At 38.0% G+C, this 72,089-nt stretch overlaps 2 protein-coding genes across 4 annotated transcripts in view; both read left to right on the top strand.

The window, feature by feature from the left end:
* The first annotated feature begins 13,954 nt into the window (after positions 1-13,954).
* Positions 13,955-51,896, top strand: ASB15 (ankyrin repeat and SOCS box containing 15). 3 transcript variants are annotated; one of them, XM_032753515.1, is made up of 12 exons: positions 13,955-14,048; positions 16,167-16,348; positions 20,744-20,804; positions 26,886-26,994; positions 28,609-28,661; positions 28,752-28,883; positions 29,969-30,127; positions 36,962-37,207; positions 39,560-39,731; positions 41,316-41,886; positions 42,412-42,565; positions 49,246-51,896. In XM_032753515.1, exons 4-12 carry the CDS (start codon positions 26,888-26,890, stop codon positions 49,416-49,418), a joined length of 1,767 nt encoding a protein of 588 aa, XP_032609406.1. In that variant the 5' UTR covers positions 13,955-14,048; positions 16,167-16,348; positions 20,744-20,804; positions 26,886-26,887; the 3' UTR covers positions 49,419-51,896. The 3 variants fall into 3 exon arrangements, with proteins under 3 accessions (XP_032609406.1, XP_032609407.1, XP_058282284.1); XM_058426301.1 differs by lacking the exons at positions 13,955-14,048; positions 16,167-16,348; positions 20,744-20,804 and adding exons at positions 21,441-21,494; positions 24,137-24,324 and having other exon boundaries at positions 49,246-49,418; XM_032753516.2 differs by lacking the exons at positions 13,955-14,048; positions 16,167-16,348; positions 20,744-20,804 and adding an exon at positions 21,420-21,494 and having other exon boundaries at positions 49,246-50,396.
* A 16,404-nt stretch (positions 51,897-68,300) lies between these two features.
* The window catches only part of LMOD2 (leiomodin 2), an 8,395-nt gene continuing 4,606 nt past the window's right edge, over positions 68,301-72,089 (top strand). The window contains exon 1 of the mRNA XM_032753517.2: positions 68,301-68,671. Coding sequence (XP_032609408.1) covers positions 68,399-68,671 — 273 coding nt within the window. The 5' untranslated portion in view covers positions 68,301-68,398. The remainder of the gene's footprint in view (positions 68,672-72,089) is intronic.

A 72,089-nucleotide genomic window follows, 5' to 3' on the forward strand; every position in this document is an offset into this window, starting at 1 on the left:
ACATTAGGTATTTCTCCTAACGCTATCCCTCCTCCAGCCCCCCACCTCTCAACAGTCCCTGGTGTGTGATGGTCCCTTCTCTGTGTCCCTGTGTTCTCATTGTTCAGTTGTCACTTATGAGTGAGAACATGCAGTGTTTGGTTTTATGTCCTTGTGATATTTTGCTGAGAATGGTGGTTTCCAGCTTAATCCATGTCCATGCAAAGGACATGAACTCATCCTTTTTTATGGCTGCATAGTATTGCATGGTGTATATGTGCCACATTTTCTTTATCCAGTCTAATATTGATGGACATTTGGGTTGATTCCAAGTCTTTGCTATTGTGAAGAGGGCCACAATAAACATATGTGTGCATGTGTCTTTATAGTAGCATGATTTATAATCATTTGGGTATATACCCAGTAATGGGATTGCTAAGTGAAATGGTATTTCTAGTTCTAGATCCTTGAGGAATCGCCACACTGTCTTCCACAATGGTTGAACTAATTCACACTCCCACCAACAGTGTAAAAGCATTCTTATTTCTCCACATCCTCTCCAGCATCTGTTGTTTCCTGACTTTTTAATGATTGTCATTCTTACTGGCATGAGATGGTATCTCATTGTGGTTTTAATTTGCATTTCTCTGATGACCAGTGATGACGAGCATTTTTTCATATGTCTGTTGGCTGCATAAATGTTTTCTTTTGAGAAGTGTCTGTTCATATCCTTTGCCCACTTTTTGATGGGGTTGTTTGTTTTTTTTCTTGTAAATTTGTTTAAGTTCTGTGTAGATTCTGGATATTCACCCTTTGTCAGATGGATAGGGTGCAAAAATTTTCTCCCATTCGTAGGTTGCCTGTTCACTCTGATGATAGTTTATTTTGCTGTGCAGAAGCTCTTTAGTTTAATTAGACCCCAATTGTCTATTTTGGCTTTTGTTGCCATTGCTCTTCGTGTTTTAGTCATGAAGTCTTTGCTCACGCCTATGTGCTGAATGGTATTGCCTACGTTTTCTTCTAGGGTTTTTATGGTTTTAGGTCTTACGTTTAAGTCTTTAATCCATCTTGAGTTAATTTTTTTGTAAGGTGTAAGGAAGGGATCCAGTTTTAGCTTTCTACATATGGCTAGCCAGTTTTCCCAGCACCATTTATTAAATAGGGAATCCTTTCCCTATTGCTTGTTTTTGTCAGGTTTGTCAAAGATCAGATGGTTATAGATGTGTGGTTTTATTTCTTAGGCATCTGTTCTGTTCCATTGGTCTATATTTCTGTCTTGGTACCAGTACCATGCTCTTTTGGTTACTGTAGCCTTGTAGTATAGTTTGAAGTCAGGTAGCATGATGCCTCCAGCTTTGTTCCTTTTGCTTAGGATTGTCTTGGCAATTTGGGCTCTTTTCTGGTTCCATATGAACTTTAAAGTAGTTTTTTTCCAATTCTGTGAACAAAGTCAGTGGTAGCTTGATGGGGAGGGCATTGAATCTATAAATTACCTTGGGCAGTATGGCCATTTTCACGATACTGATTCTTCCTATCCATGAGCATGGAATGTTCTTCCATTTGTTTGTGTCCTCTTTTATTTTACCGAGCAGTGGTTTGTAGTTCTCCTTGAAGAGGTCCTTCACATCCCCTGTAAGTTGGATTCCTAGGTATTTTATTCTCTTTGTAGTAACTTTGAATGGGAATTCACTCATGATTTGGCTCTCTGTCTGTTCTTGGTGTATAGGAATGCTTGTGATTTTTGCACATTGATTTTGTATCCTGAGACTTTGCTGAAATTGCTTATCAGCTTAAGGAGATTTTGGGCTGAGACGATGGGATTTTCTAAATATACACTCATGTCATCTGCAAATAGAGACAATTTGACTTCCTCTTTTCCTGATTGAATACCCTATATTTCTTTCTCTTGCCTGATTGCCTTGGCCAGAACTTCCAATACTATGTTGAAAAGGAGTGATGAGAGAGGTCATCATTGTCTTGTGCCAGTTTGCAAAGGGAATGCTTCCAGTTTTTGCCCATTTAGTAAGATATTGGCTGTGGGTTTTTCATAAATAGCTCTTATTATTTTGAGACACATTCCATCAGTATCTAGTTTATTGAGAGTTTTAACATGAAAGGCTGTTGAAGTTTGTCGAAGGCCTTTTCTGCATGTATTGAGATAATCATGTGGTTTTTGTTGTTGGTTCTGTTTATGTGATGGATTATATTTATTGATTTGTGTATAATGAACCAGACTTGCATCCCAGGGATGAAGCCAACTTGATCATGGTGGATATGCTTTTTGATGTGCTGCTGGATTCGGTTTGCCAGTATTTTATGGAGGATTTTCGCATCGATGTTCATCAGGGATATTGGCCTAAAATTATCTTTTTATATGGTGTCTCTGCTAGGCTTTGGTATCAGGATGATGCTGACCTCATAAAATGAGTTAGGGAAGATTACCTCTTTTACTATTGATTGGAATAGTTTCAGAAGGAATGGTACCAGCTTTTCTTTGTACCTCTGGTAGAATCTGGCTGTGAATCCATCTGTTCCCAGACTTTTTTTTGTTGGTAAGCTATTAATTAATGCCTCAATTTCAGGACCTGTTATTGGTCTATTCAGAGATTCAACTTTTTCCTGGTTTAGTCTTGGGAGGGTGTATGTGTCCAGGAATTTATCCATTTCTTCTAGATATTCTAGTTTATTTGTGTAGAGGTGTTTATAGTATTCTGATAGTAGTTTGTATTTCTGTGGGATCGGTGGTGATATCCCCTTTATCATTTTTTATTGCATCTATTTGATTCTTCTCTCTTTTCTTCTTTATTAGTCTTGCTAGCTGTCTATCTTTTTTGTTGATCTTTTCAAAAAACCACCTCTTGGATTCATTGATTTTTTTGTGTCTCTGTCTCATTCAGTTCTGCCCTGATCTTAGTTATTTCTTGTCTTCTGCTAGCTTTTGAATTTGTTTCTCTTGCTTCTCTAGTTCTTTTAATTGTGATGTTAGGGTGATGATTTTAGATCTTTCCTGCTTTCTCTTGTGGGCATTTAGTGCTATAAATTTCCCTCTACACACTGTTTTAAATGTATCCCAGAGATTCTGGTATGTTGTGTCTTTGTTCTCAGTGATTTCAAAGAACATCTTTATTTCTGCCTTCATTTTGTTATTTACCCAGTAGTCACTCAGGAGCAGGTTGTCCAGTTTCCATGTAGTTGTGCAGTTTGGAGTGAGTTTCTTAATTCTTAGTTCTAATTTGATTGCACTGTGGACTGAGAGATAGTTTGTTGTGATTTATGTTCTTTTACATTTGCTGAGGAGTGTTTTACTTCCAATTATATGGTCAATTTTAGAATAAGTGCGACGTGGTGCTGAGAAGAATGTATATTCTGTTGATTTGGGGTGGAGAGTTCTGTAGATGTCTATTAGGTCTGCTTGGTCCAGAGCTGAATTCAAGTCCTGGATATCCTTGCTAATTTTCTGTCTCATTGATATGTCCAATATTGACAGTGGGGTGTTAAAGTCTCCCATTATTATTGTGTGGGAGTCTAAGTCTCTTTGTAGGTCTCTAAGGACTTATTTTATGAATCTCAGTGCTCCTGTATTGGGTGCTTATATATTTAGGATAGTTAGTTCTTCTTCTTGAATTGATCCCTTTACCATGATGTAATGGCTTTCTTTGTCTCTTTTGATCTTTGTTGGTTTAAAGTTTGTTTTATCAGAGACGGATTGCAACCCCTGCTTTTTTTACTTTCCATTTGTTTGGTAGATCTTCCTCCATCCCTTTATTTTGAGCCTATGTATGTCTTTGCTTGTGAGATGGGTTTCCTGAAAATAGCACACTGATGGGTCTTGACTCTTTATCCAATTTGCCAGTCTGTGTCTTTTAATTGGGGCATTTAGCCTGTTTACATTTAAGGTTAATATTGTTATGTGTGAGTTTGATCCTGCCATTATGATGTTAGCTGGTTATTTTGCCCATTAATTGATGCAGTTTCTTCACAGCCTCGATGGTCTTCACAATTTGGCATGTTTTTGCAGTGGTTGGTACCTGTTGTTCCTTTCCACGTTTAGTGCTTCCTTCAGGAGCTCTGGTAAGGCAGGCCTGGTGGTGACAAAATCTCTCAGCATTTGCTTGTCTGTGAAGGATTTTATTTCTCCTTCACTTACGAAGCTTAGTTTGGCCGGATATGAAATTCTGGGTTGAAAATTCTTTTCTTTAAGAATGTTGAATACTGGCCCCCACTCTCTTCTGGCTTGTAGGGTTTCTGCCAAGAGATCCACTGTTAGTCTGATGGGCTTCTCTTTGTGGGTAACCCGACCTTTCTCTCTGGCTGCCCTTAAGATTTTTTCCTTCATTTCAACCTTGGTGAATCTGAACAGTTATGTGTCTTGGGGTTGCTCTTCTCGAGGAATATCTTTGTGGTGTTCTCTATATTTCCTGAATTTGAATGTTGGCCTGCCTTGCTAGGTTGGGGAAGTTCTCCTGGATAATATCCTGATGAGTGTTTTCTAACTTGGTTCAATTCTCCCCATCACTTTCAGGTACACCAATCAAATGTAGATTTGGTCTTTTCACATAGTCCCATATTTCTTGGAGGCTTTGTTCATTTCTTTTCACTCTTTTTTCTCTAATCTTATCTTCTCGCTTTATTTCACTAATTTGATCATCAATCACAATATCCCTTCTTCTGCTTGATCGAATCGGCTACTGAAGCTTGTGTATGCTTCACACAGTTCTCGTACTGTGGTTTTCAGCTCCATCAGGTCATTTAAGCTTTTCTCTACACTGCTTATTCTAGTTTGCCATTCCTCTAACGTTTTTTCAAGGTTTTTAGCTTCTTTGCAATGGGTTAGAATATGCTTCTTTAGCTCGGAGAAGTGTTATTACCGACTTCTGAGGCCTACTTCTGTCAGCTCGTCAAACTCATTCTCCGTCCAGTTTTGTTCCCTTGCTGGCAAGGAGTTGTGTTCCTTTGGAGGAGAAGAGGCATTCTGCTTTTTGGAATTTTCAACCTTTCTGCTCTGGTTTCTCCCCATCTTTGTGGTTTTATTTACCTTTGGTCTTTGATGTTGGTGACCTATCTATGGGGTTTCAGTGTGGATGTCCTTTTTGTTGATGTTGATTCTATTCCTTTCTGTTTGTTAGTTTTCCTTCTAACAGACAGGCCCCTCAGCTGCAGGTCTGTTGGAGTTTGCTGGAGGTCCACTCCAGACCCTGTTTGCCTGGGTATCACCAGCGGAAGCTGCAGAACAGCAAATATTGCTGCCTGATCCATCCTCTGGAAGCTTCGTCCTAGTGGGTCACCTGCCTGTATGAGGTGTCTATCGGCCCCTACTGGGAGGAGTCTCCCAGTCAGGCTACACGTGGGTCAGGGACCCATTTGAGGAGGCAGTCTGTCCATTATTGGATCTCAAATGCCATGCTGGGAGAACCACTGCTGTCTTCAGAGCTGTCAGGCAGGGACGTTTAAGTCTGCAGAAGCTGTCTGCTGCCCTTTGTTCAGATAGGCCCTGCCCCCAGAGGTGGAATCAAGAGAGGCAGTAGGCCTTGCTGAGCTGTGGTGTGCTCTGCCCAGTTCAAGCTTCCCTGCAGCTTTGTTTACACTGTGAGCATAGAACTGCCTACTCAAGCCTCAGCAATGGCGGATGCTCCTCCACCCGCCAAGCTCCAGCATCCCAGGTCAATCTCAGACTGCTGCACTAGCAGCGAGCAAGGCTCCGTGGGCGTGGACTTGCCGAGCCAGGCATGGGAGGCCTAAATGACACTTATCCTAAATGACACTTGCCCTAAATGACAGTTATCACTGTTTAAAAATAAGCCAGATTATTAGTCCCTAACTTAAAACCATTCAATTCATGTGCTTGTAATAAAACTCAAGCTTTTATCCATGGCCCACCTCCCATCCCTACCCTCCCTTGATGAGCTTCACTTTCATTTCTTCTCTGGTTGATCCCTTCAACATGGCACATCCTTTTTGCCTCATGACAAAAAGTAAAGATTAAACTTACATTCCATCTTCCTAAAAGTTTGTCCTCTATACCTTTCTGTGTCTGGTTATTCTTTGTGAAAGGTCTCAGCACAGATGTGTTCCCTCTCAGACTATCCTTTCTGAGAAGGAAATCTCCCCACTTCAATGACCAACTATCGTCATGCTTATTTTCTTCACAGAGTTTACCACAATTCATTTTCTTACTTATGTAACATTCACTTCACCTACTTAAATACAAACTTTTCAGTGACAGGAACTTGATATAGCTCGTTGGCATACCTAGTGCACAGCATAATACCTGGCATTGTAGATGGTCAATATTTGTTAAATACTGTACTGGTGAGAATCCCACATTCATCTACTTCTCTGGGTCCTACCATTCTTGACTTTGTAAATTCTCTTTAGCTAGTGAGCCAATTCACTATTATTTCCCACCCAAAGCCCTCTTGAAAGTATTTGTCTACACTGTGGGTGAATGGGCCATATCTTCAAGACTGCAAAATTGCCCAGACATTCCAAGCTGCATAAAAACAGCTTAACCAAACCTCAAAACTCAACCTGATTTAATACTTTTTATATTAATGTATACATAAAGGAAATGTAAAATTTTGCTTTACTTGAATGGTAATTACATTTTAAATCTTGAAATCAAGTCATAACTAAGCCAAATATTTAGTAAATATTTTGGGAATATTCAGAATATTTTTTCTCAATACTTATACTGTTCTACTAAAGATAAATCTAAAACTAGCATAAATCATCACATTTTTTCTAGTTTCCCAAAGGAATTATTAAACTTACCTTTTATATTGAAAAAAAATTTGGGGAAAGGCACATCATGAGATCTTTAGAAATTGTTTTAACATACACAAAGTGGTGGCTCCAATTTGAAATATAAAATATAAAGACCTGCATACACAAGAGGCAAGAGTGATATCTTTTAATGGTAGAAAGGATGGATTGACATTGAAATATTTAGGCCAGGTGCAGTGGCTCATACCTGTGATCCCAACACTTTGAGATGTGGGCAGATCGCTTGAACTCAGGAGTTTGAAACCAGCCTGGACAACATGGTCAAACCCCATCTCTACAAAAGAAATATAAAAAAAAATTAGCCAGTTGTGGTGGTGCATGCCTGTGGTCCCAGCTGCTCAGGAGGCTGATGCGAGATGATTACTTGAGCCTGGGAGGTGGAGGTTGCTGTGAACCAAGATCGTACCAGTGCACTCCAGCCTAAGTGACAGAGGGAGACCCTGTCTCAAAATAATAATAATAACAATAATAAGGAAAAAATAAAGAAAGAGTAAAAGAAAAATTTGAATTTATTATGGTAAGTTTTCTTCGTTAAATTCATATAATTTCTTCTATAGTATGTACTGTTAAAATGCTCTTTTTACAATCAAATATTAATTAAATGTCATTATGCATTAGCAACTTCCATTAGAAATTGAAACAAAACACATATGCACATGAAAAGATCACTTCTTTTCAGAGAGAATAGAGTACAATACTGAATTTTCAATAATTCAAAATTTACTTTGGTTGCCAATATAGAGCTTTATTGTAAGTCCTGATTATAATTAGGCTTGGTTTATATTAAATAAGGTACTAAGCATAGTGACAATCTCTTTGCCTTAGCACTATTGAGATATGTAAGAAGTCAGAATTATAAGAGACTGGAAGAAAAAGGAGGGTTCTTAAACGATAATCCCCCTTACAGACGGTTTTGCTTGTTACCCTAGTCAAAAAATATTAAATGAAAAATCCTAGCAATAAACAATTCATAAGTTTAAATTGCATGCCCTTCTGAGTAGTGTGATGAAATTTGGGTCACCCTGCTCTGTTCTACTTGGAACATAAATCACCCCTTTGTTAAGCATATTCACTCTGCATATGTCACCAGCCTATCTGAACATTTAGTGGTTTTCCTGATTGTCAGATCAATCATGATGGTATCACAGTGTTTGTGTTCAAGGAACCCTTATTTTATTTAATGATGGTTGCAAGAATATTGATGCTGGTATGTTGTTATAATTGTTCTTCATTATTAGTATCGTTGTTAATTGCTTACTGTGCTTTATTTATAAATTAAATGTTGTCATAAGTATCTATGTATAGGAAAAAAACCAGCATACATAGAGTTCTGTATTATTTGTGTTTCCAGGCACTCAGCACTGTGGGTCTTAGAGCATATCCTCCACTGGCCAGGCGTGGTGGCTCACGCCTGTAATCCCAGCACTTCGGGAGGCCAAGGCAGGCAGATCACTTGAGGTCAGGAGTTCGAGACAAGCTTGGACAACATGGTGAAACCCCGTATCTACTAAAAATACAAAAATTAGCGAGACCTGGTGGCACACACCTGTAATCCTAGCTACGCGAGAGGCTGAGGCAGGAGAATTGCTTGTATGCAGGAGGCAGAGGTTGCAGTGACCTGAGATCGCACGACTGCACTCCAGCCTGGGCAACAGAGCAAGACCTCATCTGAAAAAAAAAAAGTCCTTCACAGATATGGGGAAACTACTCTAGGTTGATGATCCATTAATGTAAAACCATTTTCTCTTTTCAAAGTTCGTGTGTGTGTGTGTGTGTGTGTGTGTGTGTGTGTGTCTTTGTTCTCTGACCTTCTCCTCCACAGCCTTCTTAGGTCTCATCTCTCTACTTGTTTGTCTCTATACAGTGGTAAGCTTTTGGGACTAGAACCACATGTCCCACCCATCTTGACACACCAAGAAGTGCCTAGCATCACATTATGCATATACTAAAATGTGTGTCTGTATATATAGAATAGACAACCAAATACGATGGTTTCCCTCATGTCCATTTTATGTCCCTGGAAGTATAATATACTTTTATATCTAGACTATAAGTCCTGTATCTGTATAGAAATTATTAGTTTTTCAAAGAACTTTCATAATTATGCTCTTATTTTTATAACAATGATATGAAATAACAAGAGCAGTGTTATTACACCGTAGGAAACTGAAGTATAAACCTTTAGATATCTCTAGATGATTTGTCTTAATTCACAAAAACTGACAGATCTTAGACTAAAATACATATTCTCTCCTTTTAATCCAAGTTTGTTTCTCTTAGATACACTTGAAATGCCTTTCACAATAGTGAAAATTAAGTACTTTGTTCACAAAAGGAAAAAAGAAAAAAAAAGATCAACCAGGTTTTAAAAAATTTATTATGACTCAACCTTAATTGACTTAAACTTTGGTTAAACAGAAATAACTGCGAACTCATTTGAACAAGTCATCAGTGTTCAACAAAATATTCAACACATATTTGATGAGTGCCAAAAACTTTACTAGACAAAGTGATAAATATAACTGAAACCCCATACAGGATCTTCCCCACTGTTTGTTTGTCATTAATTTAGTATAACTACCTATAGTGCTACCTTACTAAAAAATACTATTTCCGTCACTTGCCTTTGCTTGGCTGCATGGCAACTAAATGACCAGAGTAATGTCAACAATGTGGATTCTTCCAGGGGCCTGTGACATCAGTGCTGTTGGAGTAGTTCAGTGCTAATAGATTTGACTCATGATTTCAGTTGTTTGATTTTCAGTTTGGAAAAACAGCGTACAGCATAGCAAAAATAAACAATTACCAAGGTTCTGGGAAGCATACTAGAAATAAAGGATTTATTTTATGTTTTTATTTTTTTTCTACTGTTTTATGCCTAACCAAAATAAAATGTGCATTTCTTAAATCACTGACCCCAAGGCTAAAATAATGGTCAAGTACAAAAAAGGAAGAAGGAGAAAAAGGAGAAAGCCTGAAATATACCAAAGTAAAAATGAAGCCAAGTGAGATATACATGGGTATTGCTTACTAAACAACAAAATAATAGGATAACTTAAAAACAACAACAAAAAAGAATACAAAAAAACCACACAAAACAAACAAAAAATAATAGGATAACTTAAAGTAGGACCCTCCAAGGTGTTTGAACAACACCATTTTTTGTAGAAGGCAAAGATAAAGCTCCAGTTCTGATAAAGCCTCATAAAGAATGGGCTAGATCAGAAAGGACGTAATAAGTGACTTTATAGAGGGTAGATGGGATTGTATGACTAATCATAGCAAGAGCTGTTTTTTAAAATCCAGGCCTGTAAGCGCCACACTCTTTTTCAGGAAGACAGAGTACCTGTGGGCAAAGTGGGGCTGTAGCAGTGGCAGGTGCCTAAAATATGAAGGCCAAGCTGCCACACTGCTCCCTGGAAATTCACAAACAATGCTACCTAAATTTCTTCTTCCCAAAATAGAAATAGGTGGGTCCAAGGACAGTTCTTCTAACACTGTGCTTCAACTATTTTAACCTAAGACTCTTCATATCAGTTGCTATAATTATCATCTTGAAACAGCACATGCATTTCTTGCTATATATAGATAGAAGGAATGCATATTTGGATGTCAGTGTCATTTTGTGTACCTTCCTTGGAACAACAGTAGTATTCAACTAGTCCTTCACTGTTAAATCTGACCCCTCCCTGAAACTCATTCTCACCAAACAAAACTAGAGGCACTGTTTGAAAAGCTAGGACTCATTTTGTTTCCCCTTTGAGAAAACCCACAGGAAAAGCCAGCTTCCATAGAGGCAAATGTGGAGGCGATTACTAGCGTTATGAATAGATCATTCTTTCAAATATATGAGTTACTCAAAGTATGTCTTATTGTGTGTGCATAGATGACTAACTACTTGAGGAATAGGCCTCATTAAAATGGTGGTGCCATGGTCATTGTATCATCATCATCATCATCATCACTCCCATACTACAGATAAATAATCTCAAAAATGTAAATAATGCATCTACAGAAACAGTAAGTGGTAAAGCAAGACGTGTTCACAGGACTATGTCTTCAATAACAGGCTCTCATTTATTTTACCACGTGATCTTATTTTGGCTTTTCTATCATTATATGCATTATTTTAAATGTTGTATGGTATAGGTAGATCTATAACAACTATTATATAAATGGATAAAACAGGCATACCGTCATTGGTTTAAGAGCAGAAAAGTCACTGCAATGTGTCAAGCCACACTTTAAAGTGTTAAGTGCACATTTTCCCATACATTTGCATTATACTCTAAAGCTTTATATGAATTTCTAATATTGTAAGTAAAAAAAAGTTGTATAAAATTAAAGTGTTTCACAATGCTGATTGGTTTTCACAAGAGTTCTTCATTGAAAAATTCCAAATTAGATTAATAATGATAACATGTAGACAATGTATATAATGATCTAACCTTTACCCTTGACTATTGCAATACACAGTTAATAGTGGTTTAAAAGCTACCAATGACTTTCTTCACAGAATTGGAAAAAACTACTTTAAAGTTCATATGGAACCTAAAAAGAGACAGCATCGCCAAGTCAATCCTAAGCCAAAAGAACAAAGCTGGAGGCATCACGCTACCTGACTTCAAACTATACTACAAGGCTACAGTAACCAAAACAGCATGGTACTGGTACCACAACAGAGACATAGATCAATGGAACAGAACAGAGCCCTCAGAAATAATGCCGCATATCTACAATATCTGATCTTTGACAAACCTGACAAAAACAAGCAATGGGGAAAGGATTCCCTATTTAATAAATGGTGCTGGGAAAACTGGCTAGCCATATGTAGAAAGCTGAAACTGGATCCCTTCCTTACACCTTATACAAAAATTAATTCAAGATGGATTAAAGACTTATATGTTAGACCTAAAACCATAAAAACCCTAGAAGAAAACCTAGGTAATACCATTCAGGACATAGGCGTGGGCAAGGACTTCATGTCTAAAACACCAAAAGCAATGGCAACAAAAGCCAAAATTGACAAATGGGATCTAATTAAACTAAAGAGCTTCAGCACAGCAAAAGAAACTACCATCAGAGTGAACAGGCAACCTACAGAATGGGAGAAAATTTTTGCAACCTACTCATCTGACAAAGGGCTAATATCCAGAATCTACAATGAACTCAAACAAATTTACAAGAAAAAAACAAACAACCCCATCAAAAAGTGGGCAAAGGACATGAACAGATACTTCTCAAAAGAAGACATTTATGCAGCCAAAAAACACATGAAAAAATACTCATCATCACTGGCCATCAGAGAAATGCAAATCAAAACCACAATGAGATACCATCTCACACCAGTTAGAATGGCCATCATTAAAAAGTCAGGAAACAACAGGTGCTGGAGAGGATGTGGAGAAATAGGAACACTTTTACACTGTTGGTGGGACTGTAAACTAGTTCAACCATTGTGGAAGTCAGTGTGGCGATTCCTCAGGGATCTAGAGCTAGAAATACCATTTGACCCAGCCATCCCATTACTGGGTATATACCCAAAGGACTATAAACCATGCTGCTATAAAGACACATGCACACGTATGTTTATTGCGGCACTATTCACAATAGCAAAGAGTTGGAACCAACCCAAATGTCCAACAACGATAGACTGGATTAAGAAAATGTGGCACATATACACCATAGAATACTATGCAGCCATAAAAAATGATGAGTTCGTGTCCTTTGTAGGGACATGGATGAAACTGGAAAACATCATTCTCAGTAAACTATCGCAAGGACAAAACACCAAACACCGCATGTTCTCACTCATAGGTGGGAACTGAACAATGAGAACTCATGGACACAGGAAGGGGAACATCACACTCCGGGGACTGTTGTGGGGTGGGGGGAGGGGGGAGGGACAGCATTAGGAGATATTCCTGATGCTAAATGATAAGTTAATGGGTGCAGCAAAACAACATGGTACATGGATACATATGTAACAAACCTGCACATTGTGCACATGTACCCTAAAACCTAAAGTATAATAAAAAAAAAAAACCATAAAATACTTCCCAGTTTGCTTTGAAGATGACTGAAATGCACCTTCTTTTATCACAGTTAAAGAGGAGTTAGGACCTCTCTTTTCACATTTGCAGTTTCTCAATTTTTGAAATAAAACTGGCAAATTCACTAAAATCCACAAATTTATATTCATTAACACTGAGTACAAAGAAAATGTCAGAGATGAGAAGAAAAACAAAAGCGTGTGGTGCTCCCAGTAGCTTAAGAAATAGAGAGTTTCAGGAAAAAGTGAAGAATCACTGGCAGCAAATCCAATGAGGGTCTGTAAAATAAGAAATGAAAATGAATATAAAATATGAAATGAGTTTCTAATGTAAGTCAGAAAGAGGTCACTGAGACCTGCAAAACGAGTCGTTTTAGTGGGGGGTGTAGGGGATAGAGGCCAGATGGCTTTGTGAGTGCCGATGGTGGCCTGAGTTAATCCAAGGAGAGCTATGTCAAAACAAATTTAAGGCAGACTATTTTCATTGGAAAATCAGTAAGACAATAAACTTAATTGGTTTTTTAAAAGAAAACAACCTTCCTCAATTAAAAATCCCAATTTTTTTGCTTGTTTTATTAATACATTTGCTACTCATTTTTTTAGACTATATATGCCCAATAACTTGACCTAAAAATTCTTGATCAGATTAGATGTCACTGACTGCCCTATCTCCATCTGTGTATCAGACTAGCAATTATTAAACAAAAATCAAAGACAGCAAATTAGTATGACAAGAAGATTATATTTAATGAAATTTGACCTGAATCTGAAAGATGGAGAAAGAAAAATAGTGTGTATTAAAATATGTCAAAAGTGGATTAGGGTCTGACAACACAAAGACTTACAGATTTGTTTCTTGAACAAATATCTTTAAATTGTGTGTTAATTCTAAGTGGTTTGGTTTTGTTCCATCAGTAGCAACACTCCCTGCAGCTGAATTGGCAGGTCCTTTGTTTTCATAAGAGTTCTTTGAACCAATCAGGACACAGATAATCTTATTATACCTCTGTAGGCTTGCGTTTCTTTTGATGAGAGTCTAGAGAAGTCATGGGTAATACTTTACTGTGTGCCAGAGACCGCTTATGTTTCAGTTGTACAAGGTCAGGTCTTAATTTAACCACCAACTGGATACTTAATTTTAGATACACAGAAGCACACATTGGCTCCAGGGCACTTCCTCTGATTTAGGAAGGTAAGTCCCTGGATAAGAATGACAAGATGATCATTCCAAAAGGTGAGATTATGAAATATTTGATCTGTACCTCACCAACTAGCTTATTGAATAGTTCATTATTGGTAATATTTTAAACAGATGGAAATACAAATTATAGCAGCTACTCATTACTTTCCGGTTGATCACCTATGGACTTACCTGTTTAAGGCCTTTTTAATTAGAGAATAAAGCTAGAATTTGTTTGCTTATAGAATATCAACTCAATTGCATAATTACTAAGCATAAAAAATTGTATCATGAGAAAAACAGATTAAGAATGAGTATCTTTATAGAACATGTCAATATATTTACTATAGAATCCCAGAAGGGTCTCAGCTCACCTCTTGGTTTCTAATAAAAAAAAATTTTAATAATTTTTGTGAATAAATAAATCTCTTTTAAGGCTTTTTCATCACTTGTTGAAAAAGATGAATGCTTTCTGCCAATTTAAAGAAACATTTCTTTAAATTAGTTAGATTTTTAAAAAATAAACTGAATAGAATTGGAAATTTACTCCTGCAAATTTATGTCACAAAATCTAAAGGTTAGAAAGTCCTTAAAATTTATCTGATATCGTCACTCATATTGTTCTTAAATGCACAGTTAACTTCTAAGGAGATTTCTATATCTAAAATGATTTGACTTCCATGAAGTAAAGCAGTGATGTGGACAAGAAAAATCTTATCACTGCTTTCTGCTGAGATTATTAAGTTATTGTGATAAAAAATATAATTTTACAATTCAGTTATTTTATGAGAATATTTTATTTTCAAATAGAAATTTGCCTACAAGTTTTATATTTCCCCTGGAGGTGGATGAATTTGTTAGGTAGTTGCTTAAACTTTTTGAGAAAACTTTTTCTCAGATTTATGAATTTTTAGGTTACAAAATAAGACCCTCTTTTCATTAATTCCTTCAAAGTAGCTGAGTCATAGAGTATACTGGTTAAGCGTGTGTGGCCTCCATTGTCAGATGACTGGGCTATATCCCACTCTCCACTGCCCACTAGATATGTGGGCTTAGGTAAGTTACCTAATGACTCTGTGCTTCAGTTTTCTCATCTGTAAAGTGAGGGAGAATTATGTCATGGACATTAAGTGACATCCATTTAATGCACTTAGTGTAATGCCTGTCACAGGTAAACACTCAATAGATATTAGTTATAATAATTATTAAACTCAATATAAAAATATTTATTAAAGACCTGCTATGCTATGTGCTTGACTGTGCGCTAAACCTTAAAGAGAAACTAGTATGATTTCTGGAGAAAAATCTAAAATACATTATTTAAAGGCAGAAAACTCCCTGGGAGCATGGATCCCATATGTATGTGTCTAGCCCTGTGCCTGGAACATAACAGACATTGAATGTATGTTTTTGCATGGACAAATAGGATAGTCTGAACATCCTTAGGAAAAAAATAATCACTAAGAATTGGTGGGTTAATTATTTTCCTTTGTCTTTTTGATTAGCAGAGCAGAGGAATGTAGTATCATAGATAACTGTGCATTTGTATTTCAACAAGGTCTTTGACAATATTCCTTGATGATGGTCTTATTATCAAAAAGGAGACATTAATACTAGGTGGTGGTGTCTTTAAGGGGATTTGTAGCTGGATAAACACCTTTTCTGGGAGGGTGCAAAATAATGGATCAATGTCAACATAGAGGCCTCTGTCCTGTGCCAATTTCTATTCAACATTTATCTTTATCAGTGGAGCTTAAGGACATATAGAAGGCATGCTTATTAAGTCAGCAAATAAAACAATACTTGGAGAGATAGGAAATGCATTCAATTTTAGCAGAAGGAAATAAAGGCCAAATTGAAAAAATATAAAATGTAATAGGAATAAATAGAGTCCAGTAGGGTCCTGCATACAATTGCACAGAAAACAATGTGGAGAAAACATATGACTTGTAGAATTTTGGGATACTGGGGTCTACATCAAATGTGTAACATGATAGCCTAAATATTTATCTGAACTTGGGCTAAATTAACGGATGTATAGTGTTTGAGAAAAGGGAAGTGGTCACACCCACTTATACTTACGTTGGTCTGACTGCAGCTGTTGTGTTGCCTTCAGAGCCTGTGGTTCAGTGTCACTTTTAGAAAGAAATGGATAAACAAATGTGTTTACAGGAAAGCAATCAAGACAGTGCAGGAGGTGAGACCATCTTATAGGAAGAGCAGTTGTCCAGCCTCTGAAAAAAAAGGCTCAGTGGAGACCTGACAGCCTTCCTGGGGGGATACTAACAGGGCTCCTGCGTTGCAGAGGAACAATACTCGCTCAGTGTAGCTCTGAGAAACAGAACCAGAAAAAGGTAAGAGAAGTAGAAACATTATCTTCAGATAATGTTTTGAAGAGATGGATTCAAGTTCACTGGTTTTCCTAATTGTTAAAGCTGGCTAGGCCGGGTGCCGTAGCTCATGCCTATAATCCCAGCACTTTGGGAGGCCGATGGGGGTGAATCACCTGAGGTCAGGAGCTCAAGACCAGCCTGACCAATGTGGTGAAACCCTGTCTCTACTAAAAATACAAAAATTAGCCCAGCATAGTGGTGGGCTCCCGTAATCCCAGCTACTCGGGAGGCTGGGGCAGGAGAATCACTTGAACCTGGGAGGCGGAGGTTGCAGTGAGCCGAGATCGTGATCATGCCATTGGACTCCAGCTTGGTTGACAGAAGGAGACTCTGTCTAAAAAAAAAAAAAAAAGAAAGAAAAATGCTGGCTAAAGGAGAAGCACTGTATGAGGAAGTAGCAAGCTCCTTGACACTTTGATGTTCAAGCTGAGGCTACCAATTACTTACTGGGCATGTTGTAAATAAAATTTACTGTTGGGGCTACCTGACAGTCTTCAACTCTGAAATTGGTGATTCTAGAGAAAAGGAGGGAGAAGAAAATAAAATGGGGGTGTCAGGGTGAATATTCAAGGGTAAGGAATAGAACTAAAACTTTCAAAAAGTACTAGAATCCTACTTTCCCATTCCACAGGAGTTCGATCACAGAATAACAGGTAATGTTTACTGACTACTTGCAACACGTCAGACACAGTTAACCAGGCAGCTAATGCAGGCAGGTCAGGTTTGAACAAAGGTTCAACCATTATAATCAACTGCCTCCAACAGAAAGAAATCAATGGCCTGTGCATGATTTCAAAACAAGATATGAAAAAATGCAGTGACTCATTATTATTTGAATCAATTTTGAAGGGAAAAAAATTTGACTTGAGCACCAGACAGGATTGTTTGTCATGTTGAACAAAATACATTATGCCAGGAATGAATATTTTTGAAGAGAATATATGTATATATATTTGTATATGAATATTTATATGTATATGCATAAGAATAATACTTTTTAAAATGCTCAACATCCCTAATCATTAGAGAAATGCAAGTCAAAACCACAATGAGATACCATCTCACACACCAGTCAGAATGGCTACTACTAAAAAGTCAAAAAATAACAGATGCTGGTGAGGTTATGGAGAAAAGGGAATGCTTATACAACGCTGGTGGGAATGTAAATTAGTTCGGCCACTGTGGAAAACAGTTTGGTGATTCTCAAAGAACTTAAAGCAGAATTACCATTCAATCCAGCAATCGCATTTTTGGATATATACCCAAAGGAATAAATCACTGTACCATAAAGATACATGCACACGTACGTTCACTGCAGTGTTGTTCACAACAGCAAAAACATGAAATCAACTTAAATGCACAATGACAGTAGACTGGATAAAGATAATGTTGTACATACACACCATGGAATACTAGCCAGCCATAAAAAAGAATGAGATCGTGTCCTTTGCAGCAACATGGATGGAGCTGTAGGTCATTATCCTAAGCAAATTAACACAGGAACAGAAAACCAAATACCCCATGTTCTCACTTACAAGTAGGAGCTAAACTTTGAGTACATATGGACACAAAGAAGGGAACAACAGACACCAAGACCTACTTGAGGGTCGAGAGTGGGAGGAGGGCAAGGATAGAAAAACTACCTATGAGGTACTATGCCTATTACCCGCATGACAAAATACTCTGTACACCAAACCCTTGCAATATACAATTTACCTATATAACAAACGTTAAGATAAAACTTAAAATGAAAGTTAAAAAAATACTTTTTAAAAGTCAAGAGATATTATTTTTATTGTTACTATAAGTAATCAATGTAGTCAAAATGTTTTTTACTCACCCTACAGCTCAACTGCACAAATCAAAAGTAGCTTTTTTATTGTCTATAATTGGCCTCACCTTTCTCAGGAGCCACCACTCACTTATTAATGGAAAATAAACTTTTGGTTTCATGCAGACAGACACAATAACTTAGGTAATGAAGCCTCTGCTTGGATGATTCAGATAAATGAATTGCTCTTTCAAATTTCTGCTCCTTCCCACGCCAAGAAACTCTCTTCACCAAGTTCTACCTGCTTTCCTGTACATTTGGGCAATTTTCTTTCTTCTCGAGAGTTCCTGGCCTGCTTAGTCCTGAGAGGTAGATGCTAAGCTTATTTTCCTGAGAGGGCTTCGTAAGCTTTGACTCTGTAAAGTCCATCTTAGTTCCCTTTTCTTGTTGTAACTGGTGGTGAAAACTCTTAAAATCTACACCTTCAGCACATTTCAAGTATACAATACAATATTGTTAACTACAGTTACATTGTTGTACATTAGATTTCCAGAAATTATTCACGTTTGTACCCCTTGGCCAGCACCTCCTAGCCCCAGGCAACCAACATTCTACTCTTTTTTCTATGACTTCAAATTTTTAGATTCCACAGATAAATATCACAATATTTGTCTCTCTGTACCTGGCTTGTTTCATTTAGCATAATGTCCTCTAGGTTGATCCATGTTGTCATAAGTGGCAAGATTCTCTTCTTTTTTAAGGTTAATAGTCCATTGTAAATACACAGTACATTTTCTTCATTTATTCATCTGTCAGTGGACATTTAGGTTGTTTCTATATCTTGGCTGCTGTAAATAATGCTGCAACTAACATGGAAGTGCAGCTATCTCTCTGAGATAGTGATTTCAATTCCTTTGGATATATGCACGCAGAAGTGAGATTGCTGGATCATAAGGTAGTTCTATTTTTAAATTTTTGAGAAACCTTTGTACTGTTTTTTACAATGGCTATACCCCCAAAAAAGATAAACTATGTGCCAGAATGGATAGTTTACTTAGCTTGATAGTGGTGAATATTTCACAATGTATACATATGTCGAATTATCAAGTTGTACACGGTAAATACATATAATTTTAAATTGTCAACTATACTTCAATAAAGTTGGGGGAAAAATCCATCGTAGTTCCTTAAAAGTGGTTAGTCATATCTGGTTAAATAAACATCATACTTAAACTGACACTTCACATATAATGTCAAATATTCTTCAAGTATATGAATTTTAATAACTGTGTAATATTCCATTTTTTTATGTGTACAATAATGTCTTATACAAATTTCCTATTTGGGGACATTTATGTTGTTTCTAATGTTTTGGCAATTTAAACACAGCTGAGATAAACATTCTCACATACACATCTTTTTTTACATCTCTGATTATTTCTTTTATTTATTTACTTATTTAGTTTTTGAGACGGAGTCTTGTTTTATCACCCAAACTGGAGTGGAGTGGCGTGAACATGGCTCACTGCAGCCTCGACCTACTAGGCTCAAGCAATCCTCCCACCTCAGCCCCCCAAGTAGCTGATACTACAGGTGCCTACCACCACATCCAATTAATTTTTGTATTTTTTGTAGAGATGAGGTTTCACCATGTTGCCCAGGCTGGTCTCAAACTCTTGAGCTCAGGCAATCCACCTATCTCAGCCTCCCAAAGTCCTGGGATTACAAGCATGATCCACCAGGCCCGGCCTTCTGATTATTTCTATAAGGTAGATTCCTAGACGTAGAATTACAGACAAAGGAAAGGGCTTTTAAAAATAATTATATCACATTAGCTTGTGATCAGGGCACGTCTACTAATAAGTTGTCTTTTCATGGGCCTATCTTCCTTTACTCTTTGCTATTCTATAAGTTTATATTCCCCTAGAAACCCATGAGTTTGTGAGTCTAAAGCTCCTTCCTAAACTGTTATGAGTGTAGTCCTCAAAAGCTAACATGCATCTTCCCACATTTCTGTTATAATTAAATTTGACTTGGAAATCAATAGTAAAGCATAAAAATTTCTTTTTTCTCTATTTTTTCTTGTTGTTCTTATTTTATTTTCTTTAACTAGTCCTCATACTAATTTCATTAAAATTTTTTACTTTTGTAGTATGAAACTAGAGATAAACAAAACTACCAAATAGGTTCTATCGTTAGTATACTTACATAGAAATTAAGCATCAATCAGTGAAGCCCCAAAATTTGAAAAGAATTTGGCAAAAATATATCTGTGACCTATAAAGGAAATACAAGGCTAATTTTAAGAGTTGTGTGTATTTAATTATACAATTATTCATTCATTTAGTAAATACTGAGTTTTTATCACATGCTAGATATCATGTTTAGTTTCTACAGATCATTTTGCCTTTTATATCATTTTCTAAAATGTTGAGTTGTGTTTCTTTGAAGTAACATAAAAGTAGCACTTGTTTTTTGGACTAAGATTGTTTGTGTGTGTGCATGTTTTCAAGGTATCAGAAGAACATACTTTGCTGTTAAGAAAGATGCTATTTAAACTGTCTAGTTCTCCCCATCATGCTTAGGATTTCTCTTCAGTAGAAAAGGCAAATACCATAAAGAAGGAATTGCTGTAACTTATTGCTTGTAAGTAAAAGTTACCTGTGACTGTGGGGTAAAACCCAATTCTGACAGAGTTACACTTCCATCTGAAATTTTTGGGGAACTAGTTGATTCTGTTGTTTAAATCATCCTAACGAATCCATTCATGTGATTTGCCACTTTGTGCTATGCAATTCTTAAAAAATAAGCGTTCAGCCACCAAATAAAAAGCAAAGTTATAACAGAATTGTATTTATATTTATTTCTCCACATCTTTAAAAGTATGCATACAAGGCCGGGCGCGGTGGCTCACGCTTGTAATCCCAGCACTTTGGGAGGCCGAGGCGGGCTGATCACGAGGTCAGGAGATCGAGACCATGGTGAAACCCCGTCTCTACTAAAAAAATACAAAAAATTAGCCGGGCGTGGTGGCGGGCGGAGGTGAGGCAAAGAAGGCTGACCCGGAGGTGGACTTGCATGACCGAGATTGCCCACTGCACTCACCTGGCGAGGCAAGACAAAAAAAAGTATGCATACAAATGATCAAAGTGCATTAAAATGAGAATTAGTATTGTTTGGTATAAAACAACTGTATTTTTTTGACAGTACCAAAAAAAAAGAAAAAAGAGAATGTCTTTTAACTCTTGCCCTTCCTCTGATAGGATAAATCCTGATGATTCTCTCAGGGACCTCTGGCAGATGAGCTCAACACTCAAGAACCATTGCAGCTTCAAGGTAAAAGAAAAATTCCCAGGGAATCAGTGTCCCCCATTCCACAGAGCCGAAACCTGCATCTCCCTCAGAACCCCAGGGTTTCTATTTGGGCTGGCCTTGGATAAAATTGTAAAGAAAACCAAATTGTATTCTATTGCCCTTTTCTTGTCCCTTCGTATCACTTCCCACTAGGTCCTAGCCTTAAACTTTCTGCCATCTTCCCAGCCTCATGGTACTCCAGTAACTATCCCAAGACATCTTGGTTCTAAACTAGGGACCAGTATGTTGCTATCTAAATTTTAAAAGGGACACTGGAAGATGGAACAATAAGCCCTAAAGGACAGAATCTCTTGCTGATGCAATAGAATGACACTGATGTGACAGGTGCTGGGGGCAGTGTGTTATTTATGGACACAGAGCCCTTCCTTGCACCATGGAAGCAACTGTCCACTCTGCTTATTCTCAAGGCCAGCCTTGTTTAGGACTCACAGAGATGGTTTCAATTTTGTTATGCCCAAGACAGAGTGTGAGGGTAGGTGGGGTAAACAGATCTGCAGGTAAGCAGGAGTAAACCAACTAAACAACTCATGAGGAAGAAAGTTGTATTCGTCCTTTTTCAGGGAAAGGGAGAACCTTCGTTCAGTGCTGTGGGAGCTACTGTATTTCAAAGGAAGCTCTGACAGGTGTCAAAAATTTATCAGCCACCTTTACAGGAAGGCATTAGCTCAGATCATGGTTTGGAGGCAGTTTAGCAAAACCGATGCAAAAAGGTGTCAAATACTCATGTTCGCTCCTGCATCATATCTTGCAACATTATCAACCTCCTGACCATTTCAGTCAGGCACCAACTGGTACGTTGATCCTGTTGTTTGGACCATGATATTTAGACTCCAAGGCAAAAAGTACAGAATGAAGGCAAGCTTAGGAACCTCAGACCACCCTAAGTAACATAAAGCCTTATTGCATGGAGCCAAAGAAAAAGATTTATGTGTCCCTGGAAGCTATTTTTTATTTTTGGAAGTGATTGTCATCAAAAGCTGGCTGTTAAAAGCAAGATCACAGTGTTTTCTTTTAAAGGCAACAGACTTTGAGATATTTTCCTCTAACTTCTGAAAGACCTTAAAAGTGAAGGTATTGCCTGCTCGGTCCAGACTCTACTTATTAGCTCTGGGACATTTGATGGGTCATTTAACCTCTTGAATCTATAATACCTACAATATAGAATTGGAATGAGAATTTAAAACAAGGTAATGTATACAAAATGCTTTGCACAGTGCTTGAAACAAAGCAAGTACTTGATAATTTATGGCTATTATTACTATTGCCAAATGTATCAAAAAATTTACATGATCACCAAAGTTCCCTTTTCTCACTACCTGAATTAAGGATTTAACATAGCCTATCTGTAAAATAAATTAATACTTATTGATATCTGAGGAATATATTTGGCATTTAGCATTTAGGAATCCTTAATTCAGTGGTTTTTTACCAGGAGAACATGAAAAAACCTCTGAGATTCCATAAGTTCCCTGAAATTGCATGCAAAATTTTGAGTGGACATGTGTCCCTCTGGAGGGACAATCTGTAGCTTTCATCAAATGTTTTCATGACCCTAAGCAAGGTTAACCAGTGCTTTAAATGAAGAGGCTGATTGTACAATATGATTGCATCAGTTACTTTGTAAATCAGCTACTTATGGAGAACAAATGATTTATCTTGTGGTCTTCTCTAGAACAACATTGAATGTTAAATGGCAAATTATTATTAAGAGTCAATTTCTCTAGGCCGGGCATGGTGGCTCATGCCTGTAATCCTAGCACACTGGGGGTCCCATCTCTACTAAAAATACAAAAATTAGCCAGGCCTGGTGGCCAGTGCCTATAATCCCAGCTACTCGGGAGGCTAAGGCAGGAGAATCGCTTGAACCCGGCAGGGGGGAGGTTGCAGTGAGCCGAGATTGTGCCATTTCACTCCAGCCTGGGCAAAAGAGCAAAACTCCATCTCAAAAAAAAAAAAAAAAAAAGTCAATTTTTACTAGACTGAGAAGTGGGATACCCATACATATATCTTAAAGATGTCAAAATATTGTCTGACCTTTCCTCATGCTTCTGAGTAGTGCTTTATAGAAATAATTTCATAGACTGTTGCTGGCCGTCAGGTGGGACTAAGTCCTAGCCACTCAAGGAGGTTTAGATAAATAAGTTTTTTTTTTTGTTTTTTGTTTTTTGTTTTTTTTTTTTGGTCGCCCAGGCTGGGGTGCAGTGGCGCGATCTCGGCTCACTGCAAGCTCCGCCTCCCGGGTTCATGCCATTCTCCTGCCTCAGTCTCCCGAGTAGCTGGGACTATAGGCGCCCGCCACAACGCCCGGCTAATTTTTTGTATTTTTAGTAGAGACGGGGTTTCACCATGTTAGCCAGGATGGTCTCTATCTCCTGACCTCGTGATCCGCGCCTTGGCCTCCCAAAATGCTGGGATTACAAACGTGAGCCACCGGTGCCCGGCCAGTTACTCTTATTTATGAGATAGCACAGGCTCCATAGAGAACTGAGCTGGTCTTAGATACATAAGTTACTCTTATTTATCTAAAGGATAAATTTATGTGAGGTTTAGATAAATAAGTTACTGTCCTCTTGCCTTAATCGTTGTGTCTTGATGTCTTTAAGTCCATTCCAGTAATGCTCCTTTGATTGACTGTCTGGCACCTTAGTACACCTGCATGCAGATCTTCACTTCATCTCAAGCTTTCAGGAAAATGCTGGAGACACCTGTGCTAGATTGGAGTTGTTCTGCATAGAAAGTGTTCCCATCATTTTCACCCTACTGTCATTAGAGATACCAAACAGGAACCTAGGTAACTTCCTTTTTGATAGTAGGAAAAAAAAAAAAAAGTTAAAATAAAATACTTTCCACAGACCAGCTCAGTTCTCTATGGAGCCTGTGCTCTCTCATACACTGAAAGCCCAAATTTCAAACAGGGTTAGATTTAAGCTGGTGATTTAAATAGGTGAAAGGCTCTGTATCCTATCACTAATCCCAGAGCCATACAATCCCCCCTATCACCCCAGTAATATCACTGAGAAAGTCACCAGGCAAGGCCACAGGTTGAACTTTGTCATCTACTGGTGCCGGCTGACAGACTCAATACTTGTCTGCTAGTAATGAATCAACAACTTTTATTCCAGTGACCACTGACCGCAGCTGTTTGCTATAGTTGGCAAGGAGTAGGAATAGAGGGAAAAGACAGAACAAAGAAAAGAGATTTTGTTTCCTTTCAGAAAGCTAATGGTCCGAGTGAAAACACAAACACGAGTATGTAAAGAACTTGTAAAGCAAATACAGAATGAGTGAGTATAAACCCAGACATGGGAAAACATTACATAAGAGGAGATGTTCACAGATTAAGATGGCTGGAGAGGAACTGAAGAATTATACCAAGAGTTTCTATAGGAGGAATGTCTTGTGCCAGCCTTGACACAGTGCGAGCCATGGATGGGGATCAGCTGGAGGGCCTCGTGAATAAAGAGGAATATTATGTAAAAGAACAGAAGAGAGAAATGAAGCGAAGCACAGAGTGAACAATCAAATTTGTTTAGTTGGAAAAAAAAGAAACTCCATATCCAAAGGAAATGGTCAGTTCTAAGAACAAAGAAGAGCCTGCATTATATTTCAATGCTCACTTATTAATTCATTAATTCATTTATTCGACACATATTTAGAGAGCACAAACCAGGAGATGATGTTTCTCTTAGAACTGAGGTCACAGACTAATTCCCTGCTTTTACTGAGTTACATTCTAAGGAGAGGAGACACACAATGAGCCAATAAACAATAAATTAAAAAGCAAAATACCATTTACATCTATGTGGTGAATAAGATCTCTAGGGTGCCTTTTGAGGAGACTGAGATACCACAGTGTGAGGGAACATGCTTGCTGGAGCATGGTGACTATCTCGTGTGTGGTCTCTGAACATTAACACTATTCTATACCTTTTGTTCTGAGGTAATATTAAGGCCACTGCTATAGAACAATGAACAATTAATCATAATATTGCCATCGAGTTCATACACAGTCTCTCCACAGGTTAGAGGCCTTGGATGTTAGCAGGTATAGAGTTTGAGATTATCCAACCTTGAGGAAGAATGAGAAGAGGTCAAGCGTGTGTCAACTGTGTTTTGGAAATTGCCTGCAGAGCACTCTTTTGTTTTTCTCTCATTCAGAAGACATACTAGAAAGTAAAATTTCATATAGAGACTATAAAAGGCTTGAAAAGTACCATCAATCAAAGATAATTTCATATTAGCCAGTCAACTCAGCTGTAGAAATTTTATTTCTATATTTACTAAATGTCCTCTCAAAATAAAGCAATTGATTCAATAGTAAAGAGTAAAATAGTAAATTCATTCTCTTAATTTGATATTTGGGATAAATAAGCAAATGAAGACTAATCTACATTTTTCTGTATTATCTTCAGGGAGATGGGCCAGTCAGGAGCAGTGGCTTGTAATAGAACTGTGTAAGGGAGTGAATAGGGACTCTATAGGAGGGCTGGTTTCTGGTCTATGGATGAAGTTAAAATGGTCCTTATTACAATGTTCAAATGATGCTCTGAGACCAGTCAGACTTTGAAGCTGACCATCGCTGGTTTGTGAAGAATGTAAAAGGGGCCAAGCACAGTGGCTCACACCTGTAAACCCCAGCACTTTGGGAGGCCGAGGTGGGCAGATCACAAGGTCAGGAGTTTGAGACCAGCCTGGCAACATGGTGAAACCCTGTCTCTACTAAAAAAATATGAAAATTAGCCAGGCATGGTGGTGTGCACCTGTAATCCAAGCTACTCGGGAGGCTGAGGAGGGAGAATTGCTTGAATCCAGGAGGCAGAGGTTGCAGTGAGCTGAGATCACGCCACTGCACTCCAGCCCGAGCGACAGAGCAAGACTCCATCTCAAAAAAAAAAAAAAAAAAAAGGGGGGGAATGTAAAAGGATGACTGTTCTCCATTATAGCCACTATCCATCTTATCCTCATTGGATCAATTTTTAAGCTTTCAATATGTTATGTACACACTCTCCAAGAAAACTGATGGACCAAAATTGGCATCAATCAGAAGCTCAGGAAAAAGTGAATTCTTATAAGCCCAACTGCAGTCATTACTGAAAAAAAAAAGTCAAAAGTTAGAAAGTGCAAATGCTCAAAGGGCAGGTCATTAAAGGTTTCAACAGTTAGACCATTTAAGTTAATAAAATGGACCTCACATGTAATGTGGATTAAAATGTTACCCGCATTTGTATTTGTTAACTAGGGAAAGGAAAATGCATTTTAGTTTTTCACTATACATTTTTCATGTTTACTCTATGTACTGTTTTGGGCCATTTGTTGATAATAAGAACTTGTCTCCTTCAAAATTATATGCAGGAATGGATACTAATGATGACCCTGATGAAGACCATCTTACAAGTTATGATATTCAGCTAAGTATTCAAGAATCTATTGAAGCTAGCAAGACTGAACTTTGTCCTGAAAGGTAGTAGTCAAACCAACTATCCTCAGCAAAATTTCTTTACGGCATTCATTATGTTGTAAGATAAAATGAATACCGTTTCCTAATTCCTCCTCTAGGAAAATTGACCTTTCCTTTCTGATAGGGAATCTAACAGCTTTCCAAGGGCCACTGCTCATAAGTTTTAGCAATCTGATCTTCCACAAATCCTCACCTCATGTGGAAAACAGGAAAAACCCTATGTGGAAAATTCCTAGATGAACTTGGTTGTATAGAATTTCCTATTTTCTAAATTAATATAGATTCAAAAAGGGCAATGAGTAATTTGAATATATTTGCAAGTACAGTTTATACAACAAATATACAGACAGGTTGGTATACAGAGGTCTGTACACTCTAGAGCTCATTCTGCTACTGATTCAGCTAACCCTTTATAGGTAACATATTCCACCGTTGTATGTTTAAAATATGAAGAATAATGCTAAGCCACGTAGCCCATTAGTTAATGAATGAGAGAAGAGTTATGGGCTTTTATATGACAATGTAATATACACACTACCACCTGTTGGATTATCTACTATCCAAATGACAAGAATTAATAAACTGAAATATACCTAAAAGTGATGTATTATGTAGGTAGGATTTATTGAGTCTAAAACTGCAAAAGTAAATTTCTTTCTTAAAAAAACACATTATACGTCTGACAGAAATAAACTAGTTTACCTTTACTTTTTGTTGTAGTGTTTAAAATCTTGTATTCTGGAATTTAGTCGTACTTTTGAAGAGATCCAGTGTTTAAAAATTGTTGCTTTTGAGCTTTGAAAAAATAGATGTAGTACATTGAAATTTCTGGTCTGGAATTTCTCCCTTATCTCCAACAAGCTTTAGAACTTTAGAGCTCCCTGGAAGGCATTCACAACCCTGGTATGCTAGCAGATGTTTCTGCTTAACAGAGCTAAGTAAATTTGTTATGGAATTCCTTCTTTCCACTTAACAAACACACACACCAGAAAACTTCCATGAGGGTTTAAATCATGACCTGCTGGGCCAGTGATTGGGAGTTTGTTTAGTAAATGCTCTGCCTATTTTCACTTGTGGAACAGTTGATTTAAAACTCGCATATGTAGTTTAGACCATAAGCTCCCAAGTAAGTATCTTATTAGCATTTATTAAGTTCAAAGCAATAAACATTTTTTGAGCATAGAGTTTTTAAAATTAGAAAAAGCCCTAGAGATCTTTCTATTAATTCCATCATTTTGCAGATGAAGAACCCACATCCAGAAAGGCTAATTGGCCTCCCCAGAATCACAAAATCAGGCTAGGAATTGAACCTAGCTCCTCTGAATCTGACTCTAATTGTTTACTCCTTTTGTATTGCTTTGAGCTATCTCAGAGACAGCATTGTAATCTTCTATTTTGCCATCTTCACTAATATTCTTAGATCAATGCATCATAAATATACTCTGTGTCTGACTCCCATACATTTACTTTTTAAGGAGATAAAATCAATTGTATGCATCTCCTTTGGATCTTGATTATTAAAATTAAGTTTAAAAATGCAATATAAATTAAAATGTTTGGTTCCTTGAAATATATCACTAGTATCTAGTATAAATATGATTTTTCTTTATCTCATAGATTTGTATCCCTAAGTGCTCAAAACAGAAAACTTGTGGAGGCCATAAAACAAGGTAAATGGGTGTACTATCTACAGTGGGATGGACTGGAGATTCCACCTTGCAAAAACAGAGATTAGTCATCAGTCCATGTGTTTAATTTAGGTCACATTCTTGAGCTCCAGGAGTATGTAAAATGTAAATATGCAATGGATGAAGCTGATGAGAAAGGATGGTTTCCATTGCATGAAGCTGTTGTTCAACCCATTCAACAAATACTTGAGATTGTTCTGGATGGTAAGAGAACATAAAACGTGTTTGACCAAACCAGAGCAAGAATGTTGATATGTTGATGTTATAAGTGTTTTCAGTGAACATAACTAGCAGAAAGAAAAGGCAGATTAAAATATTATTTGGAATTTGAAAAAGGCAGCACCTGTGTTTTAAACTCAGAGTACAAAAATTAGGACTTTTTTTGACATTCGGGGTTTACCTTTTGCGTCCTTTTACCTATGAATGAGACACAGGTTGGTGGAAAGGTGTGGTTATCACATAAAAGTGATAAAAGTTTCTATATATCATGAATTAATTGAGTCATATATAACGCTCTTTTCTTTTGCAAGTCAATTTAAAATTTTTCATTTTGAACTATCTCTTGAGTTAACAGTTTCCAAAAGATTCTTATATAGTACAACAGGGAGTACTGACAATATTTGTCTTTACATTACATTGATTTTTTTTCATAATGTAAGCATTAAGAAAATATTGTGGCAAATCAAGCCACTGTTAGATATTAACAGTAACTTTTATGTTCTAACACAGTGTCTCCACATCTCAGCATCTTACAGAACACTTTTGAGAGTGCCCTATCATTCAACTTCCACTGTTGCATGACAGCTCTATGTTCTGGGAGATACATACTTGATTATTAGCCAGCCATCTAGAAAACTAGACAGCTAGACAGACAGATATAGATGATGTTAACGATCAGTTTGACACAATGATACCTACATTCAAATACATTCTCATTCCCACATTCACAGATTTCATTTCACAAAAAACAATTTCAGTTAAAATATAAATTATAATATGAAGGATTGAAGCATTGTTTTTGTAATGTATCAAGAAATGAGACTTAGCACGCCATTTTCAAAAAGCAGCTAGAAACAGATTTTGGTTTTCTAGCTGTCAATTTGATTAGCAAGTCCATGTGCATCTACTTTATCCCCACTGTCATTTGGTAAACTTTTGTCAAAGTCTTTTCATTTTCATCAATTGACTTTGTTCAATCTGATATATATAATATAGGGGTTGCTCTGATTTGTGCGATATCCTATAAGTGAGTATTTTCAACTTTTCAACATAATGCTTTCATGTCACAGCATCCTATAAGACACTTTGGGAATTCAAGACCTGTGATGGAGAAACACCCTTGACTTTGGCAGTCAAAGCTGGTCTGGTGGAAAATGTAAGAACTTTATTAGAAAAGGGAGTGTGGCCCAACACAAAAAATGACAAAGGAGAGACCCCCCTTCTGATTGGTAAATGACCTTTTTTTTCTAGAACTTTTATAGTTTGAAACAAATAATAAGTATTTATTGGAAACCACTGTATAATGGCTAAAATTGTGATCTCAGCTGCTTCCATTCCCTGAGCTACTTGCCTAACTCCCATGTCTTCTGTCCTGTGATTTTGTTTTCCTATCCCACAAGGATGTCAAATATCAAAGATGGCTATATCCTTCAGTATCCAGTTGTAGAGACTGCAACTAACCAGGAGGGATCTGAATTAGTTTTTTGAAGCCAGAGATAGCAATTTTAAAGGAATATTCTCTAGGTAGGATCCAGTTGTAAGGAGGGTTGCATGTGCAATATGTAGCTAGAAGCAAGAGGTGGAAAGGGATTCCAAAGGGAGACATCAAGTTCACATCAGACTGATCAGGAGAAGCTGGAAGGAAGGGGGGCCAGCAGATTCTGAGCACACGGATGCAGAGCATGGCACCTATGAGGGGTACACTGTGACACAAGGGAAGAATGGGAAACCTGAAGGTGACATTTACCAGCTCTGTCTTGTATATCCTGCTATTTGCTGAACAATAAGAATGGGCAAGTCTGTTTGTGAAAGCAGAGAGTGATAAGATTAACTCCAAATGACCCAGAGATAACATTTCCTTCCTCTTAGGGACATAGGGTGGTGGAGTAAGAATTTGGTGTTGGCACGTGAGATCACTGGGGTTAAATCTTAGCTGTGAATTGCAATCATGGGCCTCAGTTTTCTCAAGTATAAAATGGAAATACAACACCTACCATGCAGAATTGTGATGAAAAATTAGAGAAAAAATATATAAAAGCTCTCACATTAATAGATGCTCAAGAGGGAGGAGCCATTATGAAGTTGTCTGTGTGGCAGGAGGAGGAAAGGGAAGAGGAGCAGGAGCAGGAGGAGAGGGAGGAAAGGACATAAGATTATTTACCAGCAATCACAGAGTAAGACGTTAAAGGTCATAGCTAGTTAAGAACCATCACAGCTCCTGTTCACAGAGGAATCACTTAAAAAAAATTTAAACAACCTGAATATTAAGAAAACCTGAATATTGTTAAGCAAACTTGGATAAATCATGAACATTAGTAAAATATTTGTATTCGATGGCATTGATTCAACAGTATCAATGCAAAAAACATGTATTAAGAAGTCACATTGGCCAGGCACAGTGGCTCATGCCTGTAATCCCAACACTTTGGGAGGCCGAGGTGGGCGAATCACAAGGTCAGGAGTTTGAGACCAGCCTGGCCAGCATGGTGAAACCCCATCTCTACTAAAAATACAAAAACAAAAATTAGCTGGGCGTAGTGGCAGGCACCTGTAATCCCAGCTACTCGGGAGGCTGAGGCAGGAGAATCGCTTGAACCCGGGAGGTGGAGGTTGCAGGGAGCTGAGATTGCACCACTGCACTCCAGCCCGGACGACAGAGAGATATGCCGTCTCAAAAAAAAAAAAGGAAGTCACATTAAGCCAGAGGCTGTCCTAGGTAGTGTGGATATAAAGATGAATGGACTAATCTTCCTCCTTTCAGAGTCTAGGAGGAGAGTTAGATGTGATTTAAATGGAAAATTAGTGTTATAAGTGCTATAATAAAGTATACACTTAAATTAAATTAGGAGAATAAAAAAGCAGTAAATCTGTGAAGCCTTCAAAGAGCCTTGCTCTTGGGGATTGCCTTGAGGGTTGTATAGGGGAATGGCAGGTGTTCTGCCCCTATACAGCTTGCTCAGTGAAGAGGGTCGCCACAGCGTGGTGTCATTTTGGCCTGGTTCTTTCTTGTCTACTCTTTTTTTTTTCTGAGACGGAGTCTCGCTCTGTTGCCCAGGCTGGAGTGCAGTGGCGCAATCTCGGCTCACTGCAAGCTCCGCCTACCGGGTTCACGCCATTCTCTTGCCTCAGCCTCCTGAGTAGCTGGGACTACAGGTGCCCGCCACCACGCCCGGCTAATGATTTGTATTTTTAGCAGAGACAGGGTTTCACCGTGTTAGCCAGGATGGTCTCGATCTCCTAACCTCGTGATCAGCCCGCCTCGGCCTCCCAAAGTGCTGAGATTACAGGCGTGAGCCACTGCTCCCAGCCCCTTCTTGCCTACTCTTGCCCCATGTCAGAACTTTCAGCCTTCACAAATTCAGACAAGATGGGAAAAACAATCTAATCCATATAGTTAGAATACAGACGAAGCTTCTGTAACAAAAAACAAAAACACATCCACACAGCAAACAAATAAACAAGAATGACTTAAAGAGAAAGAAGTCATTTCTCTCTCACACATTGCAGAATGGCCCAAGGTTGTGAGGGTGGCTGTATCAACATTACAGTGTGTTTCCAAGGTTGCTCCCAATGTCACCATTTTCCAGGTAGCAGGAAGGATGAAAGAGGAAGACCTAGGCAAGCATCTTCAATTTAAAAAGATGACCAGGACAGTGCACATGGCCTTTCCACTCATGTCCCATTAGTTCAGATTTTGTCACAATGCCACCACACCTTGGGGCAAGGGAGGCCAGGACATTTAGTGTCTACCTGGATGGTCTGTGGCCAGCTAAATACTTGGGGCCTCTGTGGCTAAAAGGAAGAGGGGAAGCATAAATACTGAGGAACCAATCATAGTCTCTGCATACATTTTAGCCTGCCTTTAAATCACAGTCATGTGACACTTTTCATAAATAAACCAGAACTCTTTTCCTGAGCAGGATCTACAGACATTAAACAGAATATGTATCTGTGGGTGTTGATTCGCCACTAGTAATGTGACACACACGCACGCACACACACACACACACACATATATATATATATATATTTTTTTTTTTTTTTTTTTTGAGACAGAGTCTTGCTCTGTTGCCCAGGCTGGAGTGCAGTGGCGCGATCTCAAAACTCTGCCTCCCGGGTTCACACCATTCTCCTGCCTCAGCCTCCCCAGTAGCTGGGACTACAGGCACCCGCCACCATGCCTGGCTAATTTCTTGTATTTTTAGTAGAGGTGGAGTTTCACCATGTTAGCTAGGATAGTCTCGATCTCCTGACCTCGTGATCCGCCCTCCTCGGCCTCCCAAAATGCTGGGATTACAGGCGTGAGCCACTGTGTCCAGCCCGTGACCTATGTTATTTTTTAAAGGCCAGAATATGCCACAGAGTATTTGCAACAACATCTGTGTTGTTTCTATAGATCACCTTGAATTTCTGCACAAAAAGAACACATTTCCAGAATTGTATACTGCTTCACTTTGCAAATAGAGAATTATTCTCCACCTGCTAGTTTCAATCCACTTATTTCTTAAAGGACAACTAAGCCGTGATTATCACTCCTTGTTTTCTTTTGGCTTCATTTAAATTTTTCTTTAATGCTTAAGGCCTACAACAGAGCAGTAAACATGTACGTGCATTTCAAAGTTCCATGTTGGTTTCATTCTCTATGCTAGCAATATCTAAAGTGTAGGAAAGGAACTCTATCACTGAGTTATCAGAATTGAAATAGAATTAATATTAGGAAATAATATATTTTAGAAACTAAGTGGTAAGGTTGAGAGAGGACTAAAGTCTCCATGAAGTTAATATCCTGGAGGTGCTCATGTATGTCCTCATCAGCCACACATCTGGGGAAGAGGGACTTTTCCTGGGTTACCTTAATCAGCACCTTTGTTGTGGAACCCATGCCAAGTCTTCTTAGGTTTTATAGGAAAATGGATTATTCATGGCGCTTCCTCAGTTTGTTCTTGAATCTATGGTCTTCTTTGAGATTTGCTATTCAGAATCCCTTAACTTGTAGAGGAGAGATAAGAGGGAAAAAAGTATTTCTTCTTTTTGTCTGTACAATGCCATGTTAATTTTTCTTATCCTAATGCCATCATCCTTATCTGTATTTATGAGATATCCTTAGAGGGCCAAGGAAAAAATCACTTTTGGCCCCTCTAGGACCCTTATTCCCTATCAGCCATCTGGCCCTTCCTTATTTAAGGTACTTGGATATACTATAGTCATATAGTTACTTGCTGAGTGGTAGATATCTGATTTGTGATGATCTGACACTTACTAAAGGTTTTTGCACTTGGACTCCTTCTCTGCCCACTCCCCTGGAGTTGGTGTCACCCTTCCCTAGTTGGATAGGCACAAGCTGATCCTGGCCAGTGGAGCCCAGAGTAAGGAGGACGCTCAGGGACCGTCTGGCATGACGCTTCAGTGCCACTGCCCTCCATTCCTGATGGCCTTACCCCATTCACAGATCAGTTCATTTTGCTTCAGACATTTTCTTTCTCACAAATCAATACACATCCTCTTCACTCCATTTCCGCTTTTAACCCACCAGTCCTTGTCAAGATAATCAAGATAACCCTTGCCTATCATCTATGCAAAATTCTTAATCTAATTCCCTAAACTCTTCAACTTAAAGTCAGTTTTAAGCGTTACTATTGAAGCTATAAATTTTAAAAATTAATAAAGAATTTGAACATTTCTGAAAAAAATTCTAAAGAATTCTAAATTTTAGAATTTTAAGTTCTAGAGAAAAAAATTATATATAATATGTAAACATATATATATATATATCCATATGTAAAATAAGACATTTTTAAATTATTTTACTTAATCATTTATGTTACACCAATACTGTGCTTTATGAGTTTTCCTTATTTCAGTCATTTATTGGTTAAGAATGTCTTCATGAGTTAGCTTGGAAGGGGTTTCCTACCATTTGCATTATTATTTCTATGGGAAATACATTCTTGATTTCAAAAAATTAAATTGGAAGTGAAGTTTTGATTTTTTAAAAACTATCTTAAGTTGAAGATGGCCCATTTATGCAGTTATTTTCATGAAGAGAAACTATTTTAATCAATATGTTTTCTGAGTCAGACAAAAGGTAAAAAGATTATGAGGGAAGAGGCTCATTATTTTAATACATTTTTTCTCTAATTATAAAAACTGCCATCAGAGCAAGAAGATCCATGAGCACACGTTTCTCTTAGTTTGTTTAGCTTACCTGATGTTTGCTCTGCAGTAACACCAGCTAGCATGAGGTAATTCACTGTAATTAGAGCTGCCAGTGACAGTTGGGCAATTCAGAGAGAGGCATTTGTCAACAGGTTCTACTTTAGACAAGGAGAGGGAGAAAAACTGGAATCTCCTGCAGGGATGGCTTGCCTGCTCCCAAATGAAGTAGGCAAAGTTCGTCTTCATCCTCCCATTACCACATTGGGAGGTGCTTTCCTTCCCTTGGCTTTAGATCCTTTCTGCGTTCTGCCTCCTGGTTACCCCAGAATGTTCCATGTGGCCTCACATCTTCTTCTACGTTTCCCACTATAGGCCCAGACTTTGAGTCTCTCTTTAAATAGAAGGCAGCATAGGCTTCGTCTCTAGGCCGTAAACTCTACGAGTGAGATCCAAATCTGTATCTTCTTCCTGTTGTCCACAGTGCATAACACAGAGACTTTAGTAGAGCTAGCCGTATTAACTGAATAGTAAATGAGTGAGTGAATGAATGATGAGTGAATGTAACTCTGTACATCTTCATTTGTAGTGGCAGCACTCATCCTAATCTGTATTTTAATAAGATTTTACTTACAAGGAAAAGAAAGTTACATTTTTAGAAGTGTATACATCTAAATGGGGACAATCTCTTAATAATCTAAAAGGGGAAAAACCTTGTAACAGTATAATTTCAGCCATTAGAGACAAGCAGAGAGGGAGAGAGACAACTGATTTGGTGAACCTCCTTAATTGTACTACATTAACTGCCACTTCACTCACTGGGAACAGCTGGCCTATGTAGATTCTAAACAATCTTATTGATAATCACCCATTAAAAATATAAGAAAGAGGGCCGGGCGCGGTGGCTCACGCCTGTAATCCCAGCACTTTGGGAGGCCAAGGCGGGCAGATCACGAGGTCAGGAGTTTGAGACCAGCCTGACCAACATGGTGAAACCCTGTCTCTACTAAAAATACAAAAATTAGCCAGACGTTGTGGTAGGCGCCTGTAATTCCAGCTACTCAGGAGGCTGAGGCAGGAGAATTGCTTGAACCCAGGAGGTGGAGGTTGCAGTGAGCTGAGATTGTGCCATTGCACTCTAGCCTGAGTGAAGGAGCAAGACTCTGTCTCAAAAAAAAAAAAAGAAAAGAAAAGAAGAAAGAAAAAAGAAAGAAAGAAAGGGAAGGAAGGAAGAGAAAGAAACGAGAAAGAAAGAAAGAAAGAAAGAAAGAAAGAAAGAAAGAAAGAAAGAAAGAAAGAAAGAAAGAAGAAAGAAAGAAATAGAAAAAAGAAAAAGAAAGAAAGAAAATACATATAATAAGAGAGAGAAATTCATTCAATACTTACTGCTATCTTTTGTGGCAAGGGAAAAAAACCCTGTTTCTATAGGGGAAACCTGATGAACATGATTTACATATGAGGTTCCTGGGTCCTAGGAGTGATATAATAATAATAACAGTCAGTTACTGAGCTCCTGTTTTATACTAGGTACTACACTGAGAATTTTACATACATTATTTAATTTGTACCACCCAACAACAAATGTTATTTCCATTTTGTTGGTGAAGAAATTAAAATTTAGAAAGAGGGCACACAGCATCCTATCCTAGTGATATGTGTTATTTTCTGTGAAACTCTTACCCCTCCTCCAGGTCTTAAAGAAAAGGTAGTATCATCTTGTAAACTTACATTTCACAAATATAAACTTGGGTATGAGAAATAGAAGGGATATGAGAAATACATTATTTTCCTTGTAGAAAAAAAGTTACTAGCTAGTATCTATTTCAATACTAAATTCAGTAATTAGTTTAATACCACCTAAAGTATTTGTGTTAATATACCTACTGTTGTTTTTAACAATCATTTTTAAGCTGTAAAAAAGGGCTCCTATGACATGGTATCAACTCTGATCAAATACAACACTAGCCTAGACCAGCCCTGTGTCAAGCGATGGTCAGCAATGCATGAAGCAGCCAAGCAAGGCCGAAAAGATATCATAGCTCTGCTGCTAAAACACGGAGGCAATGTCCACCTGAGAGATGGATTTGGAGTCACACCATTAGGCGTTGCTGCCGAGTATGGTCACTGTGATGTGTTAGAACATCTAATCCACAAAGGTATGTGAAAAGGAATTACGCTTTCCTGACTTTTGTCCTGCCTGTCGAACTCTCCTTTTCTCCATTCCTCACTCTTCCTCCCCTGAATGTAATTAGGGGAGCTCCTCTTCCTCTGCTAAATGGAACTTGGCATCAGGTTTTCCCACCTAGTCCCTCAGTAGACCCTTATTCTACAACTCAGCTAAGCCCTATACGTTGTGACCTGCACATTTACAAGCCCAGTCCTGATTGTCTCGAGAGAGAGTTCAATCTGCACATAGATGGCCCATCAGGGCCTCATGCTCATCTTCTCCTTAACTGAATTCCTCCTGTTTTTCCACTCTTCTAATGTAATAATTTCTCTCAACAGGATCGAAAGATTGTGTTTATCTCTAATTCCTCCATCACCTGCTTTCCTAAATCCAATCAGTTGCAAATTCTTGTAGCGTTTCTCTTGTCCTCTCGTTGCAATCCATCTGCCATCCTGATCAGGTCCCTCAATCCTCCCCGGACCAGTGCAAATACTTTCTAACCATTTTCTGGGTTTCTGGTCTCCCATCAGAGAATCACAGTACATACTGCAACTTGGCTCCTCTCCCTATAGGGCAGCTAGAATAGTGTCAGCTATCCAAAAAATAATCCCTATTGCATCATCTCAAATTGTTTTACCACGTTTATCCCTCACTGCTCCCATCTTGTATCCTACATTCCAGTTAAAATACACTAGCAGTATTCCCAAACATACCTTGCATTCCTTCTCTCTGGGTTTGGGTCAGGTCATTGCCTTCATCTCTTCAGCACAATTCAAAGTCAATCTCTTGAGACACCTCCTCCCTAAATCCTTTCCTAATTCTTCCCAACAGATTGTGACACTGCCCTTTCTTAAACCCTCCAGGTGCTTTATACAACTACAGAACCATGAGTTAAGGAAACCTAACTCCTAAACTGGTTGAACCACTACTCACTGTGAGACCCTAGCCTTGTTCCTTAAATATCTGGTCCTCAGCGTCCTCATCTGCAAATGAACTCTAGCACCACATGATCCCCAGTGATTCCCTATGGGAAAAAGACTAACATTTTTGAGGTCTCCCAATACAACCACATTTAATTTTCAAATAAGCCCTGTGAAGTAAGCTGTATTAATCATTCACAGATGTGGAAATGGAGGTGCATGGAAGTAAATGGCTAGCCCCCCAGCTCTCATCATAAGCAGCAGAGCCATAGTCCCCTATATCATGTCTCCTTGTCTTAATGTCAATGTCACTGGAATATCATACAATTTGTGCTGTCTGATATTTTGTTTCATTTCCCCTCTAAGCTCCTTAGAGTAGTCACACTTATTCTTCTTAGGGTCACACACACTGATTGCACGTAGAGGGCAATAAAGTATTTGTTAATACTTTATGAACTGTAAGTATTTGTTAAGTTAAAATAGAGGGGGCCGGGTACCATGGATCATGCTTGTAATCCCAGCATTTTGGAAGGCCAAGGTGGGTAGATTACTTGAGGCCTAGAGTTCAAAACCAGCCTGGCCGACATGGCGAAACCTTGTGGTGGCACACACCTGTAATCCCAGCTACTCAGGAGGCTGAGGCAGAAGAACTGCTTAAACCCAGGAGGCAGAGGCTGCAGTGAGCTGAGATCACACCACTGCACTCCAGCCTGGTCGACAGAGTGAGACTCCGTCAAAAAAATAAAAAATAAATAAATAAATAAATAAATAAATATAAATAAAAATTAAAAAAAATTTTTAAATAAAAAACTACTGTCTTTAAATTAAAAAGTCTAATGAGCCTTTTTCAGAAGAATTTGCCTATCATGAAAATTGACTTAGTTTCTCTCATGATTTTTGGCCGAAAGATTTTCTAATAAAACAAACCATGCTGCATGCATGACTGTTTATTGAAAATATAGAAAACATGGAGGCCCTTAATTCTATACTTTTTAAGTACTAACCAGAAAGGAACACAAAAGGTTTTGTGGGGCTTTCTTGTTTGTTTTTTTCTTTGTTTTTGAGATGGAGTCTCACTCTGTTGCCCAGTCTGGAGCACAGTGGCATGATCTCGGCTCATCACAACCTCCACCTCTCAGGCTCAAATGATTCTCCTGCTTCAGCCTCCTGGGTAGATGGGACTACAGGTGCATGCCACCATGCCCAGCTAATTTTTGTATTTTTAGTAGAAACAGGGTTTCACCATGTTGGACAGGCTGATCTCGAACTCCTGACCTCATGATCCACCTGCCTCAGCCTCCCAAAGTGCTGGGATTACAGGTGTGAGCCACCGTGCCCAGCCCCACAGCAGGTTGTTTTTAAGGGGATTGTTTAAACAATACCATCCAGTTATCATTATGCCACATGCTTTATACCGCCAGGTGGTGACGTGCTTGCTTTTGCGGATGATGGGGCATCGGTGCTGTTTGAGGCAGCAGGAGGTGGCAATCCCGACTGCATTTCCCTCCTGCTGGAATATGGAGGAAGTGGAAATGTACCTAACCGAGCAGGGCATCTTCCTATACACCGAGCTGCCTATGAGGGGCATTATCTGTGAGTGATAAATTATAGGGTAATTATTTGAGTTAAAAATGCAAATTTGTATATACAGTATAATCACAAGTCTATATGTAATAACTTTCAAAATCCAAGGAGAAATAGGCATAATCTTCAGGTTTTGATGCTCCAAATTTACATATTTAGAACTTATTTAATTTTCCTCCTTTTGATATTCTTGTACTTCCAAAAAATGAATTTATAGTACTTTTATAATGAAAAGAAATTTTCTTTTAGAAGGAATTAAGGCATAAGTGAGAATTCTGCACAAGCCACTCAAGAGTGCCTTTCTGTTTACAAATGTATTCAACAAAAGGCTACAGAGTTTCTAAAAATTTTGCCCTTGACAAAGGATTAAAATTTGTAGCAATACTATCAGTATTATTCCCGTTATTTCCTAACATCTCCAAGATATTATAGTATAATATCAAATGTATTCTTGAATAGAAAAGTTTCATTATAAGTTTAGAATTTTTTATTCCATACAAATGGTTGAATAGATTCTTAAATCACAAAATATACCTAATTAACACATTGGTAGAAGTCTAGATCCCTATATTAAACTACCCACCATGAGAAGATGGTTTTAGGCAATTAAATATATTTCATAAGCTCAAAAACTTTGAAGTAATTGGGCTTTATAGATTTCAGTGGGCCATTGGCTAAGTGACCAGTGACGCATAATTGATGCTAAGTGACATGTTGTTAGAGTTTACCTGGATTTACTCCCAGTGTTCATAAATTCACAACAGTAGGCACAAGAGATCAGGTTCTCCTTGCCTGTGGCTCTCATACATGTTTAGCTGGTTAGTCAAGTGTGAAACTCACAACTATATCACATGTACTTAGAAACATAAACTGTGGTTGGTTATCTCAATTGGACTGATGCAAGGTTAATGGAATACTAAAGACTCTTCTTTTGGCTAATAATTTAATTGCAAGTTATATGGAAGCAGACAGAGTGTACATGGTCAATACTAAAAAATAGATTGTATAGGAATCAGTGAAAGAGGAATAATTCACAAGAATTCGAAAAGGCCCAAATTCTTGTCCTGCTCTACATCTAACTGTGTGACCTTGGACAATCATTTTGCCTCTCCAAACTTCAGATTGTTCTTCTGTTAAATGAAGCAGTTGGACTGAATGACATCCAGGGTCACTTCCTATGACCCCATGATCCTAATGGTCAAGATTACGAAGCATTCCTCTATGGCATTAGAAAGGCTTACTTTTCTCCTATATTTTTAAAAATAGTATTGGTTACCTGTAAATATTATATTGTTCAGAGGAAAATTGGAAGATGGGGAGGGTTCCTGAGGAACCACAATTCTAGGAAAAAACGTATAAGATGCAGTTACCCAGGAATATTTAGAACAGAAAGTTAAATCAAAACTGAGCTACATTACACTAAACTAAATAGTTGTACCTCAGCAGACAAAGGTTAAATGTTTCAGTATAAAGTTATCCAGAGAAAATAAGGGAAACTATACAATTTGCATTCACTTATCTAGTGAGAACGGTAGTTTATTTAATTTCTTGATTTTCTTTATGGAAAGTAGATATTTGACTTTTTTCTTTTAGTGCACTGAAATACCTTATCCCAGTAACATCTAAAAATGCAATTCGGAAAAGTGGGCTAACACCAATTCACTCAGCAGCAGATGGACAAAATGCACAGTGTCTAGAACTGCTCATTGAAAATGGTTTTGATGTCAACACTCTACTTGCTGACCACATTTCCCAGAGCTATGACGATGAGAGGAAGACTGCGCTGTATTTTGCCGTTTCTAATAATGATGTTCGTTGCACAGAAGTCCTTCTGGCTGCAGGTGCAGACCCAAACTTAGATCCCCTCAACTGTCTACTTGTGGCAGTGAGGGCCAATAATTATGAAATTGTCAGGCTGCTTCTCTCCCATGGAGCTAATGTCAATTGTTATTTTATGCATGTGAATGACACTCGTTTCCCCAGTGTCATTCAATATGCCCTAAACGACGAGGTAATGCTGAGGCTATTGCTGAATAATGGCTATCAAGTGGAGATGTGCTTTGACTGCATGCATGGTGACATCTTTGGAAATTCATTTGTGTGGTCAGAGATACAGGAAGAGGTGCTGCCAGGATGGACATCTTGTGTAATAAAAGATAACCCGGTGAGTTATGCCTTTTCTGCTTTATATTGGGTCATCATTCTAATTTAATACACGTTCATTCAATTAGGGATGTTACAAGAAAAGAAAAATAAACTCTAATTTTTCTTTTTTTTCAATTTTTGTTTGCAATGATATAGGGATATAAGCATAAATCTAGCCCCCAACCTCTCCCCCAAAAATATGTTGTTTGTTTTTTCTTGACTTGAAAACTGAATGTAGAAGAATGTGAAAATGTATGCAATTAGTCACTTCTGCCTGTTTGGTGGGATATTGGGGCCAGATGGAAAGAAGCATGACTTCTCCATGCTTTGCTGACTACAGTCACATCAGAGCCAGGCGAGTCTTCAGGGCCAATGGTTTCACAGAGAGAAGCAAACAATTTATTTTTAATTTTTGTTCACTACAAGGAGGGATCTTTTATTTTCTGTAATAAGACAAAGAGTAATTTTTTCATAACACAATTGAGTGTTTATGTATATGGCATATTAAAAATACTACTAAATTAAATTTTATCAATTCTCTCAGTTCTGTGAGTTTATTACAGTTCCTTGGATGAAGCACTTGGTAGGCAAAGTTACTCGTGTACTAATAGATTACATGGATTATGTTCCTCTGTGTGCTAAACTGAAGTCTGCACTAGAAGTACAGAGAGAATGGCCAGAAATCCGCCAAATACTAGGTAAAAACCACAAGTTTTGCCTACAATTTTTAAATTAAGAACATATATGGAGGAAATTTCTTAATGTCTTCTTTGATACTTTTCCTATGCTACTCTACTGTATTTCCAGAATTATCTGGGTTTTAAAATCATCCTTAACACTTCCTCTGTTGTAAGATACATATTTTCATTTTTCTTTATATTTTCCAGCTTTGTAATTGAATAATGAGTAATACTACAGCTATATCAACGTTCTGATTACAAATCATTTTAAAAATTAACTTCTATAATATCATACAATATGTAGACTGCAAACTCCATGTGGGTAGAGATCTACTTTGTTTCTTATTATATTCGCAAGGCTTAGCATAGTGCCTAATAAGTAGTACATTTCAATAAATACGGAGTAAATGAATGAAAGAAGGGATTAGAGTTACTCTTTTTTGACATGCTTTCTCTGGGGTCTTTATTGACAAAGTCCTAACATCAAAGGTTAGTATTTGTAGACAGGCCATTTTGTCTTTTCTAGGTGAAAGTTTACCATGAAAATGAATCATACAAGTTTCAATGAAAGTACATTTTTAAATAATCCAAATACAAATAAAAATCAGAAAAATATCATAGATTTGAGATGCTTTCACTTTCAAAATATGAGTTTGGAAAAATAAACTTTCAAAACCTAGTTGGACATCAATTTCATGAAGCCTAAAGAAGCATTATAGAATTTTATATGACATTTAAATAATTTGACATTTTTAATATACCTGAATCAGCCTTCCCCTGGAATTAATTCTATAATAGAAGAGACTTTGCAGCAATTAAAACAGGAGTCTTGGAAAATCTGATGAGTAATACAGTATTGTTAGCCCAGAAATTGAGCTCTGGGGTCAGATAGACCTAGAATGAAATGAAATTCTGGCCTTGCCTAGGAGTAGGATTGCTAGGTTATAAAATGCATATGTAATTCAGGACTGATGTTTTCATGATAAAAAGCAACAATTTATTGTTACCATTTTTGCTTCTCTAAATGGAGGAGGATTTTTTATTTCCTATAAAAAGACCAAGATAGCCATCCTAGTTGTGTGACTTTGAGCAAGTTGCTTATTCTTCTTATGCCTAGGTTTTCCCATTGCAAAGTAGATGAAAGATAGTATTAACCTAATAAGGCTGTTGTGGGAATCTAAAGAAATAATGCATATAAGGTGGCAGTGTCTAGAATATTTAAATTACTTAATAAATTTATTTAGTTTTAAAACTAAAGTATTAACATTTTTATGTTTTTATTACCTAGTAAGTTTATGTGAGGTATCTGAAATGTATATGTACAGTGTGCTATGAAATATCGTAGAGTTAAGTATTATCATGCTTATTTTTTACAAATAAAAAGCTAAGGCTAAGGGAAATTACAAAACAGTCTAGACCCTATGCATTCTTGAAAACCACTTCTCTAAGTTCCCTTCCTGGATTTAAGCCCGCATTGAGAGTAAAATCAAAAATCGGGCAGGACAGAAACAAGAAAGGACCCACAAAAAAGTTGGGGTGGCAAACAGAGCCAGGAAACCTCAGAGATCTAACCACCATATTTTGGGTCATTGCAAGAAAATAATAGAGCAAGAAGCTCTGTAAAGTTAGAAGCACTATCTGGAACAAAGCATCATTCTAAAAATTCAAGAAAACTAAATGCAAATAAAATGAGCAACAGAGAGGGCGCGGTGGCTCACGCCTGTAATCTCAGCACTTTGGGAGGCCGAGGTGGGCTGATCACGAGGTCAGGAGATCGAGACCATCCCGGCTAACAAGGTGAAACCCCGTCTCTACTAAAAATACAAAAAATTAGCCGGGCATGGTGGCGGGCGCCTGTAATCCCAGCTACTCAGGAGGCTGAGGCAGGAGAATGGCGTGAACCTGGGAGGCGGAGCTTGCAGTGAGCCGAGATTGCGGCATTGCACTCCAGCCTGGGCGACAGAGCAAGACTCCGTCTCAAAAAAAAAAAAATAATAATAGAAAGAAGAACAGAATAATATCCCCAAGGGCAATGAATACATAAAAAATGCACTCTCAGAACAATCAAAATTCAAACCTTCTATTTCAAAAATGAGCTAAAAAGCATGAGGAAAATAATATCAGATATGAAAGAACAACATGAGTCAAAATTTGAAAAATTCAGAAATCAGGTAACAACTGAGGAAAGAATTAGGAATAAAAAATAGAAAAAATTAATGTCAAATGTGAAGACTGAACTAGAATGAAAACAAGAACTAGCAACACAGTTGCCAATACATTGAGACATATAAAAGAGGATACGGAAGAAAAATTTTAAGTCAAATATAAATGAAGAAAAGGATTTTAAAATATATATATTTGTTTATTTCAATAGGTTTTGGGGGAACAGGTGGTGTTTGGTTATATGGATAAGTTGTTTAGCGGTGATTTCTGAGATTTTGGTGCACCCATCACCTAAGCAGTGTACACTGTACCCAATGTGTACTCTTTTATCCCTGACCCACCCTTCCCCCTGAGTCTTCAAAGTCCATTGTATCATTCTTATGCCTTTGCATCCTTGTAGCTTAGATAAAAGGATTTGAAAGACAGCTAAAAACATTGATGACAGACAATGAATAGTCAATATATGGATAATAGGATTCCTTGAAAAGGAAAACCAAATCAAAGGAACATAACAAATACAAAAAACTAAGTTTCAAGAAAAACTTGTAATAAAAAAGAAAGATTTGAAACTATAATATATAAAATACTATATCCTTTGGGCACATAGGCAAAAAGAACAAGTGACTTATAAGAGAAAAAATAGATTATTATTAAACTTTTCATCAACAATACTTTATGCCAAAAGAAAATGGAGTAACATATTTAAGACTCTCCTTGGAAGGAAAATGTGAGCCAAGGATACTTACACAGCAAAATTGACTTCCAATGATCAATGTAGGCAAACTGTTGTCAGCATGCAAGAACTCAGGAAATATTGTTCCTCTTACTGACGTCTGAAGGATCCACTAAGAAATGGCCTTTACACAACCCAAAATGATTAGTGAGATATCACCATGAGGACTAGTATTAAACAAGGCTAACACTAAACAGAATGCCAAGACTAAGTGAGAGTTAAAAGGGAGAATATGCAACACGTAATGGTTATATGCTCTGATAAAATAGATATAACACAATTATTTATTTTTGAACATTAGTAAATAGATAAAATAAATAACATTTAATAATTAAAATACATATTTTTAAATATCTTAAAATATTGATGGTGATATAATATTAATATTGTTATGCTGAGGATGACAGATATATTCAGTAAATGAGTAATTAAGGAATATTCCAATTCCATTATTCTTTGTATCCTTGAAACCAAGGATTGTCAGTGTGGCAGAAAGAAAATAAAGATGTAATAGAGAAGAGATTAAAGAAAAATCCTGTAGTCCTGAATTTGAATTAGAAGTAACAATATAAACTCATAAACTATTTTATCTTGAAAGCATCTGTGTGCATGTGGACTATGCTGTGTGTGTGTGTGTGAGTGCACGCGCGTCTGTCTGTTTACAGATAAGTCTTAGAAATAATGATAAACCCAGTAGCAATGAGCATTCCTACAACCCAGATTTTGGCCTGGAAATGCCATTTCCTAACAAAAGAAACCAGGGTTTTTGCTGGAGGTTGTTTTGTTTTGTTTTTGAGAAATGGATGATTGCATCTGGGGAAGGAAATGAATAAAATGAACCTGGAACATCTGGTCATACCAGAAAGCAAAGAAACTCTGAAAGACTACAAGATTCAAGACAAAAGAATTCAGGGGCTAACTTGAAGAGGCTCCAACTGGCCAAAGATGGGATAATTTAAGTTTCAAAAAGGGTAATGATTTCAATGAATTGAAACCAATCTACTTAAATATACGATTTGTGGGTTTTTTTTTTTTTCCTTCAACTTGTATTTTAAGTTTTGGGGTACATGTGCAGGATGTGCAGGTTTGTTACACAGGTAAACATGTACCATGGTGGTTTGCTGCACAGATCATCCCATCATCTAGGTATTAAGTCCAGCATCCATTAGCTATTCTTCCTGATGCTCAAACTCTCCCAGCCACACCCCCGACAGGCCCCAGTATGTGTTGTTCCCCTCCATGTGTCTGTGTGTTCTCATCATTCAGCTCCCACTTATAAGTGAGAACATGCAGTGTTTGGTTTTCAGTTCCCGCATTAGTTTGCTGAGGATAATGGTTTCCAACTCCATCCATGTCCCTGCAAAGGACATGATCTCATTCCTTTTTATAGCTGCACAGTATTCCATGGTGTATATGTACCAAATTTTCTTTATCCAGTCTATCCTTCATGGGCATTTAGGTTGGTTCCATGTGTTTGCTATTGCAAATAGGGCTGCAATGAATATACGTGTGCATGTATCTTTACAATAGAATGATTTATTAAATATACAATTTTGAAAAAAACTGGTCAGCTCCAGAATATGATAGAAAATCAACTCATTATCTTAAAAACTGATAAAAGAAAGACTTAAGCATTTATTCTGCCTTACATATATATATATACATATATATAAACTGTGCCATTAGTAACTAAAGAGTAGATAAGTAAAAGCATTCCTTTATAAAAGTATTCTAAATAATTTAAAAAGATATAATTAGTTATCACCATTATATAGCCTCCAATAAATTAATGGATGTAGTCAATGAGCATCAACAGCTGCTAATATGTAGCCCCCAAAGAATGAACACAGAACCTGCTATAGTTTTGCCAAAGAGATCAAACCTGAGCCTGATCAAGTCTCTGGATCCAGTTATCAATTTGCAAGAAATAGAGGAGACAGTGGGACATGGAACTGCACCACGGAAATGCAATCAGCAAAGTTCAGGCTGTGGGAAACTATAGGGCATTTGGGTTCTTCAAAGATTAGTTGAAAAGACAAGAAGGGGATGGAGAGAATAACTTGCAGATTAAAAAAGACATAAAGGACATAGCAAAAAGTTTTTAAATGTATTGTCAATACTATAGTGCAGGGATAGTGCACTTAGATGATGAAACTCTAAAGAAAGTGATTACAATTCAGAATAGTAGTTATTTATGGCAGGAGAAAGAAATAAAGAAGGATGGATTGTAGAATAATTTCTTTGGTCTCTGGCAAAGTTCTATTTCCTATAGACCTAGGAGGTGATTATAGATGTTCAACTAATAATTACTTACATAACTTATGAAACTATACATGTGTACTTTCTTTCTCTATTTTATTTTGCAATAAAAAGCTTAAAACCTTCTGTTTTTTAGCTTGGAGATTGCAAGGCAGAGAAAAATGGTGAGGCTTAGATAAATTAATTTCTCAAGGTAATAGACATAGAAAAATAACAAAGTAAAGATTTCAACCCTTGTTTGTCTTACTTGAAAACAGACTCTTTCTACAATACCATTATACATCCTGTCATAGAAAGAACAGACTTTGCTTTTAAATGGAAATTAATTGCTCACTTTTTTTTTTTTTTTTGCAAAATACTTACTAATTCTGATGACTTTAGAAAGACAATCCAAGTAAGAATAAGGCCAGGAAGTTTTTTTTATTGTTTCCATCATATATTACTGCAACGAGAGTTGAAGCCAGTTGATTGCTGTGAGTGTGATTAACCACTGGATGTCAGGAGTCCTCCAGCTATCTGTAAGGCAGCGTATTGGTTAGGAAAAAAAAATTGTATATATTTTTTTAGATTTTTTTTTTTTGCTTATTTTGGTAATGTTGCATCAATAATATTTGAGAACATTGTTTTTAATTTTAAATGATAAATTGTTTATATCATCAAATGTAATAGAGATGTGATCATGTTTATTATTGCATTGAATGACAGTTAATATTTATCGGATGGTTACAATGTACTGAGCACTTTTCTAATACTTTACATGATTTGTTTAATCTTCAAACAACCCTATGAGATAAGTACTGTTGTTATCCTTATTTCACAGATGAGAATACCAAACTCACAGACATGAAGCAATTTGCCCAAGGTCACACAAATATTAAGGGGCAGAGCTAGGAGTTTAATCCAAGCTGACCAGGTCCAGAGCGCACATCTAAGCCTGAATGCTATGCTGCTCCTTCATTTGTTCATATTGCTGCTATAAAATCTCAATATTCCAATTATAATATAGATAAAGTAAGAATTGAAAATATCAGATATTTAAATAATATTAGTATATTTTTTGAGAATATACAAGGTTTAAGTATCAGACACTGGAAACAAAACTCAGATTGGATTATTCACGATATATGTAATCATCTGCGTCGACGTTTCATGGATAATTATTTATCAGACAGATTGGTAGGAGAAAGAAAGTGAAGGAATATATCTCTATAATACTTAGCTCTAAAAAAATAAGAGATGTGAGCATTTGCTTTCTTAAGTCCATTTATTCATTCCACAAATTCTAGTTGAACACCTACCATGAGCCAGACTCTCTTCCTGGCACAGAGACAGACTAAATTTCTGCCCTCGTGGAGATTACATTCTAGAGGAGTAGACTAGAATGTTCAATTACAATTTGAATTTCACTTAAAATCACCAGTTACTAAAGTGTGCATACATGTTTTTCAGAATACACTACTCATGTTATTCTTAAATAGTCATATCTTAGGGGTCAATCCACTAGTTAAAAAAATTTTTTGCTTATTTTCCCGGTTTCTTTTAGAGAATCCTTGTTCATTGAAGCATTTGTGTCGGTTAAAAATTCGAAGACTTATGGGTCTCCAGAAACTCTGCCAGCCAGCCTCAATGGAGAAGCTTCCTTTACCACCAGCTATTCAAAGATACATATTATTTAAAGAGTATGATCTCTATGGACAAGAGCTAAAATTGCCATAACTTAATATTTTAAAATGTGATTTAAAAAAATATGTTGAAATGTGATTCCCTCAGATAATTTCTTGTAACTATTTTACATCCTTAATTGTAAAGTGTATTTAAATTAATTGACAGTTTTATAGGTTATCATGTGTTCTTGTGGGAACACCATGATTTATGTCTTTAAAGACATTTGCATTTTTTAAAGATAGTATTTTGAACTTAGATTTGTATCTTTGTTTGCTACAAGTCATCAAACTCTCCCTATCAAGTGGCTCCTACAATATCCACAATCAAGTCTCTATGTTTAAAAAACAGATAACCACTTTCTCAAACCCACATCTGCCAGTTGCTGGCCCTATTCTGTCTTTCATGGTCTTGCTCTGTAAAAGAGCTCCTCCTGCCTGTAAGTTCACAGACGGTGATCTGGCATCTGCCCCCCCACTGCTTTTCTCAAGGTCCCTGACAATCTCTTTGTTGCTAAATTCAGTGAACATTCTTCAGTCCCTCTTCCAATCGATTCCTACCGCATCCAACATTGTTGCCTGTTCCTTGCTTGAAATGATACCTCTTTCCTTGTTTCTCACAAAACCTGTTCTCTTGGGTGTCCTCCCACCTCCCTAGACACTCTGTCTCTGGCTTCTGCCTAGCTCATCTCTAGCCAATCTTATAGTTCTATATCTTAAGCCCTCTTCTTTTTGTTCTTTCAGTTATATATCCTAAGCCCTCTTTGCTTTGTTCTCTGGGAAATTTTATCCACATCCATGGTCTTAATCATTTTGCTAGAGACTACAAAATTTCCATCCGAAGCTCAGCTGTTTCTCTCATGTTCTCCCGACCTATGTAGACAATTGGCCTAATGAACATTTGAACACAAAGACACCTCAAATTCCACATGTCCCCAGATGAACTAAAAAAAAAAAGCTCTTTCTCGAGCTCAATAGTTAGCACAATGCTCGATTCAGTTTCCAAAGAAAAAAGCCTGGACATGAGGCTTGACCATCCCATTTTCCTCACCCAATAAGACAAATCACCAAATCCTATTAAGTTTATCTCCTGAAGTCATCTTCCACTCAGTGCCCCCCCGCACCCGGCATTTGGCCCTAAGTCTATTATCTTCTTTTTCCTGGGCTAATACAGTGCTGCTTATCTGGCTCCCCTGCCTCTGTCTTGCCCTGTCCCAAACACTTTCTACATACAGCATCTCAGAATAGTCTTTTACAAATATAATAGAGTTTGACTTCTCTGCTTAAGATCATCCCCATTGCTCTTAAATTCCAAAGTTCTTACTTGAACTTTCATGATCTAACTCCTGCCTTCTTCTTTAGCCTCATCTCTGGATGTCTCCCTTTCCTTCCTTCCCTTGAACCTTCTAGAATTTTATTTTTTAAACAGTGATTCCCGGACTTTAAGGTGTCATACACCAATAGGTTTTGTTGTGTTAATTTTTCAAAAAGAGTCATTAAAAAATACCATCTACTCTCACCATCATTTCATAAAAGAGGGGTCATTTTAATGCCAGAAAATAAGATGGTCATAAATTCAGTCACTCAAGTTGAATGACTTTTACTTTGAAAAGACCTCACACTGCTCTCATTTCCCCACTGACAAGTGAGAATTTCACTGTGGGCCATCAAATATCTGAGGACCTTTGTATGGGGAACCACTGCTGTAGAATAGACCATGCTCTCTTTTAACCTCAGGGTCTTCGCATTTCCTTCTCTCATCTGGAACTCTCTTTCCACTTTTTCTGCACCCTTTCACCTGATCAACTCGCACTTACCCTATAGGTCTCAGCTGAGATGTTGCTTCCTCTAGGATGGGAAGCCTCAGCACAGAACTTGTCGTGCCATATTATAGATGCCTGTGTTCCCTGCTGTCTTCCCACTAGACTATAAGCTCTATGAGGGCAGGTTCTATGTTTGTTGTGTTTTCCAGTGCTTTCTCAGGGCCAAACACATTCCCTAGAGCATGGAGTTCAATAAGTATTTGTTGAACTATATTGAATAAGTGACAAAAATAATCAGTGACATCATGGCGAAATAATAGTTTTAAATTTCTGAGTGAGTTATGTAATCTTATAATATAATTATTTAATGTTATTCTTAGATTTTAATAGTGTATTTTTCTTATATTTATTTTTACCTTGTTACTATATTCTTTCAACAGTAATATCTCACTAGTCTATAAAGTTTTCAAGTTGTATTTAGCTTTAGTTACCTTTGAAAGATAAATAAGCATAAAAAATTGTACAATTAGGGCTATAATTTTAACTTCTTGTATTCCCTAGAGGATATATTTTATATGTAAATTAAACTGTAATGTATTTATCTTTAATTGTAACATCTTGTATACAAGATTTTATTATTCTTGTGTTGCACTCTTAGATGTGGTTAAATGTATTGTTACCTAAAAATATTACTCTAATGAATAAAAAATCATATTGAGGTTATAACTCTGCTTTATGATACTTCATATATTAAACTTTTGCTCACTAAAGCTTTGACATTTTACTTGATATATATTTGTGTAGATAATATTCAAGAAATACTTGGATATAAAGATATGAATTAACTGCACATGCTATGGGTTTTTAAAAGTAGCTTTTTGGCATTTATGAAGCAAGAGAAAAATGTGTCTTATGAAAAAGAAGCAATTGCTGTATCTAAATCAGATTTGATCTTTTGCTCACCATATTTTGGGTTTTTCTAGCAGTGTATTTGTTTTTGAGATGGCTGGATAGAAAAAGGAATTAATTTCCATCTCATTAGGATTCTGTTTCTTCTAGAGTATGTCACTTTATCCGGGAAAGGGTAACAGCTGCTCCTCCCTAGTCAGCATTAGGAGAAGCCAAACATTCTACAGTGGAGCCTGTCTAGCCACTGTGGAATCAACATGGCAGAGTTTGGATGTCATCTTCCCCCATGCTGCCAAGATGTCTGTGGCTGTTTTAGTCCCTGTGGATTTTGTTTTGTATCACACAGAGAGTCCGGGTGGAAAAAAGCAGATCTGAACTCTCATTAAGCATGTCTTATCTTTCCATAGGCCATCATTAAATAGGATCTCCATTTCTGGCTGAAGATAATTTTAAGAAGAGCATTGAAACCAAGTGCCTCCTGAAGAATATGGTTTAATCATTTTAATTAGTCACAGAACATGTTTTCTGTTAATAGGATGTCAATGCAGAAGATGTGAAAACGATTTTATCAATGTGTAGCAAATATTCATAGGTAACACCGTCTTTAATGCAGGCTTTTGAACAACCAGAACCTGTGGGTCAGACAGCATGGAAACTAACAATATGGAGTATCTTATGACACAGAGAACATACATAAGCCTTTTTCTTGTCACTGACCTTTTACCAGAAATTCCTATGCAAATTTTGATTGCAAGTTTCATACTCTTATGTATATAGCCACCTTCCAATCAGAAATTACTTAGGAATATAAAAATTATAAGCTGCTTCAGCAACATGAATGCAGCTGGAGGTCATAATCCTACAAGAATTAATGCAGGAACAGAAACCAAGTACCACATGTTCTCACCTATAAGTGGGAGCTAAACATTGAGTACACACGGACATAAAGATGGGAACAATAGATACTGCGGACTACTAGATGGAGAAGGAAGGAGGATGGGAGAGGGGGAGGGGGGAAGGCAAAAGGGGGCAGGGGTTGAAAAACTACCTAATGGATACTATGCTCACTACTTGAGTAAAGGGATCCATACCTCAGCATCATGCAATATACCCATGTAACAAACCTTCACATGCACCCATGTATCTAAGGTAAATGTAGAAATTATTTTTAAAAAATGTAGGCTGCTTCAAGTTTTTTATGAAACAAAATGCACATTATACACATGTAGACACACAAGTACATGACACATACATATGTAATACACACATAGACATACACACATGCATTGAAGTATGGCATGTTATTGCAGTAGTGTAGGTAATGCAGTGGGCAAGGACAGATATTTTGTACTTAAATAGATATCATGTTAACTATAATAAGCCAGATACAGAAAGACAAATATCTCACTTATATGTAGAATCTAAAAAAAGCAAACTCACAGAAGCAGAAAGTAAAATGGTGGTCACCAGGAGCCGGGAGGTGAGGGGATTCAGGAGATGTTGGTCAAAGGATACACAATTTCAGGAGAAATAAGTTCAAGAAATATATTGTACAACATGGTGACAATAGTTAAAATAGTGCATTGTATACTTGAGAACCTCGACGAGAGTAGATTTTGTGTTCTCATCACCAAAAATGTATATGAAGTAATGAATATGTTAATTTGCTCAATGTAGCCATTTTACAATATATACATACTTCAAAGCATCATGTTGTATACCATAAATATATACAATTATTGTCAATTTAAAAAATACAAAAAGATACCAAAAAAGATATCAATTACCTTTACAGTGTCTTAAGTTTATACAGATAAATAGTATCATTAAAATATAAAAATAAAAACAGACTATGAGCCATTTGGAGCCAGGCTCTGCAAATTATTAGCTGCTTGGTTTTGGACAAGACATGAACTAAGTGTCTAAACTACTATATCCAATATAGAGTAAGTGAACATGAAACCTGAGTTCTCATCATTATTACTACATAGTGGCAGTGCCAATGTCAGAGGTGCAAAAGTCAAGAACCTTGGTCGTATGGCACACGGCTGTAGATTGTCATTACATCTGAAAATACAAAAAAAATGTTAGGAATGCATATGGCATCTCACTGTCATTTCTAAATACTTTGACAACATTCACGGAATAAAAACTTGCAGAGAATTGTCTCTAGGCAATAAATCCCCACATATTCTTTTCCTTAGTAAAGCCTTAATTATCAATTATTGACAAGGAAAGAAAGGGCTTCTCAGGGGAGAAGATGAGTAGAAGGAATAGACTTATTTGACCTCAGTGCCCCGTATTGTGTAACCTCAGGGAATGCTGGAGATGTCAGGGGATTTGCTGTTTTGGGAAAGAGACAGTCTAGTAATTTGAATCTGGGCACTGGGAGCAACTGAGTTCTAATGCTGGATTAGCCAATGATTCTATCAGAGGCACTTGACAGGCAATCACATTCTGTGCTTCAGACTCCAGGAAACTGGTAACAGTCATTGCTGTTGCTCTGGAAATCTTCCATTCTGGAATCTCTCAATGAGATTTAAGATAAAACTTCTTGGAAGCATCCTATATGGTTGGATCAGGTAGAAGATGTGGAGGGCACTAAATGTGATACCTACCTTTGGATTGAGTATGTGTGAGACACAGTAGCCAGTTCTTTCTGTTTGAAGCAAAGTCCACACTGTTTTCCCATGGAAGCTATTTTCTAGGTTTTGTGGAAGTTAAATATCCAGGCATGACATGCAAGATATTGTTCTGGGCAATTGCTATGTTCCTGAGTGTCTGAATACCCCTAAGTATATGGTTACCCACATTGGTTTAATATCATTTCAATGAAGCAACAGTTTTAATCACCTTTGACTGGAGACTGCCAACATTTGCTTAGGCTTTCCTTTGACTCATTTGAACCCCTCAACCTGCGTTCGACTCTGCACCCAGTCCCCTCACTGGGGGCCTGCCCTTCATAATCACCTGAAGTACCCAAGAAGCTAAATTGAGTCTGTGGGTTGGAGGGTGCTCTGATTAAATCAGAACTTCAACTATAGTGATTTGCATACTTCCTACAATGATTCTAGAGTATCTGAAGACCCTCTCTTCAACATAAAACCTTATCTGAAAATCAAAAATAAGGTTTCAAATACAAGTACATTTAAGAGAGGTAGAATGATATCTGAACATTTAAATAACGGACTTTGATAAGGGAAAAAGGATGAGAACTCCAAGTCCATAGAAGAAAAGCATAGATATTTTCTACAGCCAAAGGCTTCATAATTTGTTCTATGAATATGGAAAATATCTTGAGGACCATCTAGACCATTTGAATACATCTGGAAAGACTACTTCAATAATGTCTCTCATTTATCCTGGGTTTTACAGTTCGTAAAGAATTTCACATACATCACCTCACTTGATTCTTACAGCTACTCTAGGAACAGGGGAGGGAAGGCGTTAATTATCTCCACTCTATAGAAAAGAAAATAAATCTTCTAGTTAACTAAAGTAGTAAATGTCAGAGCTAGGACTTGACTCCAAATCCCTAGGACCTGACTCCAAATCCCAATTTCCTTCAATATCATCATTTTTAGCTCATCAAGAATAGGAAGGGATCATTCACAATAGCCAAAAATCAGAAACAATTCAAATGTCCATCAATTGGTGAATGGATGAACACAACATGGCATATCCAGACAATGGGATCCTGTTTGTTAACATGCTACAATATGTGTGAACCTCAAACACATTAGGTTAAGTGAAAGATGCCAAACACAAAAGATCACAAATCATATAATCACATTTATATAGAATATCCAGACAAAGTGAATATCGAGAGACTGAAAACAGATTAAAGGTTGCTTGGGGCTAGAGCATAGGGACAAAGGTTGACTACAAATTGGCACAAGGGATCTTTTTGAGATCATGGAAATGTTTTAAAATTGGTTTGTGGTGATAGTTGCACAACTCAGTAAATTTACTAGAAGAAAAAAAATCATTGAACGTTACACTTAAGGTAGGTGAGTTTTATGATATGTAAATTTCACCTCAATATGTCTCCTTAAAAAAAAAAAAAAGAACAGGAGGAGCATGTGTCTTACTGGCAGAGAATGCCATGTTTACAACCTCACAGAGAGGCCCAGCACAACAATGGAATCATCTGGCTCGAAGGAAAGCACTTGGTTCTTGTGCTGGCAGCACATGATTTATTGGTTTTGCCCTGCTGATAAGTCCATTAAAAGCAGATGATGACACATTCTTCAAGGGCAACACAAAGCCTGCTGCCTTCACCAGTCTTACTGGACCTCAACCCGAACACATGTAGCTTGTTCTGCCAGCCTATGACATTTTCATTTTGTTTGTAATATAACTTTTCCACCTTTTAAAAATATATATTTTAGAAAACAAAGGCAATAAAACATGTAGATTGGAGAGCTAAAAGTGAAAGTTTCCAGTCCTGTTAAGGGCAGGAATTGGCAAGGGATCATGTTACCAGCGGGATGGGTCTTTTGTAACTTCTCTGAAAACCAGCTCTGATTCACTGAGGATGCCTTAGAAAGGAGAACAGAGAGAAACTGGGGACTCCCGGCGGGGGGATTCAGAGAAGGCAAATATTCAACAGGCCCTAGATCTCAAGAACACAGGGCACTGTGAAAGTAAAGGTCAGTTAGGAGCTGCGAGTCTGTGTGAAAAGAGAGTGCCTTTGATTTTCATGATAAAATTTCAAAAAAAAAAATCTTCGTAACCAGATACCAGCTTTCAAGCACTAACTGTCCCACTGTCGGGCCACACTGAGTCCTCATATTCCTGTACTTTGAAACTGACTTTACCTCTCTGCCCTCATTCACAGCAAGATCTCAACTTTTCTGCCTTTTAATGTAGCATTTACCTGCAGGACCTGGAGTCTTCTAAAGTGACAGTTGTCATGACCCTGAGGAGGGAACCATACCAAGGAGATCCCTGTCTTGGGTGCTCACCTTCCACATCATTCTTCTTAATACTACAGTGAACAACTCTGTCCAAACTTGTCAGACCAACACTCAGGGTTTCAGGACGGGTAATTGCTGAAATGAATGGAAGACCTTCTACTCCACCTCTAGGAAAATTTCCTTTATGAGAACTTTAGGTGAGCTTTATTAGAACCTTCTAGTCCACCTCAAGTAAAGTTTCTTTTTATTAGAACTTAAATCTGTTTCCTGTTTCATAAGTGGAATTCCATATTCACCATCTGCTGTGTAAGATGAAAGACTTGGTTGATAAATTCAGCTATTTCTCATTTTTTTTCTGAAAATCTTTTTCTTTGGTCTTTACAGTTTTAACATTATCAGTTTATCTTTCTATTTGCTTGTGTGGGACTTATTATTACATGTTTGAATCAGATTAACAAACAATAAGTAGACCTACTATACACAGGTGAAGCATTAGATGCTCTATTACAAATCTTTGTCTTTCATCCAATCCTTCTTTCATTTTGATACCTTTTGAAATGCCTAACTAGTAGATCTCAATGTGAGAAGCAGTTTGGACTCATTAGAACATAATTATACCCATTACTTACTAGCTGAGCATACTTACAGGGATTTTTTAACCTCCCAGAACCTCAGAACCCACTTTTATCCTTTGTAAAATGGAACTAATTCAGTAGTATTTACTTCAGCAAGTGTTGTCTCAAACAAGTTAAGTGTTAATATATACAATTATTAAATGGAGATCACATTAGCATGTCGTACTGCCTGGCACATTGACTGTAGATAAAAGTATTTTATAAACTATAAATATTATACAATTGCAAGATATTATAAATAGCTCCAATAATTTTAAATTTGACTCATGCTCACTACCACAAGCTGGCACAGCTGGGAGATTTGCTTGGCTGCCAAACCTAAGAGTGAAGACTTGATAAGGGTATTGCCAGTTCTCATCTGATCCCTTTGGCCTGTTTGGTTGTTGTCTGTACAGAGCCTGACCTCTGCCTGACATTCTCCCCTGGGAACCTCTTTCCAGCTATCTGAGAAGCTCCCAGCAAACTGACTGAGCAATGTCGGAAGCTTAACTTCCTTAGGAGCCATTACATTAGTTCAGCAGCCTAATTGCAAATCATCCGTTGGAAATGTTGAAAACCCAAACCCTTCCGTGTAACTGGGAAACATGTTACATCTATTTCAGGCAGCAACCTTGCACCTGTACAGTGAGAGAAATTAGATTAAGACTTTTTTTTTAAAAGGCAGGTGCAGAGGGAGGGTGAAAATTAGGAATAGCTTGTTAACAGTAGACTTAACATTTGTGAGAATAAAAGAATTTCCAGTTTCCCAAATTTGCAAATGATAATGTAACATATTGTTGATGAAAAAGCTAAACTCTGTAAAATATTTAAGCAGGTTTATTGTGAGCCAATATCAGTGACCATGGCCCAATGTACAGTCTCAAGAGATCCTGAGAAAGAGTCCCCAAGGCAGTTGGGTTATAGCACTTGGTTTTATACATTTTAGGGAGATATGAGTTACAAGTAAAGACATAAATCATACATGGAAGATGTACATTAGTTCAGCCTAAAGAGGCAGGATAGGCTGGGTGCGGTGGTGCATGCCTGTAATCCCAGCACTTTGGGAGGCCAAGGCAGGCTGATCATGAGGTCAGGAGTTCAGGACCAGCCTGGCCAATATGGTGAAATAATTTTAAATTTGACTCATGCTCACCCTGTCTCTACTAAAAATACAAAAATTAGCCAGGTGTGGTGGCACACGCCTGTAGTCCCAGCTACTCAAGAGGCTGAGGCAAGAGAATCGCTTGAACCCAGGAGGTGGAGGTTGCAGTGAGCCGAGATCGTGCCACTGCACTCCAGCCTGGGCGACAGAGTGAGACTCCATCTCAAAAAAAAAAAAAAAAAAGGCAGGATAGCTGGAAGTAGGGGCCATCTTACAAGTGGATTTAAACATTTTCTGACTGGCAATTAGTTGAAAGAGTTAAACTTTGTCTAAAAATGTAGGAAGTCAGTAGAAAGAAAGGTTTGCGCCAAGACAAGGAGGTTGTAGAAGCCAAGGCCTTTGTTAAGTAAACGAAGTTTCATAGGAGGCAACTCTCAGAGAATATGTGATGCTATACCAGAGTCACGCTGGAATTTGGAATCTTATTGCCACAAGAGAAGTTTTGTCAGTCTTACTATAACCTCCCAAGAGTTTCGCCTTGCCCACTGCTTAGAGAGAGCGATTCTTCAAGACAGGGGAATTGCAATAGAAAAAGAGTAATTCACGCAGAGCCGGCTGTGCGGGAGACTGGAGTTTTATTATTCAAATCAGCCTCCCTGAGCATTTAGGGAGCAGAGTTTTTAAGGACAACTTGGTAGGTGAGGGGAAGCCAGTGAGCCGGGAGTGCTGATTGGTCACAGGTCAGAGATGAAATCACAGGGAGCGAAGCTGTCTTCTTGCGCTGAGTCAGTTTCTGCTTGGGGGCCACAAGATCAGATGAGCCAGTTTATCGATCTGGGAGATGCTTTCAAGTGCAGAGTCTGCAAAATATCTCAAGCACTGATCTTAGGAGCAGTTTAAGGAGGGTCAGAATCTTGTAGCCTCCAGCTGCATGACTCGTAAACCACGATTCCTCATCTTGTGGTTAATATTAGTCCTACAAAGGCAATCTAGTCTCCTGGAAAGAAGCAAGTCTACTTTGGGAAAGGGCTGTTATCATCTTTGTTTTAAACTATAAACTAAGTTTCTCCCAAAATTAGTTCAGGCTACACCCAAGAATGAACAAGGACAGCTTGGAGCTTAGAAGAAGGATGGAGTCAGTTAAGTGAGATCTCTTTCACTGCCTCAATCATAATTTTGCAAAGGCGGTTTCATTGTGATCTCTGATGTTAATACTGGCCAGTTGTGCCTAAACTCCAAAACGGAGAGGGTTTAATGAGGTGTGTCCGATCACCTTCCCGTCATGGCCAAAATTCAGTTTTTCAGGTTTCTCTGAGGTCCCCTTGGCCCAAAGCGCTGTCTGTTCAATAGAATGGAGCGGGGACGAGGTGCTTAGGATCTTATTTTTGGTTTACAATATGATTTCAATGTTTTTTCACCAGCAAACTGAGGACAACTTAAATAAGAAAGGCATCCATGAGAAGGACAAAAATGCCACTACGAGATATGAGCACTTAGTGGCCAGTTGGGCTTACTCATTAGATTGGGGGACTCAAAGGCAGACTGACCATGAAGAGTGAGTTTCAGGTCCTTGTGAGTGCTGGGATTTCCAGGATTAATAGAGAGCTCTTGGTGGGGAGAAAAGTCAGGTTACAATGAAGTGGCATTACTCTGAAAGCATTTCTAATAAACTCCTTAAAGGCATCAAAGAAGAAAGAAGTCTAAATCACCTAAGACCCAGTACTTTATCATGATTTCTATTATTGTTTTAAATACATTTTCACTTTTATAACTAATTTTGTATTTATAATTTTATATTATTAAAGAGGTTCTCAACATTGTGTAATTCTTGGGCTCTATAACACTGGATTTACCCTTGCCTACTCTCCAACTCATCTGTCTTGTATTGTTTTGTTTTGCTTTCTCTCTCTCTCTCTCTCTCTGTGTGTGTGTGTGTGTGTGTGTGTGTGTGTATGTTTAATTACTTCTTGAACACTTAATAATTATGTTAGCCCCTGAGGAGGGCAAATGGGGCAGACATGGTTTCTTCCTTGGAGAAAAGGCCTTTCCAGCGAAGACCTATTTGAAACAGGTAATCCCAACTGGGATACTGCCATGAAATAGTTTTGTGGGAGCTGGAAAAACTAAGCTGGCTTCAGACATCAGGAAAGACCTCCCTGAGGAAGTGTTACTTATGACTTGAGTAAAGTAGAAGAGGCAAAGGCTTTCCAGGCAACGAAAGGAGCAGTGCAATGGCTTGGGGATGAAGGGTGTGTGGACAATTCAGCCCAAAGTGGCTCAAGTGTGAGAGTTGGAAGAAGTGGCCCAAGTTGAAGCTGGAGAGGTGAGTAGGGTTTGATGCTAGAAGGGCCAGAGCCTGCAGTTGAAGGCCCTGCCTGAAGGACAATGGAAACTATTCGAGGGTTTTAGCCAGGGAATTAGTTGATGAGATTTGTGTTTTAAAAGGTTAACTCTGGCTGCATTATGGTAAAGGGGAAAGAATCATGCAGCAATGTACCAGGGAGACTGCTAGTCCATCATGACCATCATCCAAGAAAATGAGGACAGCAGCTTAGATTCAAGCAGGTGGAACAGCAAGAAATGAAGTAAGATTCAAGAGCTGTTTAAAATGTAAGAGCTCAGGCCTTCCAAAGGAATATAATGATGTTGGTGAAGGCAGGAGACAAAGGTAGAACATAGGCTACAGCACATGGTGGATGAGGATACTATTTTCGGAAATGTGGAAGCTGATTACCTGAGTGACAAAATTATCTGTACACCAAACCCCTGCAACATGCAATTTACCCATGCAGCAAACCTGCATATGTACCCCTTGAACCGAAAATAAAAGTTGGAAAGACAACAGAAATGAAATAAGGAAAAAAGAAAAGAAACATAGAAGGCTGGGAGAGTGGGTGAGGAAAGTATAAAGTGAAATTGAAACACTGGTTTGGGGCAGGTTGAGTTTTAGCTACCAGTGATATACTCAGATGGAGATTCCCTCCCTCCTTCCTTCCCTCTCTTCCTCCCTCCCTCCCTCCCTCTCTCCCTTCCTTCCTTCCTTCCTTCCTATCACTGAAATATACATATTAAGTCTGTGAGTGATAAAATCCTATAGCAGCCCAGGTGTGGTGGCTCACATCTATAATTCTAACGCTTTGGGAGGCTGAGGTGTGTGGATCACTAACTAGAGGCCAGGAGTTCGAGACCAGCCAACATGGCAAAACCCTGTCTCTACTAAAAATACAAAAATTAGTCGGTGTGGTGGTGGGCGCCTGTAATCCCAGCTACTTGGGAGGCTGAGACAGGAGAATCAGTTGAACCTGGGAGGCAGAGGCTGCGGTGAGCTGAGATCATGCCACTGCATTCCAACTTGGGTGACAGAGAGAGATTCTGTCTCAAAAAATAAAATAAAATAAAATAAAAATATAAGCCTATAGTAGAATAAAGCAGAGGATCAGTGGAAATGAGGATTTTAATTAAATATGAAATATATATTACATATGATATATAAATATTATATATAATTAATAATTAAATATATTTGCATAATATATTCACTTAACTCTTTGGTGGACATAAATAGGAATGCCTAAACAAATATTTTAAAATAGCAATAGTTTCTGAAATTACCAAATTCTTCTCAAAATTTGGGGATTAATAAAGTATGAAAACAAACAATTGGTAGGGCCTTGCAATACTTCTAAACAGTAGCTGCCACAAAAACATAAGCCACAAGCCAAGTGGCTCATCTATAGGAAGTGGGAGCCTCCTTCCACAGAGAGTGTTAGGCTGAAGTAGGAATTAGATACATGTATATTTAGGAGCTCTCTCTGATCACCCTATAAATACTAATTGTGGAAACACCAGATCTACTGGCAGGTCCAGTATTGCTGATTTTTGGAGGAACTGGTGAGTTTTTGCCACTCTCTTGTTGAGTCTTTATTAAATCAGGACACTTGCTAAGGTGAACAGTGTCCTTGTTAGGCAACTATGGCTATGGATGATGCTACGGGGTAATGTTATGTCCACCTAACACTAGATGGTAATAAAGTCCAAAACTCTTTGACATGGCCTAGAAAGCCCTTCAAATAACGAAATATTCAACATGTATAAGCACCTACCAAGTGAAGGGCATGATACTGGTGGCTATTAAGAGTGGGGAGGGGTAGATACCAAAGCCATTTTTAAAAAGTAGTAAAAATACAAAAAATTAGCCGGGCGTGGTGGCGGGCGCCTGTAGTCCCAGCTACTCGGAGAGGCTGAGGCAGGAGAATGGCGTGAACCCGGGAGGCGGAGCTTGCAGTGAGCCTAGATTGCGCCACTGCACTCCAGCCTGGGCGACAGAGCGAGATTCCGTCTCAAAAAAAAAAAAAAAAAAAAGAAGTAGTACCTGAATCAGGGCCAGTTTCTGCCTCATCTCCACCTACTCCACCTACGCCAAACAGTCTGGTTTTTTTGTTTTCATACTCCTGTGCATTTGTCCAGAGGCTGCTCTTTCGGCCTGGAAAGCTCTATCTGATTCTGCACTTTCTCTGAATCCACTCACATAGGCTATATTGCTTCTTTATCTGTGCCCCATGGTTCTTCCCTCACTGGCGCCTGGCTAGAGGCGTCACTGCACTGTGTTATTGTCAGCTGTCTGCCTGTCTCCCAGGAGTATGAACTCCTTGAGGGCAGAGACTAGATCGATTTCCATTTTCTGTTTATAATCCCAGCTTCCAGCACAGACTTGTTCCACAGAACGTAGCTGGTAAATGTGCGTTGAATAAACAAACCAACAAACAGATGATAGTATTTTCAGGAGGAAAACAAAAGGAAAAAAATTTGAAAGGGAAGCTCTGTTTTCACTAAAAAGGGAATTGCCAATATATTGGGAGATAGTATGTATCTGAGTGTATCTGAATATATCTCATTGGGAAGCCAGAACTACGAAAAAATTCTATCCCAAGGCAGATTTTTTTTTAACAAAAAATGTTAATCGTCAAAAGGCTTGGAGTATTACTGACTGTAAAAACAATTCTATCCAAAAAGATAATGTGACCAAGTAAAAATCTCAAAATACAAAATGCTGATGCTTGGAACATATAGTGACTGGATTTTTTCAATGTAGACAAAGTTCCAAAGAAAACTAAATTATTCACCATATTTAATTCTAGTCAGGGTCAGGCGGGTAGTGTTTGATCACTCAGCAGAATTGTATCCAGGAGATTTAAAGTTTGTGAAGGATACTCACAGGGGGAACCAAGATGTATCCAACCTATTTGAACCAACTCATAAGATCATTCGTGAGTTGTGATTATTATCATAATTGGAGTGATTTGTAACAAATATACTAGGATATCTAAATGACTATTGTTTTTAAGGCAGTGTCTTTGAGAGTCCATAATAGCTTTTTCCAGTGATGCTGCCACACAGCAAAAACACACACAAAAACAAACAAACAAAAGGCATTAAGCCTTCTCTTTTGGAGCCATTTTCAGAGTCACTCATGGGACATATAAGATTTGGGAAAAGAAATCCGTGTGAGACGATATTTATTCTGGGTTGTTCCAATGAGAAAATTTAGAATATGTGGATTTTTCAAGAGACTAGTTTCAAAGCAATAAAAATAATTTTCTGAAGATTTGAGTCATCCAACAATGAAATAAGCTTTTGAAAATGTGCTATTTTCACTGAAGATGTTCAAGCAAACACTAGATGATCACACATAGAAGTGATACAAAATTCATGTATTTCAAAGTCCTTTTGAAATCTGAGAATCTGTGATTCTAAAATATCTGAATACTAAATGTATATTATAGTTTGCATGTATCGAGCCCAGGTCTGTGTTCAAATGTTACCTTACTACAGAGATCTTCCTAGATGAAATATTACCCCCAAAATCTTCCTTCCATTTTACCCTGCTCTATTTTTCTCCATAGAACTTCTATCTAATGTGTTCTATATTTACACGTTTGTCTAGATATTGTCTGTCTCTCTCATCTAGAATGTAAGCTCTGTGGAGGAAGGAACTTTGTTGATTTTGTTCACTTCTCCAACCCAAGCAACTAAATTAGAATCTGGCATGTAATATGTGTTTAGTCAATTGTCCAATAAAACTTAGCAAAAAAAAAAAGGATGTTACAGAACAATTGCAAACATGAGAGAGATAGGGTAAAACACAATTCCAGTGTTTCTTTGCACATATTTATATACCCTAAAACTCACACAGTAGTCGACATATCACATGTGGCCAATACATGTTGTTGAAAGAATGAACTCATGCTATCATTTATATGTCTTGTCTTCTTTTTTTCCCAAAAGCACATAGATTTTTACATGATTGTAATCCTTATTCATCTTTTTACCTAAAATGTGGTACTACAGCTGAATGACTCATCTCATGCATCAGATTTGGCTATCCTGACTTGATGTCATTGCCAAAATTCAAACTCATTCAAATAAAAAAGATGGGCCCTTGCTGAGCTGAGGTTACACAAAAGCATATGCTACAGGCTGCAAAAAACAAAACAAAATAAAACAAAAAACACACAGATGAACTCATTATTTCTAATTCGATCATCATCTCTCTCATTAGCATCAATGAAAAGTGTCATAGTTATTTTTGGAGTAGAATACCATAACAAGTTAAGATCAAAATAGCTAGCCAAAACATTCTCACAAGAGAGCAAAGTCAGAGAGACTTATACACATCCTGATTTCAAAACTTATTATAAAGCTACAACAATTAAGACCATGTGATATTGCATAAGGATAGATATATAGATTTATAGAACAGACTTGACTGTCTAGAAATAAACCCTTGTATTTACGGTCAGTTAATTTTCCACAAAGGTGCCAAGGTAATTCAATAGAGGAAAGTATAGTTTTTTTCAACAAATGGTGCTAGGACAATTGAATATCTGTGTGCAAAAAGATAAATTTGGGCCGAGTGTTGTCACTCGCACCTGTAGTCCCAGCACTTTGGGAGGCCACGGCGGGGGCAGCACTTGAGTCCATGAGTTTGAAACCAACCACCTGGGCAACATGGCAAAACACTGTCTCTACAAAAATATAATAAAAAAAAAATTAACTGGGTGTGGTTGCTTGCCGTCTGTAGTCCCAGCTACTCCGAAGGGCGAGGTGGGAGGATCACCTGAGCCCAAAAGGTAGAGGCTACAGTGAGCTATGATGGTGCCATTACACTCCAGCCTGGGCAACAGAGTCAGACTCCCCCTAAAAAAAAATAAAAATAAAAAAGATGAATATATAACTTTACCTTACATATACACATAAATAAGTCAAAATGGGTAGGAAACCTAAATAAACCTAAAACTATAAAACTTTCAGAATAAAATATGAGTAAATCTCTGTGGCCTTGGGTTGGAAAATAATTTTCTTCTTCTTTTTTTTTTTTTTAATGAGACAGAGTCTCCCTGTCATCCAGGCTGGAGGGCAGTGGCTCCATCTTGGCTCACTGCAGCCTTGGCTTCCTGGGTTCAAACCATTATCCCACCTTAGCCTCCTAAGTAGCTGGGTTTATAGGCGTCTGTCACCACACTCGGCTAATTTTTGTATGTTTCGTAGAGACAGGGTTTTGCCATGTTGGCCAGGCTGATCTCAAACTCCTGGGCTCAAGTGATCTGCCCACCTCAGCCTTCCAAAGTGCTGGAATTACAGGCGTGAGCCACTGTGCATGGCCAGAAAAAGATTTCTTAACTATAACACCAAGCAATACAAGAAAAAAGATTGATAAATTGGTCTTGGACTTCACCAAAATTTAAAGTTTGCTCTTCAAAATGAATCAAAGGACAAGCCCCAGAATAGAAAAAAAAATCATATACCTAATAAAATATTTGTCTCCAGCACATATAAAGATTCTTACAACTCAATAATAAGGAGACAATTAACCCAATTTTAAAATGGGCATAAGCAAGAGATTGAGGCTGCAGTGAGCTATGATCACTCCACTGCACTCCAGCCTGGGTGACCGAGCAAGACCCTGTCTCAAAAAGTTGTTTAAAAAAGAGGGAGGTAAGATTTGAATAAATATTTCACCAAAGAAGATATAAGATGGCCAATAAACACATGAAATGATGAACATCATTAGTTACTAGGGAAATGAAAATTAAAATTATCATTTGACACCCTCTAAAATGACTATAATAGAAAGACAAGCAATAATAGGTGAGGATGTCAAGAAACCGGAACTCTCATTCATTGCTGATGGGAATGTAAATTGATTGGTACGGCCATTTTGCAAAACAGTTTTTTACAGTTTCTTAAAAAGTAAATTTACCATATAACCCAGTAATTCCGCTCCTACATATCTACTCAAAATAAATGAAAACCTGAGGTTACTCAAACACTTCATGTAAATGTTCATAGAAACTTTATTCATAGATAAAAGGTAGAAGCCCACAGCTAGAAACAAACCAAATATTCACCAGCTGCTGAAGGTATAATCAGAATATCATGTACTATACATGTATTGATAAATGTATTTTTGTATGCATTAATATTTTTAATAGATTTTACATATCTATAAAATGGTATTATATTTATGAAGTCCTATAAACTCTGGATTTATTTTAACATATACACAACAATATGCTCATATATAATTTCTTTTTTTAATTTGTGCAAATGTATGGAGTACATAAGAAAGTTTGTTGCATATATATAATATGTAGTGATTAAGTCATATATATAATTTCAAATTAGCATCTCTTCCATTTTCAGGCCAGGTACAAATCTGGGCTCAGATTCTAGCTCTCTCACTTCTTAGATCTGTGCTCCCATGCTAGTAACTTAACCTCTCTAAGTGTGTACTAGTTAAGTACAGGCACTAATGTACACCTTACAGGATTGTGGAATTAAAGGAGATAATGCTTAGTACTGGAATGGCATAATGTCAGTCCTTAATAAATCATATCCAGTATTATCGTTTGTCTTTTTAGAGTTTCATTTGCAAGTCTAGATTTTTACTAGTAATCATGGTGAGTAGGAAGAAACATTTCGTTCAGTGGAGAAAGACACCTCTCTGTACTTTCAGCTCTCCAACTTCTGACGTTTCACTTAATCTCTGAGAGCCTCAGTTGCCAACATCTATAAATGAGAATCATGCTATTCATCTCACAGTATTTATGATTAGAAAAACTTATTAAAGTGCTTTGTAAACTGCAAAGTACAATAAAATTATGAAATACTATATTATTATGACCTTTTTTCCCCATCAATACCACCTACAGTATGTTTATAGAAGAACCAGAATAACTACCCATGGAGTATTGTGGAGACATTTCTCAACCCTAAGATTATAATGAAAGAATCTTCTCATAGCCATGGTGGTGGTGGCAAGTCATTTTCAAAATAAATTTTATTTCCCTGTTGTTTGAATACAAAGTGAGAAGAACTGTGTTACTCCTTATCTGAAACATTCTGCCTGTCCTCATGAGCTATCAGACTCAGCTAAATATGGCCCTGGCCAGTATGTTAATAATCCCCACTGGTTCTGAGACCTCCATCCACCACCGATGTGACATTCTTTGTGTTCAAATGTCTAGCTGACGTCTGATGCTTAAAACAGCCCATGCCTTCACCCCTCTCTGCATTGTCACAGCCCTGTATCACCACTCTTAAAAGGCTCCCACAGCCACTCCCAGCACCAGTTGTTGACCAGCCTGCCACTTGCCTCCCTGCCTGCTTCTGGCTGCCTTGAATGCCTGGTCCTTCAAGCTCCTTCTGGGTCTGACAAAGCAGGGACCATGTCTACCTTTGGCTACCGAAGAGGACTCAGTAAATATGAATCCATCGACGAGGATGAACTCCTCGCCTCCCTGTCAGCCGAGGAGCTGAAGGAGCTAGAGAGAGAGTTGGAAGACATTGAACCTGACCGCAACCTTCCCGTGGGGCTAAGGCAAAAGAGCCTGACGGAGAAAACCCCCACAGGGACATTCAGCAGAGAGGCACTGATGGCCTATTGGGAAAAGGAGTCCCAAAAACTCTTGGAGAAGGAGAGGCTGGGGGAAAGTGGAAAGGTAGGCTTTTGGGACTTTTCCTTGGCTAACTCCACCTCCCCATCACCCCATCCCAAACCCAGACACTTGTTTTCCCTAACTTCTCAATTCTCATCACTTGAATTTTCCTATAACCCATTTATACTTGCTACTAAATCATTTTTCAGGCTGAAATAATCATGTAAATGCTATGGCCACCCAATGGATCATAATATGTAAAATTCTCATTTGGGGCTCTTTGATTAATTACAAATGGAAAGCTCAAGAGGAAAATAATTCACAGCCAGTGTATGGGATTCAATATTTTGCCAAACATAAGTCTTGTTTGAGCTATAAGTTGGTAATGTGGCATAATATTTGTTCCCAAGATATATGCATACATATAAATGTATACTTTTTTTTTTTTTCAGTTAAGTACATTTATTTTCTCCTACAAAGACAAAAGTGGGAACGATGGTTGCTTTGACTATGATAGTAGCTATGGTGAAATAGTTCTTTTCCAATACCAAGCAGTTGTGGGGTGGTGGGAAGTACATGACACTGAGAGTCACAGGGCCTTGTTACAAGTCCCTGCTCTTTTCCCACATCTTTAGACCTTGAACGATCACTTGTACAGGGTTCTCTTTCCCTCTGGACATTGAGGGAGTTAGAGACAGTGTTTCTTTTGTGAATCAAGAACCCCTTTGAGATTTTGATAAGTTATGAACCTTCTTAAGAAAATAGCCCTGGGCTTGTGCAAAATACACCAAATTTGCATAGAATTTCAAAATGATAACACATCCTGAAACCCATCTGAGGACTCAGGGGCAGCACAGCTGTATAGATGATCTCTTAGATTTCTGTCTCCTTTACAATGGTGATCCTGAGGTTAGGAAATGTGCTTATATCAGAGCTCAGGTCTATAAAGCTCTTGTGTACTGCCCAGTAAACAGTTACTTTGAATTTGCCAAATGAGTCATTACCAGAAGGAAGTCTGAAAGACTATTATTCTCTGGGGAAATAGTAATGATAATAAAGTGTCCATATAACAAAAAAAAAATTCTTCCGGAATTATGGAAGAACACAGGCCAGGAGAAACAGTTTAAAACTCTTGCACTCTGTTGGAATCATCTAAAATCAAATGGCCTAAAGCCAATGGCAAGACTTCCACAGTACTAATCTAGGGCTGTTAGACGATCTTGATGATAGGGTTATGTGGGCCACGATTGCAGCAAGATATGTGTAAGTTTTGTCCATGTCAATCATTGCAGGAAGGGCCACTGGGATCTGGCCAGGGTCTGCCAAGGCCACAGTACTGATCAGCTAGAAGGGGTGTGTTAGAAGGAAGGACACTTACAAGTCAGTACTTGGGCAGGTCAATTCCTCCACAACCATGTTTTAAGAGGGATTTTTTTTTCTTTGATGTGATAATGAGCGTCAAAATAATAATGACATTATTATCACAATTATTTAAAACTCTCTTTAGTAAAATAAAACTGGCCAGGTATGCTGGCTCACGCCTGTAATCCCAACACTTTTTTGGGAGGCTGAGGCAGGAGAATTACTTGAGCCTAGGAGTTCAAGAACAGCTCTGGCAATATAGTGAGATCTCATCTCTACAAAAAAAAAAAAAAAAAAAATTAGCTGGGTGTAGTGGAACATTAGCAGGTGGTAGTCCCAGCTGCTCAGGAGGCTGAGGTGGGAGGATGGCTTCAGCATGGGAGGTTGAGGCTGCAGTGAGCTATGGTTGTGCCACTGCACTCAGCCTGAGCCACAAACCAAAACCTTGTCTCATTAAAAAAAATAAAATAAAATAAATAAAACTGTCTCAGAATATCCAGGCTGTACAACCAGGGTATCAATAATCCAACAAAGGCTTTTTAATGTCACAATGACATGATAGTGGTGGGAACCAAAGGGCAAAACCTATCGTCCGCCGGACGAACCCACCTGATCCTGCCAAAGGTTTTGCTGATCCCTGCCAATGGCTTATCAGCTCAATTAGAGAGGCTGCTGTGTTGATGGACTTCAGTTCCTTTCTAGGCTATTAACTTTTCTCCCAGTACTTTCCCTGCCGGCCAGCTGTCTGTAGTTGCAAGGTGTGATGAGTAGGAGCTTGCTGATGGAGGGTGCAAATCCAATTCCCACAACAGGAAAAATCTTCAAGCAGCTGTGGGGTGGCTGGGGGAGCAGGGTAGTTGCATAAGTGAAGAGCCATAAAGGAGGGACCCTGAGAAGGAGCGGAGGGTCTTGATTGATTATCAGGTGGCTGGCTCTGTAAAGGCTTATAAAAAGCAGATGCAACACCTGTTGAATGCCAGCCTTTCTGCCCACTTGGGCTTACACAAACTTACGCTGCATTGGGGCTCCCATGGACCCTAGAATCCCAACGGTCTAGCTCCCCTATTGAGCAGTAGTTAAATCTCAGCACAGGTGCCAATGAGTTTCTCCCATTATCTCACTTCATTCTTAACTTTCTGCACTTGAGAACTGAGACAAGGCAAGGTTAAGAAACTCATTAGAGGTTAACAGCTTGTACATAGAAGTGAAAATTAAAGAACGTTTCAAAATTGTGGGTGCCCAGTCAGCAGCATCAGCATTACCTGGGATGCAGAACTGCAAATTATAGAGCTACCCTCAATCTGATGAATGAGAAACTCTGGGAATGGGGCCCAACAATTGGTGCACTCACAGGTGATTATGACACACAGTAAAACTTAAGAACCGCTCAACTACAGTTACCTCCTGAACAACATGGGGGCCAGGCGAACCAACTCCTGCCCCTACAGCATCCAAAATTCATGTATAACTTTTGACTCCCCCAAACCTTAACTACTAATAGCCTACTGTGGACCAGAAGCCTTACCAATAACATAAACGGTCAATTAACACATACTTTGAATGTGATATGTACATACATAATAGGGAGGCGATCAGGAGAAACAAACCGCCACGCTTCTCATTACCTGATTTGTTTTCTAAGTTTACTAACATTCCCCTTCTCCTTGTCCAGTCCCTTGCCATCTCATCTCCCACCTCCTTATTCTACACCCTCCTTCCCACCTCCATTCTCCAAAGAATCAGGGTTAATGCCAAAGCAGTGGCATATAGGAAATCTGTAACAAAACAGGCCCCCTAGGGATAGAGTATTTTATAAAGTAATCAAAGTCTGTTTTTTGCATCCTCTCACCTCACCTCTGTAGACACCTTTTCTCCTTCTGTTCTTTCTCCAGATGTCCCCCACCTAGGGTGACTAATCATCTCAGATTGTCTGGGACTATCTAGATTTCATGACTAAAATCCTGAGAACCCTTCACACTCAGGCAAACTGGGAGGGTTTGTCACCTTTCTCCTGTGTGTAGTCCTGACTCTGAGCTGCTGTTAACCAATGTCAACTTAGAGCCATTCGGTAAACAAATAATTATTGAGCTCCTACTACATGCTAAGCACTGTGCTAGGT

Source organism: Hylobates moloch, unplaced genomic scaffold, assembly GCF_009828535.3.
Source record: "Hylobates moloch isolate HMO894 unplaced genomic scaffold, HMol_V3 SCAFFOLD_1, whole genome shotgun sequence".
In the NCBI taxonomy this organism is placed as follows: domain Eukaryota; kingdom Metazoa; phylum Chordata; class Mammalia; order Primates; family Hylobatidae; genus Hylobates; species Hylobates moloch.

Coding starts and splice junctions, on each gene's coding strand:
- ASB15 (XM_032753515.1), top strand. CDS start 26,888: ATGGATACTAATGATGACCCTGATGAAGACCATCTTACAAGTTATGAT. Junction 26,995..28,608: donor ACTGAACTTTGTCCTGAAAG/GTAGTAGTCAAA, acceptor TTTATCTCATAG/ATTTGTATCCCTAAGTGCTC. Junction 42,566..49,245: donor AGAAATCCGCCAAATACTAG/GTAAAAACCACA, acceptor GGTTTCTTTTAG/AGAATCCTTGTTCATTGAAG.